Source organism: Mobula birostris, chromosome 5, assembly GCF_030028105.1.
Source record: "Mobula birostris isolate sMobBir1 chromosome 5, sMobBir1.hap1, whole genome shotgun sequence".
Classification (NCBI taxonomy): domain Eukaryota; kingdom Metazoa; phylum Chordata; class Chondrichthyes; order Myliobatiformes; family Myliobatidae; genus Mobula; species Mobula birostris.
The window spans coordinates 177,447,264-177,519,352 of record NC_092374.1 but is presented as its reverse complement, the minus strand read 5'-3'; positions in this window follow the sequence as shown (position 1 = coordinate 177,519,352).

Genomic DNA, 72,089 nt, shown 5'->3' with positions numbered 1-72,089 from the left:
AAAGACAAATGCAGTATCAAAAAAGAGAACTAATCCGCATGCTCCTGATGAAAATATGATACGATAACAGTGACACAGTAATGGTAGCCTTTAAATTTACATGTGTGAAAATTTACAGGAGTCGATCAATATTGATTACACCAGAAGTGAACGTCAAATTCATGAAAATGGAATTGGACACTGACTGGGCTGTTTCAGTCATTTCAAAAAAACATTTCAATGACATTTCAAGGATACTAAGCTGAAACCTACAGATACCCAACTGAGAATTTATACTGAAGTAAATATAGCTCCAGTGGGAATGATAATCATAACAGTGAAATACAAGCGAAGAAGTCACATTGCGCGTAAATGTGGTAAAAACGGGAGGGCCCGCACTGTAGCATCGTAATTTGCTGAGACAACTACAACTAGATGGGAGATTCCTCCACAGCTTAAATGTCTTTTTCCTTGCAAATGAATCAAGTGAAATCGAAGTAAAGAGATACGGGATAATGCCTCAGCAGTGTTAAAGGGTGGCATCCGAAATCTCAAACACACCAAGGGTAAAACATGTCAAATGACAATGCCATATTCAAGTTTTACAAAGCCCTTCCCGATCCTGATAACATCCGTGATAACTAATCCAGTTGGCTGGATCGTATGAGTGCTTAAGTCATTCTCTCCAAGTTTGAATGTAGCTCATGGGCAACGCCAGTCGTCCCACGAGCCAAGATGATTGCGCCTGTCAGGATCTGAGGTGATTTTAAGGTAACCATCAATCTAGTACTCACGGGGGATCAATGCTTTCTGCCCAGGGCGGAAGATATCTTTGCAAACCTTTCTGAAAGAAAGCACTTAATGAAAGTGCCCTTAGATGAGGCATTCCTGCAGATGGGGTTGGAAGAAGAGTTCATCGTGCTTCTCATCATAAACACCCACAGAGGGTTTAATCGTAATAGTTGGCTTATTTGTGAATTATCGGTTGCACCTGCACTCTGGCAGAGAGTTATGGAGCAGATGCTGCAAGGATGCCCACACACACATCGTTACCTCTATGGCATCATTATTACCGCTGAAGATTCAAGGATCATCTCCAAAATCCGCATAGTGTCAAAAAATGAGAAGAAATAGGCTCTGAGCACGACGCAACCAGTGTGATTTCTTTTAAACAACCATCTCTTAGTGTGGTCACATTACTGACATACAAGTTTTACGCAAGGCTGCTGAGAAAGTTTAAGTAGTGGTGGAGGCCAAAAGGCTAAGGGACATGTCACTAGTTGTCTTTAGGATTTTTCGGTTACAATAGCAGGTTACTGCCAAACATGGCTACTGAACTACACTTTCTGAAGTCAGTAATAGGGATCAGGGATAAAGGGTAATGGATAAAACACCCTGAGGTGGCTTTCGGAGTGATAGAGGAAATGGTGAAAACGGATAATGTATTCATACATTATAATCCACAGCGTCCATTGAAACTTACCTGTGGAGCCTCGACGTACGGCAAGGGTGCAGACATCTCATATGTTATGTGTCCTGGAACTGAATGCCCTATCAATTATACATATAGTTTTCTTACGACAACTGAAAGCCCTATCATCTATACATATCGTTTTCTTACGACTGCAAAAAAACAATGGACAGATTGAGAGACAGTTTACCTTCATCACTGTTCATGAATCACGAGTGTCCATTTTCAATGAACGGCAATGTCGTTCCAGTGACAGCAGCAGCACAAATACAGAGATAGTTTCTGTTTCTTGGAAGACACAATTATCAGCTCAAATTCAAAAGGACGACTAATCGTGGAAATGCTGATGGATTAATCTGCTTACTACCAGAGAAAAATGAATACCTAAAAAATTTGCCGGAGCCACACACTTCTTGATGTAATCAACCCAATTCGAATCGACAGTCTCCCCATTACGGCTGAGACGATCCAAGGGGAAACCGCCTCAGGTCCACATGGAAGCCCAAAATGCTTACAATGTGAATCATTAATTCCATTTTCCTCATTGTCCCCAGTGCCTGTATTTAACTTGCCGATATCAAGGTTTGCTCGATATGGGAATCGAGATTTGTTGCACTGACCAAGCAAAATGGAAAATGTTAGAAGAGCTATAACCATATAACCATATAAACATATAACAATTACAGCACGGAATCAGGCCATCTCGGCCCTTCTAGTCCGTGCCGAACTCGTACTCTCACCTAGTACCACCGATCTGCACTCAGCCCATAACCCTCCATTCCTTTCCTGTCCATATAGCTGTCCAATTTAACTTTAAACGACAACACCGAACCTGCCTCAACCACTTCTGCTGGAAGCTCGTTCCACACAGCTACCACTCTGAGTAAAGAAGTTCCCCCTCACGTTACCCCTAATTTTTTGCCCTTTAACACTCAACTCATGTCCTCTTGTTTGAATCTCCCCCACTCTCAATGGAAAAGGCCTAACCACATTAACTCTATCTATCCCCCTCATAATTTTAAATACCTGTATTAAGTCCCCCCTCAACCTTCTACGTTCCAAAGAATAAAGACCCAACTTGTTTGACCTTTCTCTGTAACTTAGGTGTAACTTAGTAGGTCTTTCTATTTTGTTGACATCTTTCCTATGATTCGGTGACGTAAACTGTACACAATACTCCAAATTTGGCCTCACCAGTTCCTAGTACAATTTCAACATTGCATCCCAACTCCTATACTCAATACTCTGATTTATAAAGGCCTGCATACCAAAAGCTTTCTTTACCACCCTATGCACTTCAGATTTCACCTTCATGGAACTATGCACCATTATTCCTAGATCCCACTGTTCCACTGCATTCTTCAATGTCCTACCACTTACCATGTATGTCCTATTTTGATTAGTCCTACCAAGATGTATCACCTCGCATTTATCAGCATTAAACTCCATCTGCCATCTTTCAGCCCACTCTTCTAACTGGCCTAAATCTCTCTGCAAGCTTTGAAAACCTACTTCATTATCCACAACTCCATCTATCTCAGTATCATCTGCATACGTACTCATCCAAATTACCGCCCCTTCATCCAGATCATTAATGTATATGATAAATAACAGTGGACCCAGTAGATCCCTGAGGCACACCACTAGTCACCGGCCTCCAATCTGACAAACAGTTATCCACCACCACTCTCTGGCATCTCCCATCTAGCCACTGCTGAATCCATTTTACCACTTCGATAGTAGAACCTAAAGATTCAACCTTCCTAACCAATCTTCCATGTGGGACATTGTCAAAGGCCTTACTGAAGTCCATATAGACCGCATCCACCGCTTTACCCTCAACTTTTCCAGTAACCTCTTCAAAAAATTCAATAAGGTTTGTGAAACATTACCTTCCACGCACAAGTCCATGTCGACTGTTCCTAACCAGGCCCTGTCTATCCAGATAATTAAATATACCCTATCTAAGAATACTTTCCATCAATTTACCCACCACTGACGTCAAACTCACAGGCCGATAATTGCAAGGTTTACTCTTAGAACCCTTTTTAAACAATGGAACAACATGAGCAATACGCCAATCTTCCGGCACCATCCGCGTTTCTAACGGCATTTGACATATTTCTGTCAGAGCCCCTTCTATTTTAAACACTAACTTCCCTCAAGGTCCTAGGGAAGATCCTGTCAGGGCCCGGAGCCTTATCCACTTCTATATTCTTTAATATCTCCAGTACCTCCTCTTTGTCACAGTGGGGTGCTGGGAACGGACCCAAATGCGAGACACAGACACTGAAGTACAAGGAACAGGACTTGACTAAAGTAGGGACGTGACAGGATACAGGCAAAGAGCAGGGACAAGAACGCAGACTTGGGCTAGGGAAAGCGGCACCAGGACTGGAAACCATGGACTAGGAGACAAGGGTTCGACTCCGAGCCCAAGACTGAACAAGGACGCAGAACCTGGGTCTTGTCTCGTATTCGACCCCAGAACCAGGCATGGACATGATATGGCTTCAGGGCAGGACGTGGCTGGGGTCTAGAGGCCTGAGCTTGGAGACAGGCGGGGGTCTTTGCTCTTGAGGCTTGAGGCTGGGTCTTGGGTCTTGACCTTGGCTGCAGGCTGGGGCCTTGGGTCTTGAGATTGGCTGCAGGCTGGGGTCTTGGGTCTTGAGCTTGGCTGCAGGCTGGGGCCTTGGGTCTTGAGCTTGGCTCCCGGCTAGGGCCTTGGGTCTTGAGCTTATTTGCAGGCTGGGGCGTAGGGTCTTGAGCTTGGCTGCAGGCTGGTGCCTTGAGTCTTGAGCTTGGCTTCAGGGGTCTTGATCTTGAGGCATGGAGGCTGGGGTCTTGGTCTTGAGTCATTGGATCTTCGAGGCTTGGGTTCTTGGAGTTTGGCTTCGGATCTTCGAGGCCTGCGTTCTTGAAACTTTTCCTGGGCAGGACGCGAAAGTCCTAGGCAGGACACGGAACCCCTGGGCAGGCCACGGAACACCTGGGCAGGTCGCGGAACTTCACCCCATGGAGGCAAGTACAGGGAGGGATGGACTCAACCGCAGGGTAACAGCAAACGGCCTACTTACCCGACGGAGGCAAGGGGCAGGAAGGTACAGAACCAACCGCAGGGTAAGGACAGTCGGCCTGGCTTACCCAACGGAGGCACGGACAGGAAAGGAGCTCAATCCAGTGTGGTTCTGGGTCTCGGGGCAGCCAGCAGCCTTGGCTGGCTACAGAAACGGCCGAATCCATATCACGATGACTGTTGCGACAAGTGGCAACAAGGATCCATGACGCGGTGGTCCTCCAACCAGGCCAAGAGATCACGAATGGTTTCACTTCCCTTCCATCAGCAGGTTGCTTCAAGGGGGACTGACGAGACAAGCCAGCAGCCCACACTCGACCCCAAGGCGACTTATATTCCAAGCACCAAGATGGGAATCAGATGCCTAAGATTAACTCAACCAAATGAGGGACAGCTGGAAGACCCGGATTACTGAGTCCACGGACCGGACCGTGAGCCACCATACGGACCTCACGAACCGGACTATGACGCTCTTCTTTAATCATCATAGTTTCCATAACTTCCCTCCCTGTTTCCCTTATCTTACACAATTCAATATTTTTCTCCTTAGTGAATACCGAAGAAAGAAAACTGTTCAGAATCTACCCCACCTCTTTTGACTCCATACATAGCTGTCCACTCTGATTCTCTAAGGGGCCAATTTTATTCCTCACTATCCTTCTGCTTTAATATAACTGTAGAATCCCTTGGAATTTCTTTTCACCTTACTTGCCAAAGAAATCTCATATCTTTTAGCTTTTCTAATTTCTTTCTGAAGATTCTTTTTACATTCTTTATATTCCTCGAGCACCTCATTGACCCCATGATGCCCAGATTCATTGTAGATATCTCTCTTTTTCTGAATCAAGTTTCCAATATCCCTTGAAAATCATGGCTCTGTCAAACTTTTAACCATTCCTTTCAACCCAACAGGAACATGAAGATTCCGTGCTCTCAAAATTTCACCTTTAAATGACCTCCATTTCTCAATTACATCTTCCCATAAAACATATTGTCCCAATCCGCTCCTTCTAAATCCTTTCGCATCTCCTCATATTTAGCGTTTCTCCGATGAAAAATCTCAGCCCTGGAACCAGTCCTATCCTCTGCATAATTGTATTGAAACTAATAGCATTGTGATCACTGGACCCGAAGTGCTCCCCAACATTGACCTCCGTCACCTGACCTATATCATTCCCTAACATGTTAGTCATCTAGGCGTGGTTAATATAAAAGCCTTGGCTCAATCCTTTGTCTGATAGCCTGGCATAGATCAGCAAATGGAGATGCTTGCCATGAACTGTTCGAGATACCAACAAGTCCAGAAAATGTCATGAGCAGAGTCTCTCCATCAATCAGAATGTCCTGCCTGAACTTGTAGAAGATACATATGGATTTTGGAGGATTTTGTACGATACGTTCTGAAACCATGAGAGTTTATTTTTTTTGCGCGATGTGCACTCCCGTGTGTTTGAAAATATTTGCAGTTTCCACTGCTCTTCCGCTAATGTAAAGAAGGGTGGGAGTAGTGCAGGTTCTACTGAAGATGATCCAGTGATCCAGGAACCTGACGTCCTGGTCATGCTATTCATGCTGTCGTTATTACGTGGCAAACGCAGCAAGGACTACTGCTCTGGGGGTCCTGCTTTTTAGCTTCCTACCCAACTCCATTATTTTACGGTCCATGGCATTATGGATGCTGTAGATGGCAGAGCCGAACACGAAATGACGAAGAAATAAGTCTGCTTGTAAAGTTGATCCGAGTGGAAATGAAAGTTCTGTCTGTTGGCGAATTCTGATTACAAACAGTGGTTATTATGATGGATGATCTACTGGATATGTAGGCGGATGGAATGGCCGATGGCTGGAATTCAGGTTTCCTCTGTCCTTGATATTATATTTCACTGCACGGAGTATAAGAAATGAGGTGGATGACCTTGCTGCACTTTTACAGATAGTCGGGTATGATGTTGTGGCCATCAATGAATAGTGGCTAAAGGATGGTTGTAGTTGGGAGCTGAATGTCCAAGGTTACACATTGTATCGGAGGGGTAGGAGGGGAGACAGAGGAGTTGTCGAGGTTCTGCTGGTAAAGAATGGCATCAAATCATTAGAAAGATGTGATATTAGATCGGAAGATGGTGGACACTTATTGGTTGAATTAATAAACTGCACATGGTAAAGGAACTCTGATGGTAGCAACATACAGGCTTCTGAACTGTAGATGGGACCTGGACTGCCGATTACAAAGGAAAATAGAAAATGCGTGTCAAAAGCGCAATGCTATGATCGTCATGGGAGATTTCAACAAGCAGGTAGTTTGGGAAAATCAGGTTGACAATGCATCCCAAGAGAGCGAATTTATTAAATGACTACGAGATGACTTTTTAGAGCAGCTTGTCGTGGAGCCAGTTAGGATATCAGCTATACTGGATTTGGGTGCTATGTAATGAACTGGAGGTGATTAGAGAAACCTTAGGAGAAAGTGACCACAATATGATTCAGTTCAACTTGAAGTTTGATAAGAAGAAAGTAAAGTCTGGCATAATAGTATTTCAGTGGAGTAAGGGGAATTACAGTGATATGAGAGAGGAGTTAGCTAAAGTAAATTGGGAGGAGCGTGGCAGGGTTGACATTAGAGCAGAAATGTCTTGAGTTTCTGAGAACAATGAGGAAGGTGCAGGGTAGATGTACTCTAAAAAGAAAGAAATGTTCAAATGGCAAAATTATACAACTGTGGCAGACAAGGGAATTCAAAGCTGCTGTAAAAGTTAAAAAGAGGGCATAAAACAAAGCAAAGGTTAGCGGAAATATAGTGGATTAGGAAGCTCTTAAAAACCTATAGAAACCAAATAAAATGAATAGAAGGGAAAATATGAAATTTAAATGCAAGCTAGCAAAACAATATAAATGTGAATAGAAAAGGCTTTTTTTCCAAGTATATAAAAATAAAAGAGATATGAGAGTGGATATAGAGGCTTCGGAAAATGAGGTCGGAGAAATAATGACAAGGGATATGGAGATGGCTGATGAACTAAATAAGTATTTTACATCAGTTCTCACTGTGTAAGACACCTAGCAGTGTGACAGGTGTGAGGAACGAGAAATGAGTGCAGTTACTCTTACAAGGGAGAAGTAAACAAAAAGCTGATTGACCTGAAGTTACATAAGTCACTCAGACCCTTGGGTTTGGAAAGAGGTAGAAGCAGAGATGCTGGATGCATTAGTAGCGAGCTTTCAAGAATTATTGGACTCTGGCGTTGTTCGTTTCGGATGATTGGAAAATTGCAAATGTCACTCCAAACTTTAACAAAGGAGAAACACAGCAGAAAGGAAATTATAAACCGGTTAGCCTGACCTCACGGTTTGGAAAGATGTTAGAGTCAATTATTAAGTTATGGAGTACTTAGGACAAGGAGACGATAGGACAATGTCAGCAGGGTTTCCTTTATGGAACATTTTGCCTGACCAAATTGATGGATTCTTTCAGGAGATTACAAGTGGAATATCTAAGGCGGATGTAGTGGATGTTGTACATTTGGTGTTTAGAAGGCATTTGACAAGGTGCTGTGCTTACCAAGTTAAGAGCTCATAGTTTTACAGGTAAGTTACTAGCATGGTTCTAGCATTGGCTGCTTGGTAGAGGACAGCGAGTAGGAATAAAAGGATCCTTGTCTGGTTGGCTGGCAGTGATTAGTGGTGTTCCACAGGGGTCGATATTGGGAATGCTTGTTTTTTATGCTGTATATCAATGATTTGGATGATGGAATGGATTGATTTGTTGCCAAATTTTCAGGTGTTGTAAAGATGGGTGGAGGGGCAGGTAGTATTAAGGAAACAGGTCAGCTGCAGAACGACAGACATATTAGTAGAATAGGCGAGAGAGTGGCAAATGAAATACAATGTTGGAAAATGTATGGTCATCATACACTTTGTTGAAGCATAAACCTGCAGGCCATCTTCTAAACGGAGAAAAGAATCTAAAAGAACTGAGATGCAAAGGGACCCTGGAGTCCTTGTGCGGGATATCGTAAAGGTTGAGTTGGTAGTGAGGAAGGCAAGTGCACATCAGCATTAATTTCAATAGATTTGAAATGTAAGAGCAGGGATGTCATTCTGATGCTTTATAATGCACTGGTGATTCTTGAGTATTGTGAACAGTATTGAGCTCCTGATCTAAGAAAAGGTGTGCTGGCATTGGAAAGCTTTCAAATGAGGTTCACAGGGATGGTTCCAGGAATGGAAGAAACGTTTGATGACTCTGGATCTGTGCAGATGGAATTTAGAAGGATGAGGGGGGATCACATTGAAACCTTTCCAAGGTTGAAAAGCCTAGAAAGAAGTAAATGTTGAAAGGATGTTTCCCACATGGCGGAGTCTAGCACAAGAGCGCGCAGCGTCAGGATAGAGAAGCGTCCGTTTCAAGCAGAGAGGCAGAGAAATTTCTTTAGCCAGAAGATGGTAAATTTGTGAAATTTGTGACGTTAACCAGCTGTGAAGGTTGGGTGTATAAGGTGGAGATTGAACATAGAACATAGAACATAGAATAGTACAGCACAGTAGAGGCCCTTCGGCCCACAATGTTGTGCCGACCCTCAAACCCTGCCTCCCATATTAGCCCCACCTTAAATTCGTCCATAAGGAAGGTTGTTGATTGCCCATGGCATCCAAGGTTACGGGAGATGGTCGGGAAGTAGGGCTGAAGGGGGGGGGGGAAAGGATCAGCCATGATTGAAAGGTGGAGCAGACTTGATGGGTTGAATATGTCCACGGTCTTATAATCTTTTCGAGAAAGTTGACAAGCTTCTACAGATGTATAGTGGAGAGCATCCAAACCAGTTTCATCTTTCTCTAATATGGAAAGGCCAGTGCCAAAAACGGAAACACCATCAGCAATTTGTGGCTGCAGCCAGTTCATCACAGGAAGTAGCCATCACCATCAAAGAGTGTTGCCACAGGCAAGCGGTGTCCTTCATCACGGACGCCCAGTATCCAGGCCAACCTCTATTCTCGCTATCAGCTTGGAGGTACAGGAACTGTAGATATCATGCCACCATGTTCAAGACCACTTACTATCCTTTACCCATCAGGCTCCTGAACCGGCATTGCCATTCACACTCACCACAACACTACAGTAATCATTGAATGCAACCTACGGACTCACGTTCAAGATCTCTGCAACTCATATTCTCGAGTTCATTAATTTACTATTTATTTATTAGTATTGCCTGTTTGTTTTTGTATTTGCAGAGTTTGTCAATCTCTGTGTATACCTTATCATTGATTCCATTGTATTTCTTTGTTACATTGTGACTCTCTGGAAGATAATGTATCTCAGGGCAGTATGCATAACAAATACGTACTGTCAGAATAAATTTACTTTACTTTGAAGTACGAGAAATAACGTATATGTTCTACTTTGCCTTTAACTTCAAGTTGATTGCCGTGCTCGAGACATGGGTAAAATAATAAACCGCGTTAGACTTCTAATCTCGTTCATCAGCTCCTGCCGGAATTTACTTTGGGTCAATGCGTAGATACACGTGTTGGCGCATGCGCTGACACGCATAAGCAATAACCCCACCTCATTTGCTACGGCAGAAGGACTTGTCAGATCCTTATCCTGAAAATTAATTGTGACTCTCGTACATAGGTAAGTCACCGTTGCCGTCATCCAGAGTAGTATGGAAGTGCCGCAAATGGTGAAGATTAAAACCATGGATTTACGCCGACTTTCTGTCTCGCTGTCTTTACCATTCTGCGCCTTTAGGCGACGGCGGATCCTGCTGGTTACTATGATGTTCCTGACCGTCAGCCCATTCATTAGAAGAATGACAGAGAAGCGGAGTAAGGACAGGGAGATACTGCACATCCAGGTGAATACCACCCACCAGTCGGAGGTGAAGTACACTGCTTTAGGCCGACACCCCCAATTCACGTTATTTATGGAGTAGCTAGGCTCGTACATGAAGTGAAAGGGGATGTACTTAAAGCAGCTTAGCACACACAAGAACGCAATCACAACTGTGGCCGTCTTCTCGGAGCAATATCTCTGTCTCAGTTTCGGACAGCAAATACTGACAAAACGGTCGAAAGTGAAGGACACAGTTAACCAGATGGAATAGTCCACGGTGAGTACCCGCAAGTATTCATATGAAGGGCACACTGCGCTGCGGGAAAGGAAGGAATTTCATGTATAGTAATTGTAGATTGCTTGGACCAACACGTGAATAATGAGCACGAACAAGTCTGAAATCGCCATCGCCATCATGTAACGGGTGATTCCACTGGAAAGACCGCACTTTTCCCGGTACAAGATCACAGCCGTCACCACGTTCGCTGAAAGAAGCAGAAAGAACTAAAAACAAAATGACCAAAAGACCATTAGACTAAACGACATAGGAACAGAACTAGGCCATTTAGCCCTTCGAGCCCGTCCGCCATAGAATCACGGTTGATCCTTTTATCTCCTCCTCAGTCACACTCACCGGCCTTCTCCCCGTAACCTTTGATGCCGTGTCCAATCAGGAACCTATCAACCTCAGCCTTAAATACACTCAAAAATTTGACCTCCGGAGGTTCATGTGGTATTAAATTCTACAAATTTACCACCATCTTTCTGAAGACATTTACCGCGTCTCCGTTTAAAATGCACGCCCCTTCTATCCTGCGGCTGGGCCCTCGTGTCCTACACTCCCACACCAAGAAAAACATCGTTTCGTTATCAACTCTGCGTAGGCCTTTCAGAATTCGAAGGGACTGAATGAGATACCCCTCATCCTTCTAAGTTTCAGCGAGCACAGGCCCAGAGCTGTCAACTGTTCCTCGGAATCCTTTCATTCCCGGTATTATCCTATCAGCATCCTCTGAAAACTCGCTAATGCCAGCAGATCTCTTTTGAAGTGGTCCACAAAACTGTTCGGCATTCCAGTGCCTTATAACTCACCAGTGCCTTATAAAATCTCAGCATCACAACCCTGCGCTTTTATTCTAGACCTTTTGGAATTAAGGCTAACATAGCATTTTCCATCCTCACCACCGACTCTACCTGAAAGTTAACCTATAGGTTCTTCTGCACAAGGTCTCCCAAGTCCCTTGGCATCTCTGTTTTTTTTTTAATGTTCTCCCTGTTGATAAAATATTCTGCACACGTACTACTAAATGCATTTTCAATCGTTGCATTTCATTTGCTACTCTCTTAATCATTTTCAAGTCCTTCTGCAGCCTTCACGTTTAACCAACAATAGAATGAATCTTCGTATCATTTGCAAACTTGTCACAAAGCCATCTACTCCATTATCTAAATGATTAATATACAGCATTAAAAAAACGGTCCAAACACCACTACTCAGCCAACCAGAAAAGGATTAAAACATTTCAGCCAGATGCTGAACTAATTGCTAACCGCACCTAGCTGAAGTGCACGTTGTGAAAAACTACTTCTATTCAGGCTCACTTGGATTGTTATATCTATTTACATGATCAGAAAACACTGACTTGAACCCTGTAGCTGTCTTAAAATGGATCATTAAGGGCAGTGTAATTCAGAATAGCCGGTCTATGAAAGACGATTCTTACATGGCCATATAAATAAACGACAATCGAATATCTGGGTCCGATTGTTGTTTCGAATTGCCCGACAATATTAATATTTGAATCCGAATGTTATTTGATTTGCCCTGACAATATTGGCGACGAGGATGGGCTCTCTTTAAAAGGGATATAGCGAACCCCTGACGGAGAAACTGGCCCCACTGAAGGGAAAGAGGCCCCCTTTCCCTTAAAGGCTTTATGTGAACGAATAGGAGGATTTCGCTCGTGCTGTCCCCACGTAGGGACATCGAGGATTTCGAAGACCCATTACCTACGGCTCGACTATCCAGCCCCCTGTAGTCCGTGGAATGCCCGCATGCCTCCAAGAGGTGGCTTCTACGGCGCTGATGATTAAGAAGGCAACTTCCCTTGACTACTCCTGTACGGTCTTGACACCCCGTGCGGTGCCGACTATTGAAATCGGCGGCAACCCAACATTTCACCACAGCCCGCCAGACTGGCTAGGAAGCAATTCTCCTCAGTAAACCCAATCTCGCATTTAAGCTGCCCCAGCACTTAGCCTTTCTACCCTGATGCCCTATACCAAACCAACTAAGTCTCACGTTGTTTGGAGATAGTTAAGACGGTAACCTCACCCCGACCAAGTTAGATAACCCACACCTGATCCTTTTCACAGATGGGTCCTCTTGTAAGCCTATTGCTCATTCCATTCTAGAAGGATATGCTGTAGTAACTGCATTTGAGACGGTAGAGATTGCGTCCCTTCCCCTAAGAACTTCGGCTCAAGCAGCCGAATTGCTCGCCTGAACCCGAGTCTCAATTCTGGTGCCGGTAAAACCGCTAACAACTACACTGACTCCCGCTACGCTTTCGGTGTGGTTCCTGATTTCGATACTCTGTGGAAGCATGGGGACTTGATCACGTCTTCGGGTAAACCGCCCAACACGCTCACCCAATCAACAATCTTTTCCAGGGAGTACAAATGCCACAAAGGTTAGCAATAATCAGGTGCACAATTCCTATCAATTCGACAGACCCCGTTGCCAATGGCAGTGCAGCTGCGGATGCAACCGCCGAACGCACGGCCACCGGAGAGGTTTCCCTGCAGGTGCTCCTGCATGTTGTGGCCTAACCACTCCACCCACCAAGATTTCTCTCCAGAAATTGGTCGCCGCTCAATGACAGGCCCAAGAGAGAGAGAGGCAGAGAGAGGGGTGAGCCAAAGCCCAACGTGCCCCCGATTTCCGGAACATTTGGTGCCACTTGGACGGGCGACCTGCTTGTTTCCAGAATCTTCTAGACGCCCTTGTTCGCCTGTGTCATGGGACAGGACATGCAGGAAAAGGGGGAAATTATATACCAGATATCATAACAATGGTTTGCCCCGGTAGAAACTAGCATGGCCCGTCATGTTGTACAGAGCTATGAGAAATGTCAGTGAAATAATAGACGGAAAACGTCAGCTAAATCTGAATACTTACCCCCTGCGAAGACCGCCTTTGTTAGAGTACAGATACATTTTGAGCACAAGTCCACTAGTGCCGGGTTTAAATATTTATATGTGGTAGTGGGCACTTTCTCTAAATGGACAGAAGCCTTCCCAACTAGGAAACTGGGATTGTAGCCCAGGCCCTCCTGTGACAGATTATCCTTCCTTTTGGGATCGCCTATCTGATCGGTAGTGATAGGGGAACGCACTTCACGGGGAAGTTGATTAAGGAACTGAGCCAGTCCCGAGGATTTAATTGGGAGCATCATCTCCCATACCTACGCCAATCTTCCGGGTTAGTAGAAGGAATGAATAGTGTATTAAAAGAAACCTTAATAAAAGTCCGTCAGGAAACTGGTCTAAAATGCCCTGAGGCCTTAGTGGTCGTCTCTATACATTGCGGAACTCTGTCACAGGACCACTAAATTTGAAATCATTTGAAATCCTAATGGGAGGACACATGCCTGCAGGCTCCCGCCGTCTGCGCAAAAGGCGGAGGAAATACACCCTTAATCGGAACTAAGGAGAAATTTAAGAAATGATAAAGGACCTTAGAGAGGCGGTCAGGGAAACGCAAAAGCAAATAGAAGCAGACCTACCTCAGCCGGGCGAGGGAAACAGATATGCTTTTAAGCCAGGAAACAGAACCTCTCTTTCCTAGATGGAAAAAGCCGCTCCAAGTGATTCTGCTCACCAGCACTGCACTTAAACTTGGAGGAAGACCCGATTGGTTTATGGCACCCAATGCAATTGAAACTACTCATCGATTTCAAGCCAGAAAGGAGATGTCTCTGCTGATACTGACAACATTGAAAGGTTGGTTGGGGGCGGGGGGTGGGGAGAGGGGGAGAAACAATGCACACCCACTACGTAATACTTTTATGCGTATGACGTATGAATACACACATTGGAGGAACATATCAAGTTGCCATACTTATCCACTCTGGTTCACGCTATCATGAGTACCTGTTTTAATCAAAACGGGACCAAATCCAACGAGTGAGTCGTGCACCAGGGAGACAGATCCTTCTGTATTCCTAGCCGTCACGAACTCTAAGACCCACAAACGAATCCAAAACCGGTCGACTTACATATTCCACTTAGGTTCTCATCTACTGCATCCCTCCCGCTCTCTGCTCAGATTCGACGAATTACCAGCACTCCATGGACGTTTTAAATCCGGCAGCTAACTCATCGATAGTGGGAGGATTTTGTGTCTTTACCACGGCCCTAATGTGAAGTCAACGTCTGCTGAGCAGAGCAGAAACATCAGTGGTATTTCTTTTCCCACGAATGGTGTCGACTGGTTGGTTATTGTACGCATCACACACCAAAGTTGCTGGTGAACGCAGCATCTGCAGAATTCCTGTTGTTTTGGTTATTGTACGCATTGTTTACATTGCCTGCTTCATTAGTGCATCGTTTCCTGCCAACGGAATTTACCATTGACTTTATAACTGCTGAAGGAAGGAAGGGCTGCAAACAAAGATCTGGAAAGCACATTACACCCCGGAAGCTGGTATTAAAACGGTCAATGCCGGATATACTCACCTGGCCAAGTCAGCGCGAGAATCTGCATTATAACAATTCCAGGGTCATGATAGCATGGAGGTACGATGTAAGTTAGACGGCAGTAAAACTGTTCCAGATCGCGATGTTGCGCTTTACGGGGCAGACACTAAGGGAACGTGAGCCCGAGAATTGGCAGGCATGCCAGAAGAAAGAGACGGCAGTGACTGTTTGCTAATGCAACTAATCTATGTGGCGGAGTTGAAAATGCTACATCCTCAATCACCCCTCACTATTCTGATGCCGGGTGATAAGCAGGTATTGGAATAGCCGAGGGTGATTCATAGATTAGATTCGATTAATATACCTCCGTCAGTCTCATTCGGCATCACCACCACTTGAGCCTCCCACTACCTGAGCATTCGGCGCCCTTTATGTTAGCGCTTTGTTCCTGTCCTAGAACCCTTGGTCTCTATGATTTTACATTCTCTCTGTTTCCTCCAACCATCCATACAAGCAAACGTGCTGCATTGAAATGTTGATGTTTCATACTTCTTGCAGATTCATCCTTACCCATTCGTGCCCGTTCTGTCTCCACCAATACCCCCAGCCTTACAGCCCCCAGATCTCCATTACCTAATACTGTCCTCTTCTATTGAATAGTTGCAGTGTCAAAAGCTCTGAAAATTCATGGCAACTGACTTTCCTTTCACCTCTCTTACCAGCAGTTTCAGATCAATCCCTTGGCCGCGCTTTTAAATATCTAACTTATTATCTCCAGACATTACCTTTAGAGGTATTGGTGTCTAGAAAAGGAATAGCTGGCTCTACATGTGTTTTGTGCCAGAATAGCTCCTGGAATAGTGAATAAAGAACTATACGTAACATTATGCTATGAGCCAGCTGCACTAATCGGATCAAACACCCGTCCCGGAGTCAGTCCATTCCCCAGATCTGCAGAGCTCGATGGGCCTGGAATAGCATTTAAAAGTAAATAATTTGGTTCCAGAATATAAGTAACCCGTGGGATGGGGACCAGCAAGCATTGCCCATAATAGAAACAGATTAGGAAAACATTGGAAGATGCAGGAAAACTTACCCGGGATTCCAAACGTCGCCAATATCGGGTAGCAGATCTCTTTCACGTAGAGAATTGGAGGCCGTCGCATTCTATAAAGAACTGATGAACTTGCCGCAGAGCCAAGACAGAATGGAACTGGAGTCACGGATCAGACCACTCTTAATACTCGAGCCTATCCTCCAGTGGGTTCCTCAAGTGACAGAACAAACAAATTAGTTGCAGATCCTTAACAAACAACCACCAATCGCTCGTGAAAAATCAGTGCAAAGGGAACAGGAGGTTGAGGGGTCATTACTGATGCGTCTCTCGGTTGATTCAAGGATTCAAAATATTCAAAGGATTCAATATATATTTGTCTCAAAGACTGTATAAGTTATATCACTTCGAGATTCGTCTGTTTACAGACACCCACAAAGCAAGAAATCCTAAAAAATCAATTAAAAAAAAAAGATCAATAAACAAACCGTAGGGAAAGAGAGAAAAGAACACAAGTCATGCAAACAATAAAAGGAAGCCACAGCATTCCAAACCAAAGTGAGCCAATGGACACGGAGCGTAGAGCAAGCAGAGTATGCCATTGCGTCGGTCTCAATTCATCGTACAGCGGGGCAAATCGCCGCGAAGCTCACAGGAATGAAAGGCATAGTAGTCGGAGCAGACACATAGCCGCAGTGCCGTGCAGACAGGAGTGAATATCGCGGGAAGAACGAGCGGAACCCGCCCGACCCTCGCCCCCGTTCGCAACATACTGCCTTTTCAGTTTATCTGTGTCGCGGTTAAATCGCCAAACACCGGATCGATAACTTTATTTACGGTAGAGGTAATGGGATGCATCACATTGTTCATTCACATCATAATTCTAATTCTAACGTGAATGACCAAAGTTTGAACCCAAGGGAACGAAAGTCCATGTCAGCTGACTGACTGAATAACAGTCTTGGATAACACATCGCATTCTAAAGTACAACGTAAATCTCCTCCTAATGTTAAAACATTATCATTAGATCTCTAACGTTGTTTCTAATGAACGCTCATACATTTAGTCTGAAGTGGAAAATGAAGTGGAGCTTTGCAAGGAAACTCAAGGATGCGTAGAAACACTATGCTCTATGGGAGGAGGAACCATTAATCTTTGGTGTTGATTATATTATAAGCTTGATCTTCGAAGGAGGCGGCTGAAAACAGGATGAGTGTGAACAAAAACATTTTTGAGGCTTCGAAGTCGAACTAATAAAGCAAAAGAATAAAATCACTGGAAATCCATTGTATAACGAGAAAATCTTTTGAATTAAGAAGGAAAAGAGAACTAAATTTTCAGATGAACGGTATACATTAATGAAACCACATGGAACTATGAAATCCTTGAATTGAGTACAAGATCCTGGGATCAATCATGGTGCAAGTAAGAATTCTTGACAGCTGTATGACCGAGTTCCTTCAAGCAGCCCGGGGGACAGTGACCTGAAGCCAAAGGAGGAGATATTGAAACAAAAAACAAGTAGTTATTTATATCTTCATAAGTCCAACTTTCAAAGTAAATTTATTATCGAGGTATTTATATGTCACATGTGCTATCCTCTGATTCGTTTTGTTGCAAGCATTCACAGTGGAACAAAAAAATACCATACAATCAATGATAAATTGCACACAGACTGACATGGAAGCAAAGTGCTAAAGACAAACTGAGCAAATATACACACAAAAACTTAATAATGAATCAATATGCAAATTAATATTATTAAGAACATGAGTTGCAGAGCCCTTGAAAGTGAGACCATAGTTTGTGCTCATTGATCTTTTCAGTTTTGAGCTGAATGAAGATATGTACGCTCTTTGAAGGTTAATAACTGTGCCTGAAACTGATCGTGTGGGACCTAAACCTCCTGTGCCTCCTTCTTGATAGCAGCACCGAGAAGAGTGCATGGCTTGCTTGCTAGGTTCTTGAAGCATATGCATTCACGTGGCAACACTCCTTCTAGATATCTTTCTTGCGCTGTCAACAACCCAGTTGTACGGATATTAAGCTTTAATAGGCATCCGTTAGTCTCACGAGACCATAGATTTGCACCTTGGCGCAGGCCTGGACAAGGTTGTATAGAAGACCAGCAGTTGCCCATTCTGCAAGTCTCCCTCTCCACGCCACCAAAGTTGTCCAAGGGAAGGGTATTAGAACCCATATGGCTTGGCACCGGTGTCGTCACAGAGCAATGTGTGGTTAAGTGCCTTGCTCAAGGACACACACGCTGCCTCAGCCAAGGCTCGACCAGCGACCTTCAAATCACTAGACAAACGCCTTAACCACTTGGCCACGCGCCAGCACTATTAAGCTTTACAGGGTTAGTAACCCACATCTCTTTTCTTCTCACACCAGCCTACGTGGGTAAAATGTCGTCTCTCCATTTGCTCACTTCTTCCATTCTCCATCCCTGTTATAAAGATCCTTTACCCGCCTTCATGTGGTTTAATCTGCCCATTACTCTAGTATCAATCGACCTATGCATTTTCTCTCAGGAAAGATAATGTAGCACTTTCCCCCTCCCTGGTCTCTACAATCTAGCCGTCTTTTTCACTTCCTGCTGATTGGATCTTTTCCAACCTAAAATACCAGATGAATTAATTTAGGTTGAAAATGGAGTCGGGCTTTTTTCAGACTGATTGCACAACGCGCGCATTCATTTTTCAGGCTGTTGCGGGACCCTGAGTATGGAGAGTTTAAAGAACCAACGGGACGCGATCGGAAACACACAACAGTTAATCCAGAATATCTGGTGAATTTACTTCTGTCATTTAACTCCTGCCATAAACTTTCATAAATTTCTACATCATTCGTTTATTTATAATGAACATTAATTTCTAATACTGCACAATAAATCACACTTACTGTTCAAATGAATGACTTTGACTGAGTTAGAGCTGCAGCTGTCGTTATTTGCGCAAGGCTTATGAATTATTCAGTATAACTCTGTTGCATGACATTGATCTATAACAACGCCTCTGGCAACTTCAGTTTCATAAATTAATATCTAGTAGATATTGGCTTCCTACTCCGTTTCATTGAGTTGAAATTCTGATCATTCACCTTGGAATTAGAAATATGATGTGAGCGAATAGGCGTGATGTGTCCCATTCCGCTCTACAGATATAAATGATCTTCTAACGGATTTCGATTCTCCCTGTGCTAAATTGTCCAGCATCGTCAAAGACCGTGTCATGTGAATGAAGCTAATCTCGGCTCATGAAAATCACATCACTTTGTGATCACGACACTAGGCATAGATTTTCTATCTAGATCCAAGTTTTAAATGCATGTATCAAACAGCAGGGTTCTGTGTTTGTTCGAGGTGCACCCATACCTACTCTAATAGGTGAAGATTCAAATGGCTCTGTCTCTTCCCGTCAGCAAGCAACAAGCCCATATTCTTAATTTTCGCACAATAAAGTAATGTAGCATATTTGTAAGTGAGTTCAGGGTTTATCTATCATTCCCGCCTTCCACCCACCCATCTCTTCATCGATATTGAACTCCATTTTGGCACCTTTTCTGACATTTCCTCCTTTGGGTTGCTGAAGAATGTGTGGTTTTCTGCCCAGACTTGGTCCTCAATATAATTCGTGAATCTTTCGCTCTGACGGGCACTATTCACTGCGAAAGCATTTGGGATACCGTTTCCGATTTGCTCGGGTGTTATAGATGGTTTTTCAACACCAATCACTCTTTGCTAGTTTTCCTGCAACTGTTTAAACCTGATGCATTCCTGGTTACTGGTAAACGTGCAAAACAGACCGTAACGTGATAATGGAAACAACAAGAGTAAGAAAATGCTGGAATTAGGAGGAAAAATAAAACATATTGATGGAATGAATCAGCGGGTAAAGAAGTGTATGTGGAGGCAAAGGGGTCGTGGACATTGAAATCTTAAATTATGACTGAGATCAGGTTGGAATAAAGTCAGTATGCTGAAATGATGGCTGTGGCTGATAGATGGAATGGTGTGCAGTGTGAAGGGTGGGGACTGAAGGAATATGAAACCTATTTCGATTGCTTCCAAGGTGAGGGGCAGGGAGAACTAGGGTTATATGAGGGGGGAATAACGATTTTATGTGATGGGAATAGTATGGAAATAATTAATAAAAAGTACAAAAAGCATTGTTAATTAATAGGAGTGGTAAGCAAAACAGTATAGATTACTTGAAAAAGGAAAAATCAGTACTTCTCTTCCAGCCTATAATCCACGTCATGTATATTGAATTTTCCAATTTCAAGTTACCCAGAGATCAACGTTCCTTTCCGTCTCCTAATAGTCCACCAGGATCATCCGGCCCGCTGTTTAGCTTTCCCATGTTCGATCCCGCATTACCTGGGAATACACTACACACTGTGTTTACGGATGACAATAAGATTTGGGTGCAGTGCAGCAAGGAAGGCTATCAAAGCTTCTACCGGGATCTGGAACAGCTGGAAAATAGACCGAAAATGACAGATGGAATTTAATGCAGCCAAATGTGTTGCACTTTGGGTGGCCACATCATGGTAGAACCTACACGGTGAATGGCATTGCACTGACGAGTACGGCAGAAAAATGGAGCTTGAAACTCTGATACATAATTCTTTGAAAGCGACATCATAGGTAGATAGGGTCAGAAAGGAAGTTATTTGGCACTGCAGCCTTTCTAAATCTGAGTACTGAATACAAGAGTTGACATGGTATAGGAAGTTGTATAAAACGTTGGTGAGACCTAATTTGGGTTATAGTGTGCAATTCTGGAGAGTTACCTACAGGAAAGATATCAGTAAGTTACAAAGATGATGACGTTCTTAGAGGCTCGTAGGCTATAGCTAGAAAGATAGTTAGAACCGTGGATGACGGAACAATGCGACCTATGTAGGATGATAATGTTTCAGCTGGAAGATAGTCTGCTGTCTCCGGCCTGCAGAAAAACACACAACCGCAAGTGTGCATGATTCTGTACAGCCTTATCGGCTGAGGAAGTCAGTTCGTCATAGTCAATAGCGATTAGCGGCATTCTCATCCATGTATGAAAATATGAGTACAAAACCTCAGACATTGGTGGCCTTGTTTTTCAAGGTTAGTGGAGGAGAAGTTTTAAATCTTTGCTTTTCTGGTTCGGTTCCTTTGCATCCAGATATTCAGTGCCTTCCCACTGGAATTTGTGCGTTCATTACCAATTGGACCGTACAAAATGGAGTTCCTAACGTGTATATTTTTACTTTCTTTCGTCTTTAGGAGATGGAGTACTCCAGAGTAGAGGTAACACTGTCCTTGTGAGATCAATGTTACCCGCACTAGCCTCCAGAAGCAACTGACAATTAAATTTGCCGATGACGCTACATTGATTATCTCAAACAATAACGGGGTGGCCTTCAGGGAAGAAGTTATCTCTCTGACACAGTGGTATCAAGAAAACAATATCTCCCCCAATATCGGAAAATCAAAGGAGCTGGCTGTGGATTACAGAGGGAATGGAGACGAGCTAACCTCTATTGACATGAATGGATCTGAGGTTGAAAGGGTAAACAGCTTTGCGTTTTTCGGCATCCACATCACCGAGGACCTCACGTGGCCCGTACACACCAGCTGTTTAGTGAAAAAGGCACATCCGCTCCTCTTTCACCTCATACGGTTGAGGAACTTTGGTATGGGTCCCCAAATCCTATGAACTTTCTGCAGGGGCACAATTACCAGCATCTAGACTGGCTTCATTACTGCCTGGTTGGGAGCTGTACCTCCCTTAATTGCAGGACTCTGCAGAGAGTGGTGTGGACAGCTCAGCGCATCTGTAGCTGTGAACTTCCCATGTTTCACAATATTTGCAAGGACAGGTGTGTAAAAAGAGCCCGTAGGATCATTGGGGACCGGTGTCACCCAATCCACAATCTATTCCAGAGTCTACAATCCCGGAAACGGTACCGCAGCATTAAAGCCAGGACCAACAAGCTCCGGGCCAGCTTCTTCCATCAGGCCATCAGACTGATGAGCTCACGCTGATTTGAGGGTACTGTATATTACTTTGACCGTCTATTTATTGTAAATTATTGTAAATTACTATGATTGCACATTGTACTTTTAGACAGAGCCGTAACGTAAGTAATTTTACTCCTCATGTGTGTGAAGGATGTAAGAAATAAAGTCAATTCAATTAAATCAACACACGATGCCAAAAGCACAATACTACACACCGTCCTCACCAATCTGAAGAAGAGGGAACCTTAAGTCAAATGCTGTTCTTGGACTATAGTTCAGCATTCAATATCATAATCCCCCACCACCACAAGCTCGACAAGAAGCTCACAGACCTCGGCTTGCACCCTGCCTTCTGCAGCTGGATCCTGGACTTCCTGTCCGATCGCCGGGAGATGGTAAGGATGGGTTCCTTCACCTCTGCCTCTTTGACCTTCAACACAGGAACCTCGCAGAGCTGTGTCCTCAGTCTCCTTCTCTAATCGTTATACTTCCCCGACTGTGTTGCCAGGCCGCTGTCCAATCTACTGATCAAATTTGCAGATTACACGACACTGATATACCTTATTTTCAACAAATAGAGGCAGCCTGCAAAGGAGAAATCAAACCCCTTATACAGTGGTGCCAAGAAAACAACCCCTTTCTCAATGTCGAAAAACCAAAGGAGTTGATCGTGGATTACAGGAGGAACAGAGGGAGGCTACCCGCGATTGTAGTTGAGAAATCTCACCCAGACTGCGCATACCGGCTGTGTGAAGAAAAAAGCACAACAACGTCTTTCACCTCAGACGGCTGAAGAAGTTCGGCATGTGTCCCAAAATCCTCAGGGCTTTTTACCGGGTACCATCGATAGCATATTGACCATCCGTGTTATTGCCTGGTGCGGGAACTCTACCACCCTCAATCACAGGACACTGCAGAGAGTGGTGCGGATGGCCAGGCGCATCTATGGATGCGAACTATCCTTTATTCAGGATGTTTACAGCAGCGGGTGCGTAACAAACTCCTGGGGGGTCATCAGGGACTTCAGCCAGTCCAACCACAAACTATTTCAGCTGCTACCATCTGGCACACGTTACGGCAGAATTAAGGTGCGAACCAATACGCTCCAGGGGAGCTTCTTTCACCAGGCCATCAGATGTATCAATACACATTGATCTGATTATATATCTGCTTGTACATTGTTTTGATTGTGTACAAAACAATAATAATACAAAACAATTATGTATCCAATCTTAGTATTTGGGCAATATCTTCCGACGTTTCCCCTCTTTATTGCTTGTACATTGCGTGAGGGACGCTACATAAAGATTTTACTCCTTAAATAACATAAGAAATACAAAGCGAAGGAGCTACAGTTTCCCGGTGTCCCATACTCGCTCTCTTCCACTCAGGACTTTCTCCGTCCACCAATTCGTGTATTACCCCCTTCTCATGTTCCTTTTCTCTTTTTCCTCTCTTTCTTTCTTGCTCGTGTTTTCACGCGTCCAATCCAACCCCCCTCCGCTTTATTTTTTTCTTTCCGCTCCTCAGAGGCTACGTCTACAGAGTCGATTCTATGGCAGGAGAGCGTTGACGGGAGGGGGCTTGAGAAGTAAGCACAATTTTTATCACCTATTCTAGGTCAATCATTGTTTCTAGATTTAACGTTTCAATTAATTTTTTGTCGTTGATCACAGTGCAGAACTGGTTCAAATTTACGCCTTGTATTGCGTTTGCGTTAGTCAGGGGTTGGTTAACTGACGCCTTAATTTATTTACACCTCAGTGTAATGTGAATAAACCAGCTTATGTAGTATCAACTCCCTCAGGTACTTTGAGTCAAATACCTCGGTGACTGCTGTAGCCGAAGTAATTCAGCGTATTATGCAAGCTAGTGCTACTATATTGTGTGGCCCAACGCAGAATATCAGTTCCTTTCTCACTGGCGACTTGGTTTCGGCCCAATTTGCCTACGGAAGCAACAGGTCTATAGCGGATGCCTCTTATTGGCTCTTCCTAAATCCCTGAAACATCTGGGCAGCAAAGATGTATGCATCAGGATGTTCTTCATTGATTAAAGATCAGTATTTAATATCATCATCCCCTCAAAACTAATTAGTAAACTCCAAGTCCTGCGCCTCGTTACCCCACTGTGCAAGCCGATCGTGGATTTCCCCCCTTGTATACAGCAGTTAGTTCGGATTGGGAAGAAGATCTCCTCTATAATCTCCATCAGCACAGGAACATGAGTGTTTTGCCTCCTGCTTGTTTCGCATTTCGTTGGAGCGTAGAAGAATGACGGGAGATTTGATAGAGGTTTACAAAATTATGAGGAGTATAGACAGAGTAAACGCGTGTAGGCTCTTTCTACTTCGGTTAGGAGAGAGAAGTACGAGAAGACATGGCTTTAGGCTAAAAGTGAAAGGTTTAGGGGGAACATTAGGGGGAACGGTTTCACTCAGAGGGTGGTGGGAGTGTAGAGCGCGATGCCATCTGACGTGGTAAATGCGGACTCACTCATAAGTTTTAAGAATAAATTGGATAGGTACATGTATGGGAGAGCTCTGGAAGGTTATGGACTGGGTGCAGGTCAATGGGACTAGCGGAATAAAGTTTCGGCACAGACTTGAAGGGCCGAATGGCCTGCTTTCTGTGCTGTAGTGTTCTATGGCTCTACTTATGACTGTGCGGATAAGTAGAGCTCCAACACCATACGGAAGGTTGCTGATAATGCTACTGTTGCGGGCTGTATCAAGTGTGGTGATGAATCAGAATACGGGTGGGAGTTTGAAATATTGTTGAGTGATGTAATATCAACAACCACTCATTCAAGTGCAATAATACTGATTGTAGGCTTCAGGAGAGGTCCATGAGGTAGTAATCATGGGAGGATCAGAGTTGGAGATGATCAGTAACTTTAAATCCTTTAGAATCACTATCTCGGAGGACATTTCCTGGACCCGTCATGTAAGCACAATTGCAAAGAAATCACGACGGCACATCTACTTCGTCAGGAGTCTGCGGAGATTCGGTATGTCATCAAATATCTTAGCATCTTCTATATGTGGTGGAGATGTGTGGCCGGCTGTATTATGATCTGGCATGGGGACACCAATGCCTCTGAGTGCAAAATCCTAGAAAAGGTAATCCCATCGGTCCAGTACGCACGGCGTAAACTTTCCCAACCATCCCAGTGATGAAATTCTCATATTTGTTTCAAATGGGTGTGTCTGTGGGGGCGTGTCTTATTCTGATTGTCGTAATTCGCATCAGTCGTGATTGGTTAATTTATGAACTCCACGTCTGCCTTTCCATTGGTTAGCTCCCTGGTGTGAAGTTTTAAATCCTGGGTATACAGATAGCACGTTTCGGAGGGTTTCTTTCTCTCCCTTTGTGTAAAACATGCTGAATCTTGACAATCGTTAAGTACGCTCTGCGTGCGCTTTTCACTAACTATGTTTGCCGGGTATACGCTCGGACCCCATAACCAGGCAAGGACATGACATGGCTTCAGGACAGGACATGGCTGGGGTCTAGAGGCCTGAGCTTGGAGACAGGCTGGGCTCTTTGCTCTTGAGGCTTGTGGCTGGGGTCTTGGCTCTTAAGCTTGTCTACAGTCTGGGGCCTTGGCTCTTGAGCTTGGCTGCGGGCTGGGGCCTCGGCTCTCGAGCTTGGCTGCGGGCTGGGGCCTCGGCTCTCGAGCTTGGCTGCGGGCTGGGGCCTCGGCTCTCGAGCTTGGCTGCGGGCTGGGGCCTCGGCTCTCGAGCTTGGCCGCAGGGGTCTTGGTCTTGAGGTATGGGATCTTCGAGGCTTGGGTTCTTGGAGCTTGGCTGCGGGATCTTCGAGGCTTGGGTTCTTGGAGCTTCTCCCCGGCAGGACGTGGAACTTCATCCTTCGGAGACAAGGACATGGAGGGTCGGACCCAACCGCAGGGTAACGTCAAACGCACCGCTAACCCGACGGAGGCCAGGGACAGGAAGGGACAGAACCAACCGCAGGGTAACGGCAATCGGCCTGGCTTACCCAATGGAGGCAAGGGACGGGATATTACGGAACTAACCGCAGGGTAATGGCAATCGCCTGGCTTACCCAACGGAGTCAAGGACAGGAAAGGAGCTCACTGCGGGGTGGCTCTGAGTCTCGGGGCAGCCGGCAACCTTGGCTGGCTACAGAAATGCCGAATCCATACCACGATGACTGCTCCGACGAGTGACAACAAGGCTCCATGAAAAGGAGGTCCTCCAACCAGGCCTAGAGATCATGACTGGTTTCACTAGCCTTCCAACAGCAGGTTGCTCCAAGGGGGAACTGACGATACAAACCAGCAGCCCAGACTCGTCCCCAAGGCCACTTATATTCCAAGCCCCAAGGTGGGAATCAGATACCTATGATTAACTCAACCAAACGAGGGACAGCTGGAAGACCCGGAGTCCTGAATCCATGGACAGGAGAGTGAAACAGAATGCGGATTTCATGAATTGGACCATGACAGTAACCCCCGCCCTTCTATGGGAGCCGCCGGGCGACCAAAGAGGCTCTCCAGGACTAAGGACGACTCGGGCGTGTGGTAGTGGCGGCGGGGGGGGGGGGGGGGCAGGATGTTTCGACACTAGGGAATCCTGGATGTCGAGAATTCATCTCCCGTGTCTGTGTCGCTAGGTCCATGGGTGGCTGGTTCGTTCTGTCACAATGGGGTGCTGGGAACGGACCCATTTGCGAGACACAGACACTAAAGTACAAGGAACAGATCTTGACTAGAGGAGCGACGTGACAGGATACAGGCAAGGAGCAGGGACAAGAATGCAGACTTGGGCTAGGGAAAGTGAGAATAAGACTAGAAACTATGGACTCGGAGACAAGGCTTCGACTCCGACCCCGAGATGGACAAGGACCCAGAACCTGGATCTTGCCTCGGGCTCAGACCACAGAACCAGGCAAGGACATGACATGGCTTCAGGACAGGACGTGGCTGTGTCATAAGGTGGTGGCTGGGAACAGACCCAAGTGCAAGACACAGACACTGAAGTACTAGGGACACAACTAGGATACAGCCGGAGGGCTAGGACATGGACATGAAAACCGGGAACCCGGAACAGGACTGGACAAGAGAGCTAGGAGCCCGGGCTTGGACTCCGAGCCAGAGACTGTACAGGGACCCAGAACCTAGGTCTTGCATCTAGCGCGGACCCCAGAACTAGTAAATGACGTGATTTGGCTGGCAGGCAGGACGAGGCTAGAGTCTTCAGACTTGGGGCGAGTCTTGAGACCAGAGGCTTGAGGCTTGGGACGCGGCTCAGCTAGAGACTTATGGCGAGGCTTGGCTAGAGGCTTGGGGGCTTGAAGCTCCTCCTGGGCAGGGCACAGTACTCATGGGCAGGGCGTGGATCTCCACCCAACGGAGGCAAGGGACAGGAAGGGACAGAACCCATCACAGGGTAACGGCAATCTGGCCTGACTTACCCGACGGTGGGATTGGTATGGACCACCAAATCCTAAGTGTATGTGAAGGATATTAGAAATAAAGTCAATTCAATTCAATTCAATGCAATGCAATTCCCTGATCAGGGGATTGACGTGGGTGCTTCTGCTGCTGAGCAGCTGATCTGGCGTTACAAGTGCATCTGGAGACGAGCTAGGGCTTCCCTGCTGCGCAGACAGAGGCAACATGCCCACGTAGCTGATCGGCTTCCCTGACAGGTGAGGCCTTTCAATCCAGGAAAGCATGTCTGGCTGCCATCATGGGATCTTCCCTTGAAGGTTGAGAGCCACAAATTAGCCCACAATACATGGAGGCATTTTTAGTGGAAAAGTTTATTAACAAGATTTCATATAGAATGTTGCAACCGACGTCAAGAAGATCTATCCTGCTTTCCATGTTTCCCTGCTGACTCCGGGTGGGAATTCGTTATCTTACTGTAACAGTGGTCTAGTGTGTTGGAACCTTCTGAGCTGAACGTTATATGCTGATAGTGATTGCACAGTTATTTTTTCAAACAAACCTTTTTGAAATCCGGACTATGATTTGAAATGTGTCGTGGTTGACTGTTGCTTGTTCGGTGATAGCATCATGCAGAATCTCAAGCGCTTGATTATAGCCGGCAGCGAATGTTATATAAATGGCCTTTATTAGATCTTGCTCCTTCTTACACAAGTTCTCTTTATCTTTAGATGTATAATGTCGGGTGAACACAATTTCGACAAAAGCACCACTATGGAGCACAATCGAGTGCTCATCATGAAGCACACAGCTTTTGTGTGTGTTTCTTTTTCCCCCAAATCAGCAGTTCAGTCCATCCTGTAAATGGAGAAGCGTTGGATTCTGATCGTGTATGTGGCGTGTTGCTAGTATGCCATGTTTCGGTTAAACATTGAATACAATAGTCCATTATTTCCCTTCGATGCATTCATCTTGTTCTTAGGTCCTCATGAACAAACACTTCCCGACATTGTATTGTCCATGAGACCGTGCTCATAAGGGTGGAGAGTGTCAGTAACTTTACATCCCTGGACGTTATCAACTCAGGATCTGTCCTGGTGACAGCACGTGGAAGCTATTCCAAAGAATGCATGGTAGGGCCTCTACTCTCTTGTCATTTACACATATTCGGTATGTCAGCGGCGATTACAGTATTTAAAAAGAGAGATTCACGGGCGTTTGTCCATTGTACTGGGCCTATCAGCGTCGTCAGCAGAGCTCTACGAACTAAATAAAAGTACAGAAGGTATAAGCGGAACAGCCATTGGCGGGCTTAGGGCAACGGGGAGAGTAGAAGCGACAGGCTTCGGCTCAAAAGAGGCTTCAGCTGGGAAGAGGCGTCCGCACTGTGTAAAGCGTCTGTTAAGGTTTCCTTTTCATCTTTTTTCTTCTCTTACTGTGCCATTTACCTAGCTGTGGTGTGTTCTTCGTGCCGGATGTTGGAGAACTGGAAGACCCAGAGTCTACCAGGGATCTACATCTGCATGAATTGCATCGGGCTGCAGCTCCTTGAAGACAGTGTTAGGGATCTGGAGCAGCAAACTGATGACCTTCGGCGGGAGAAAGAGGAGATAACTGATCAACGTTGCAGGGAAGTAGCCACCTCAAATTTGTAGGAGGCAAGTAGTTGTGTGACTGACAGGAGAAATAGAAATGGTCAGCTAGAGCAGAGCACCCATGTGACCATTCCACTCAGAAACAAGTGTAATGCTTTGGATACTATTGTGGGCATGACCTCAAGGGAGAATGCCACGGCGACAGGGTTACAAGCACTGAGCATGGGTCTGTGGTGCAGAAAGGACAGAGAGAGAAGAAGGGAGCATAGTGATAGGGGACTCAGTAGTGAGGGGAACAGAGAGGAGAGTCTGTGGACATGAAAGGGACACCCGGATGGTATGTTGCTTTCCAGGTGAGAGGGTCAGGGTTGTCTCATTTAGCAGCCACAATATTTTGGAGAGGGAGGGGGAGCAACCAGATACCTTGGTACATATTTGGTACCAATGACGTAGGAAGGAAAAGCAATGAGGTCCTGAAAAGAGAATTTAGAGAGATAGGTAGAAAGCTGAGAAGCAGGATCTCTGGGATAGTAACTTCTGGATTGCTGCCTGTGCAACGCGTCAATGCGGGTAGGAGCAGGATGACCTGGCAGATAAATGCGTGGCTCAGAAGCTGGCGCAGAGGTCAAAGCTTCAGGTTCTTGGATCATTGGGGTCTCTTCTCAGGGAGGCATGACCTTTTCAAAAGTGACGGGTTTCGTCTGAACCAGAAGGGGACGAATATTCTCACGGACAGGTTAGTTAGAGCTGTTGTGGCGGGTTTAAACTAATTTGACGGGGGGGTGGCGGATGGGGGGACGGAGTAAAGGGACTCAGGATAGGACAGACGGTAAAAAAGTAAAGATAGCGTGCAGTCAGACTGTTAGAAAGAGCAGACAGGTGATGGGACTTAATTGCTGCCAACAGGCTGAGTATCAAAAAAACCGAGATACACGATCAGAAAGGATAGCAAAGATGGTACTCAAGGTGTTGTATCTAAATGTGCATAGTATAAGAAATACGTGGATGATCTTGTTGCACTATTACAGATTGCCAGATATGATGTTGTGGCCATCACTGAATCGTGGTGAAAAATGGTTGCAGTTGGGAACTGACTCTCCAAGGTTACACGTTATCTCGGAGGGATAGAAAGGTGTTGCTTTACTGGTAAAGAATGCCATTAAATCACAGAAAGATGTGACATAGGATTGGAAGATGTTCAATCCGCGTGGGTTGAGTTAAGAAACTGCAGGGTAAAAGGTCGTTGATGGCAGTTATATACCGGTCTCCCAACAGTGGCTGGGAGGAGCATCAAAGATCACAACAGAAAATAGAAAAGGTGATTCAAAAGGGTAACGTTATGGTAGTCATGGGCAATTTTAACATGCAGGTCGATTGGGAAAATCAGGTTGATAATAGATCTCAAGAGCGTGAATTTCTTGAATGTCTAAGATATGGCTCTTTAGAACAGTTTGTCGTTGAGACTACAAGGGGGTCTGCAAACTGCATTGGGTGTTATGTAATGAACGGTAGGCGATTAGGGAGCATGTGGCTAAAGAACAATTAGGAACAAGTGATCACAATATGATTGAGTTCACCTTGACATTTGATAAGGAGAAAGTAATGTCTAATGTAGAAGAATTTCTGTGGTTAAGGGAAATTACATTGGTATGAGAAAGGAGTTGCCCAAAGTAAATTGGAAAGAGCTGCTGCTATGGTTGTCAGTAGACCACGATTGTAGTGTGATTCTGGAAAAATGAGGAAAATGCAGGACATATGCATTCCAAAAATGAGGAAATACATAAATGGTGAAATAGTACAACCATGGCTGACAGGGTAAGTCAAAACAATTGTAAAAACAAAAAAAAGGGCATAGAAGAAAGAAAAAATAGTGAGAAGGTAGAGGATTGGGAAGTTTTTACAAACTTACAGAGAGCAACTATAAAAAATAGAAGGGAAAAGAAGAAATATGAAAGCAGGCTAGCAAACAATATAAAAGTGGACAGCAAAAAATTTTTTCAAGTATGTTAAAAATAAAAGAAAAATGAGAGTGGATATAGGACGGCTAGAAAGTGAGGGGGGAGAAATAATAACGGGGCCAAGGAAATGGCTGATGAAGTAAATGACTATTTTGCATCAGTCTTCATTGTGGAAGACAATAGCAGTACGCCTGATGCTATGGTGTGTTAAGGAAGCGAAGTGGGTCCAGTTACTATTACAAGAGAGAAGGTGCTCAAAAAGCTAAATACATAGAATACATAGAACAGTGTAGCAGAGTACAGGCCCTTCGGCCCACATTGTTGTTCCGACACTCGAACCCTGCCTCCCATATAACCCCCGACCTTAAATTCCTCCATATACCTGTCTAGCAGTCTCTTAAATGTCACCAGTGTATCTGCCTCCACCACTGACTCAGGCAATGCATAACACGCAGCAACCAGTCTCTGAGTAAAAAACCTTCCTCTCATATCACCCTTGAAATTCCCACCCCTTACTTTAAAGCCATGTCCCCATGTATTGAGCAGTGGTGCCCTGGGGAAGAGGCGATAGTGATCTATTCCTCTAAATATCTGGTATACCTCTATCATGTCTCCTCTCATCCTCCTTCTCTCCGAAGTGTAAAGCCCTAGCTCCCTTCATCTCTGTTCATAATCCATACTCTCTAAACCAGGCAGCTTCCAGGTAAATCTCATCTTTCTCTTTTCCAATTCTTCCACATCCTTCGTATAGTGAGGTGACCAGAACTGGACACAGTACTCCAAGTGTGGCCTAACCAGAGTTTTATAGAGCTGCATCATTATCTCGCGATTCTTAAAATCTATCCCTGGACTGATGAAAGCTAGCACCCCATAAGCTTTTTAACTACTCTATCTACCTGTGAGGCAACTTTCAGGGATCTGTGGACATGTACCCCCATATACCTCTGCTCCTCCACACTACCACGTATCCTCCCATTTACTTTGTAATCTGCCTTGGAGTTTGTCCTTCCAAAGTGTACCACCTCACACTTCTCCGGGCTGAACTCCATCTACCACTTCTCAGCCCACTTCTGCAACCTATGAATATCCCTCTGCAATCATCGACAAGCCTCTATACTATCTAAAACACCACCAACCTTTGTGTCATCTGCAAACTTGCCAATGCACCCTCCTACCCCAACATCCAGGTCATTAATAAAAATCATGAAAACTAGAGGTCTCAGAATGGATCCTTGGGGGACACCACTAGTCACAATCCTCCTATCCGAATGTACTCCCTCCACCACAATCCTCTGCCTTCAGCAGGCAAGCCAATTCTGAATCCACCTGGACAAACTTCCATGGATCCCATGCCTTCTGACTTTCTGAATAAGCCTACCGTGTGGAACCTTGTCAAATGCTTCACTAAAGTCCATATAGATCATATCCACTGCACTACCCTTACCTATATGTCTGGTCACCTCCTCAAATAACTCTATCAGGCTTGTTAAACATGATCTGCTCTTCAGAAAGCCATGCTGACTGTCCCTGATCAGACCATGATTCTCTAAATGCCCATAGATCCTATCTCTGAGAACCTTTTCCAACAGCTTTCCCACCACCGATTTAAGGCTCACTGGTCTTTAATGACCCGGATTATCCCTAATATCTTTTTTGTACAAGGGGACAACACCGCGTCCTTTCAATCCTCCAGTACCATTCCCGTAGACAACGAGGACATAAACCATATAACCATATAACAATTACTGCATGGAAACAGGCCATCTTGGCCCTTCTACTCCGTGCCGAACTCTTAGTCTCACTTAGTCCCTTCGACCTGCACTCAGCCCATAACCCTCCATTCCTTTCCTGTCCATATATCTATACAATTTAACTTTAAACGACAACATCGAACCTGCCTCAACCACTTTTGCTGGAAGCTCGTTCCACACAGTTACCACTCTCTGAGTAAAGAACTTCTCCCTCATGTTACCACTAAACTTTTGACCTTTAACTCTCAATTGATGACCTCTTGTTTGAATATCCTCCACTCTCAAGGTAAAAAGCCTATCCACATCAACTCTATCTATCCCCCTCATAATTTTAAATACCTCTATCAAGTTCCCCCTCAACCTTCTACGCTCCAAAGGATAAAGACCCAACTTGTTCAACCTTTCTCTGTAACTTAGGAGATGAAACCCAGGCAACATTTTAGTAAATCTCCTCCGTACTTTCTCAATTTTATTGACATCTTTCCTATAATTCGGTGACCAGAACTGTACACAATACTCCGAATTTGGCCTCACCAATGCCTTATATAATTTTAACATTACATTCCAACTCCCATATTCAATACTGTGATTAATAAAGGCCAGCATACCAAAAGCTTTCTTCACCACCCTATCCACATGAGATTCCACCTTCAGGGAACTATTCACCATTATTCCTACATCCCTATGTTCTCCAGCATTCTTCAATGCTCTACCATTTACCATTGCAGAGACTTGGCTGGCACCAGGGCAGGAATGGATTCTCAATATTCCTGGATTTCAGTGCTTTAAAAGGGATAGAGAGGGCAGAAAAAGGGGAGGAGGGGTGGCATTACTGGTCAGGGATACTATTACAGCTACAGAAAGGGTGGGTAATGTAGCAGGATCCTCTTTTGAGTTAATATGGGTGGAAGTCGGGAACAGGAAGGGAGTAGTTCCTCTACTGGGTGTATTCTATAAGCCCCCTGGTAGCAGCAGAGATGCAGAGGAGCAGATTGGGAGGCAGATTTTGGAAAGATGCAAAAATAACAGGGTTGTTATCATGGGTGACTTTAACTTCCCTAATATTGATTGGCACCTGATTAGTTCCAAGGGTTTAGATGGGACAGAATTTGTTAAGTGTGTCCAGGATGGATTCCTGTCACAGTATGTGGACAGGCCGACCAGGGGGAATGCCATACTAGATCTAGTACTAGGTAATGAATCGGGTCAGCTCACAGATCTCTCAGTGAGTGAGTATCTGGGGGCAGTGACCACCGCTCCCTGGCCTTTCTAATTATCATGGACAAGGATAGAATCAAAGAGGACAGGAAAATTTTGAATTGGGGAAAGGCAAATTATGAGGCTATAAGGCTAGAACTTGCGGGTGTGAATTGGGATGATGTTTTTGTAGGGAAATGTACTATGTACATGTGGTCGATGTTTAGAGATCTCTTGCGGGATGTAAGGGATAAATTTGTCCCGGTGAGGAAGATAAAGAATGGTAGGGTGAAGGAACCATGGGTGACAAGTGAGGTGGAAAATCTAGTCAGGAGGAAGGCGGCAGCATGCATGAGGTTTAGGAAGCAAGGATCAGCTGGGTCTATTGAGGAATATAGGGAAGCAAGAAAGGAGCTCAAGAAGGGGCTGAGAAGAGCAAGAAGGTGGCATGAGAAGGCCTTGGCGAGTAGGGTAAAGGAAAATCCCAAGACATTCTTCAATTATGTGAAGAAAAAAAAGATGACAGGAGTGAAAGTAGGACCGATTAGAGATAAAGGTGGGAAGATGTGCCTGGAGGCTGTGGAAATGAGCGAGGTCCTCAATGAATACTTCTCCAGTATTCACCAAGGAGAGGGAACTTGATGATGGTGAGGACAATATGAGTGAGCTTGATGTTCTGGAGCATGCTGATATTAAGGGAGAGGAGGTGTTGGAGTTGTTAAAATACATTAGGACAGATAAGTCCCCGGGGCCTGACGGAATATTCCCCAGGCTGCTCCATGAGGCGAGAGAAGAGATTGCTGTGCCTCTGGCTAGGATCTTTATGTCCTCTTTGTCCACGGGAATGGTACCGGAGGATGGGAGGGAGGTGAATGTTGTTCCCTTGTTCAAAAAAGGTAGTAGGGATAGTCCGGGTAATTATAGACCAGTGAGCCTTACGTCTGTGGTGGGAAAGCTGTTGGAAAAGATTCTTAGAGATAGGATCTATAGGCATTTAGAGAATCATGGTCTGATCAGGGACAGTCAGCATGGCTTTGTGAAGGGCAGATCGTGTCTAACAAGCCTGACAGATTTCTTTGAGGAGGTGACCAGGCATATAGATGAGGGTATTGCAGTGGATATTATCTATATGGATTTTAGTAAGGCATTTGACAAGGTTCCACATGGTAGGCTTATTCAGAAAGTTAGAAGGCATGGGATCCAGGGAAGTTTGGCCAGGTGGATTCAGAATTGGCTTGCCTGCAGAAGGCAGAGGGTAGTGGTGGAGGGAGTACATTCAGATTGGAGGATTGTGACTGGTGGTGTCCCACAAGGATCTGTTCTGGGACCTCTAATTTCCATGATTTTTATTAACGATCTGGATGTGGGGGTAGAAGGGTGGGTTGGAAAGTTTGCAGATGACACAAAGGTTGGTGGTGTTGTAGATAGTGTAGAGGATTGTCAAAGATTGCAGAGAGACATTGATAGGATGCAGAAGTGGGCTGAGAAGTGGCAGATGGAGTTCAACCTGGAGAAGTGTGAGGTGGTACACTTTGGAAGGACAAACTCCAAGGCAGAGTACAAAGTAAATGGCAGGATACTTGGTAGTGTGGAGGAGCAGAGGGATCTCGGGGAACATGTCCACAGATCCCTGAAAGTTGCCTCACAGGTGAATAGGGTAGTTAAGAAAGCTTATGGGGTGTTAGCTTTCATAAGTCGAGGGATAGAGTTTAAGAGTCGCGATGTAATGACGCAGCTCTATAAAACTCTGGTTAGGCCACACTTGGAGTATTGTGTCCAGTTCTGGTCACCTCACTATAGGAAGGATGTGGAAGCATTGGAAAGGGTACAGAGGAGATTTACCAGGATGCTGCCTGGTTTAGAGAGTATGCATTATGATCAGAGATTAAGCGAGCTAGGACTTTACTCTTTGGAGAGAAGGAGGATGAGTGGAGATATGATGGAGGTGTACAAGATAATAAGAGGAATAGATAGTGGATAGCCAGCGCCTCTTTCCCAGGGCACCACTGCTCAATACAAGAGGTCATGGCTTTAAGGTAAGGGATGGGAAGTTCAAGGGGGATATTAGAGGAAGGTTTTTTTACTCAGAGTGTGGTTGGTGAGTGGAATGCACTGTCTGAGTCAGTGGTGGAGGCAGACACACTAGTGAAGTTTAAGAGAGTACTAGACAGGTATATGGAGGAATCTAAGGTGGGGGCTTATATGGGAGGCAGGGTTTGAGGGTCGGCACAACATTGTGGGCTGAAGGGCCTGTACTGTGCTGTACTATTCTATGTTCTATGTTCTATGTTCTACCATGTATGCCCTATTTTGATTAGTCCTATCAAAATATAGCACCTCACATTTTTCAGCATTAAATTCCATCTACCGTCTTTCAGCCCACTCTCCTAACTGGCATAAATCTCTCTGCAAGTTTTGAAAACCTACTTCATTATCCACAATGCCACCTATCTTAGTATCATCTGCATACATACTCATCCAATTTAGCACCCCATCATCGAGATCATTAATGTATATGACAAACAACATTGGACCCAGTACAGATCTCTGAGGCACACCGCTAGACACCGTCCTCCAATCTGACACACAGTTATCCACCACACACTCTGGCGTCTCCCATCCAGCCACTGCTGTATCTATTTTACTACTTCGATATTAATGCCTACCGATTGAACCTTCCTAACTAACCTTCCGTGTTGAACCTTGTCAAAGGCGTTACTGACGTCCATATAGACAACATCCACCGCTTTACCCTGTCAACTTTCTTAGTTACCTCATCAAAAAAATTCAATAAGATTTGTCAAACATGACCTTCCACGCACATATCCATGTTGGCTGTTCCTAATCAGACCCTGTCTATCCAGATAATTATATATACCATCTCTAAGAATACTTACCATCAATTTACCCACCACTGACGTCAAATTCACAGGCCGATAATTGCTAGGTTTACTGTTAGAACCCTTTTTAAACAATGGAACCACATGAACAACACGCCAATCCTCTGGCACCATCCCCGTTACTAATAAAATTTGAAATATTTCTGTCATAGCCCCTGTTATTTCCGCACTAACTTCCCTCAAGGTCCTAGAATATCTTGTCCGGACCTGGAGACTTATCCACTTTTATATTCCTTAAAAGCACCAGTACTTGCTCTTCTTTAATCGTCATACTTTCCATAACTACCCTTCTTGTTTACTTTACCTTACACAATTCAATATCCTTCTCCTCAGTGAATACCAAAGAAATGAAATTGTTCAAAATCTCCATAATCTCTGTTGGCTCCGCACATAGCCGTCCACTCTGATTCTCTAAGGGCCCAAATTTATCCCTCACTATCCTTTTGTTATTACTATAACTGTAGAAACCCTTTGGATTTACTTTCACCTTACTTGCCAAAGCAGCCTCGCATCTTCTTTTAGCTTTTCTAATTTCTTTGTTAAGATTCTTTTTACATTCTTTATATTCCTCGAACACCTCATTAACTCCAAGCTGCCTATATTTATTGCAGATCCCTCTCTTTTTCCCAACCACGTTTCCAATATCCCTTGAAAACCATGGCTCTCTCAAACTTTCAACCTTTCCTTTCAACCTGACAGGAACATGAAGATCCTGTACCCTCAAATTTTCACCTTTAAATGGCCTCCATTTCTCTATTACATCCTTCCCATAAAACAAATTGTCCCAATTCACTCCTTCTAAATCCTTTCGCATCTCCTCAAAGTTTGCCTTTCTCCAATCAAAAATCTCAACCCTGGGTCCAGTCCTATCGTTCTGCATAATTATATTGAAACTAATGGTATTGTTATCATTGGACCCGAAGTGCTCCCCAACACATAACTTCGTCACATGCCCTATCTCATTCTCTAACAGGAGATCCAACACTGCCCCTTCTCTAGTTGGTACCTCTATGTGTTGCTGCAAAAAACTATCTAGCACACATTTGACAAACTCTAAACCACCTCGCCCTTTTACAGAATGAGCTTCCCAGTCAATGCGTGGAAAATTAAAATCTCCCACAAACACAACCTTGTGCTCATAACAAATATCTGCTATCTCTTTAGAAATTTGCTCCTCTAGTTCTCAGTCCCCATTAGTTGGTCTATTATACACCCCTATAAGCATCACTTCACCTTTCCCATTCCTCAATTCCACCCAAATCGCCTCCTTAGACAAGTCCAGTCACCTATCCTGCCAGGGCACCACTGTTATATTTTCTTTGACAAGCAATGTAACACATCCCCCTCTTGCCCATCCTATTCTATGACAAGATCCTAGCCAGAGGCTCAGCAATCTCTTCCGTCACCTCGTGGAACAGTCTAGGGAATATTCCATCAGGCTCCGGGGACTAATCCGTCCTTATATCGTTAATAACTCCAACACACCCTCTCCCTTAATATCAACATGCTCTAGAACGTCAACCTCATTCATATTGTCCTCACCGTCATCAAGTTCCCTCTCATTGGTGAATACCGAAGAGAAGTATTCATTGAGGAACTCACTCACTTCCACAGCCTCCAGGAACATCTTCCCACCTTTCTCTCTAATCGGTCCTACCTTCACACCTGTCATCCTTTTCTTATTCATATAATTGAAGAATGCCTTGGGGGTTTTCTTTACCCTACTCAACAAGGCCTTCTCATACCCCCTTGCTCTTATCAGCCCCTTCTTAAGCTCCTTTCTTGCTACCCTATATTCCTCAATTGACCCATCTGATCCTTGCTTCCTAAACCTCATGTATGCTGCCTTCTTCCATCTGACTAGATTTTCCACCTCAATTGTCACCCATGGTCCCATCACCCTATCATTCTTTATCTTACTCACCGGGACACATTTATCCCTAACATCCTGCAAGAGATCTCTAAATATCGACCACATGTCCATCGTATATTTCCTTGCAAATTCATCATCACAATTCATACCTGCAAGATCTGGACATATAGCCCCATAATTTGCCCTTCCCCAATTCAAAATTTTCCTGTCCTCTCTGATTCTATCCTTTTCCATGATAATGCTAAAGGCCAGGGAGCAGTGGTCACTGTCCCCCAGATGCTCACCCACTGAGAGATCCTGACTTCCACCCATACTGACTCAAATGAGGATCCTGCTACATTACCCACCCTTTCTGTAGATGTAATAGTATCCCTGACCAGCAATGCCACTCCTCCTCCCCTCCTCCCCCCAATCCCTTCTAAAGCACTGAAAAGAAGGAATATTGAGAATCCATTCCTGCCCTGGTGCCAGCCAAGTCTCTGTAATGGCCACTACATCAGAATTCCATGTACATATCCAAGCTCTCAGTTCATCACCTTAGTTTCTGATTTTTCTTGCATTGAAATACACGCACTTTAGCCCTTCTACCTTCCTACCTTTACACCCTTTATTCTGCTTCTTTTTCCTCAAGGCTTCTCTCTATGTTAGATCTGGCTTCCATCCATGCACTTCTTTCACTGCTCTATAGCTCCAGGCCCCTTCCCCCTTGCAAATTACTTTAAACCCTCCCGAACCATGCTAGCAAACCTACCTGCCGGGATATTGCTCCCCCTCGATTTCAGATGCAACCCATCCATTCTGTACAGGTCCCACCTTCCCTAGAAGAGATCCCAATGATCCAAAAGTGTAAAATCTTGCTCCCTGCACCAACTCCTCAGACACGCATTCAACCGCCATCTCCTCCAATTCTTACCATCACCATAATGTAACACTGGCAGTAATCCTGAGAATGCCACCCTTGAGGTCTTGTTCTTCTGCCTTCTGCCTATTTCCTGAAACTCACATTACAGGACCTCATCCCTAATCCTGCCTATGTCATTGGTGACAACATGTATCACGACTTCGGGTTGCTTTTCCTCTGGTACCAGGGGATGTCGTGCACCAGGTCAGAGACATCCCGGACACTGGCACCCGGGAGGAAACAAACCATGTGGGTGTCCTTCTCACGTCCACAAAACCTCCTGTCTGCTCCCCTGACTAGAGTCTCCAACATCGACAGCTCTCCTCTTCTCCATCCCACCCTTCTGCACCACAGGGTCAGAATCAGTGCCAGAGGCCCAGCCACCATGATCACACCTGGTCGGTCATCGCCGCCAACAGTATCCAGGATGGTAAACTTATTATTCAGGGGAATGGCAACAGGGGTGCACTGTACTACCTTTTTACTCGCCTTCACTTCCCCACATCCCCCCCCTCCGACTTTCCCCAAACGACCTGCTTCTGGCAGCCTAGGTGTGACTACCTCCTTGTAGCTCTCGTCTGTGACTGCCTCATTCTCCCTTATGAATCGAAGGTCATCCAGCTGCTGCTCCAAATTCCTTACATGATTTTCCAGATCGCCCAACCGCATACAGTTCTGGCAGATGTGACTCTGCGGGAGAGGGGTGTTTCCCCAAGACTGCCACATCTCAAATGAGAGGGACATCACGGTCTCAGGAGGCATGTAAAGACTAATTGGGAACAAGCGCATCCTCCGCCTCTTCTCATGGAAGCCTCTAGAGTCAAAGCCTCAAAACTCCACTCCTTCACTGGCCACTTTCAACAGGCCTCTCCACTTGAGCTATTTATTTGTTTGGGTTGTTCAAACTGCTTGGTCACCTGACCTCGATTGCCCAATCAGCTGCTTTCAGCTCAGTCTGAGCTATTCACATCTTGATTGACTTGATTGCACAGTCCAACTGACAAAACTGTCAGAATCTCTCGAGTCAAAGCCTCAAAACTTCACTCCTTCACTGGCCCATTCACTCATTGGCTGCTTTTCATAGTTTCTTACCTAAAGGTACAGAAGTTATCTGTACCATGTGAACTGGGTTGAGGAGGAAAAAAAAAGGATCAGCTATTCAATTTTTACTGATAACTCAGACCCTCCACACCTGACAATATCATTGAATTTTTTCTTCGTACCATTCCAGCGTGATTTACATATCTCTGCAAGTGGGAGTCCAAAATTGCAAATAATGCATCAAATTAGGCCTTACGAATGCATTATGCTACTTCAACAGTCATCCACTCTCCTTTTTTTATCGGATTCCTTCCTCTCCATCCTTACCTTTTCGTTTTCTACCAACGTGGATTCTCCCATCACCTTCGACATATCACCCTTCCCCTCGCCCGCCTTTTGATTCTACCGTCTCGGATATTCTTTTTCAGTCTTAGAGAAACATCTCGGCTCGAAACATTGAGTGGTTCTTAATTTGCAAATATACTCGTTGACCTGCTGAAGTCTGCATACTATCCTCGGTTCTTCGCTTTCCTCGCGTCCAGCAAGATTCGGAAGATCGCCCGTCTCTAGACCACAGATGTCGCTGACCCCACCCCGGCTCCGACGCAGTGAGAATCAATGGGTTGATAAAAATTATCAATAAATAAACCGTCTCAGATGGTGGAGACAGAGAAATCGAGAAAGGGGTGAGAGTTGTATCAAATAGAGCAGGGGTCCCCAACCTTTTTTGCGCTGAGGACCGGTTTAATATTGACAATATTCTTGCGGACCGGCCCATCGGGGGTAGGGGGGGGTGGGGGGGGCGCGGTAGGGTTGCCAACGGACAAGAGTAGTGTTTGCCCCAAATAAGACTACAATGACCATGAAGCCTTGCGCGGGCACCAGTGCGCAAGCGTGACCTGCGCATGCGTGTACCTGCCGATATTATTCTCTGCAAACCGTTTTTGGCGATTCTCTTCGGGGGTGGGGGTGGGAGGGGCTGTTAATCACGACCGGAATATTGGTGATAAGTGGCTAATACACTCAATTTCGTTTCTAAAAGGGATTATCTAACGAATTTAATATTAAACACACAGCGCTTATTTTCCTCGCATGAATATAGTGGTAAGTCAATCATCAGGGGAGGACGGGGGGCTTGAAGTAAGTATTGAAAGAACTTCCAGTAGAAGTGGTAGAGGCAGGTTCGATATTATCATTTAAAGAAACATTTGATGGGAATATGGCCGGGAAAGGAATGGAGCGTTATGGGCTGAGTGCAGGTCGGTGGGACTAGGTGGGACTAGGTGAGAGTAACTTTCGGAAAGGACTAGAAGGGCCGAGATCGCCTATTTCCGTGCTGCAATTGTTATATGGTTATATAAGTCACTTACCAGTCAATAGCATCATAACATTTTAAGTAACGTTTGGATATTAAACATACAGCGCATATTTCCCCGTATGAACATATAAAATCATTGCAACGCAACAATATCGCTGAATCAGTGGGAGCCCTGGGCTGAATACTTGTTTCCCTGCAACAACACGGTCCTATCGAGGCGTGATGGGAGACAGCGATACTCCAACGGGGTTCTTTATGTCCAGTCTATTCCACAATTTAGCTTTTGTTACATTCATCGCAGAGATATGTTGGAAATGGAAGCAATGTTTTCAGTGCTTCCGTAGCTATCTCAGGACACTCAGCCTTGACTTTGATCCGGAATGCCGGCAGAGATGTTATGTCAAATATACTTTTCAGCCCGCCGTCATTTGCAAGCTCGAGGAGTTGATCTCCTTCCCGCGCTGACATGGATGACACGCGGGTAATGACCTCGCGCGTGGTCAAGCTCAACAGTGCGCGTGACAGGGAATGAGGAAATGTGTAGCTGACTCATATCGCCAAATCATATCGTTTCGCCGCGGCCCGGTAGCGCATGCTGTGCGGCCCGGTACCGGTCTGCGGCTCGGTGGTTGGGGACCGCTGCACTACATAATGTACTGGTTGGGCACAGGAGTACATTCAGCCAGAGACTCATTCCACCGAGATGCAACACAGAGCGTCATAGGAAGTCATTCCTGCCTGTGGCCATCAAGCTTGGGGGGGGTCAGACACCCTCAGCCAATAGGCTGGTCCTGGACTTATTTCCTGGCATAATTATATATTACTATTTAACTATTTGTGGTTTTATTACTATTTAATTATTTATGGTGCAACTGTAACGAAAACCAATTTCCCCGGGATCAATAAAGTATGACTATGACTATGACTATGACTACTATGACATATAGCTTTAGTATCAAATTCAACAGCTTCAGGCATCTTTGTTCTGTTTATATCGAGACCAGATAGAAAAGCTTGCCCAAGGCTTCTATCTGGATTAATAATTCAGTTCGTCTCTGTCCATTGACGTGGCCTGACTTGATTATTGCTTCCTATAATTTTGCATTTAAGGCTTAGCATTCCTTGTTATTTTATTATTTTCCCTCATCTCATAGATTTTGAATGCCTTTGTTAATGTTGTATCTTTGTAATGCCCACAGTCTGGTTTCCTCATCAATGTCTGATCCCCACAAAAAAGTTGGTCTCACCCTATCAGGGATATTCCAGTTTTCCTATCCACCCTTCCCCACCATTTCTTCACTTGACCTAAACAGAATCATAGGGATGTACATCACAGAAACAGACCTTGCAGCTCACTATTACCATGCTGTCATTGAACACCCATATATAGTATCCCACCATTCTTCCCGCACTCCGATCAACTTCCCTCCAGATTCTACCATATAGCTACACACCAGAGGCAAGTTGCAATGACCAATCAACCTATCAGACTGTGTACCATTGATTTTGTGGGGGGAGACTGGAACACTAAGTGAAATCCCACTTGACACAGGAAGAATATGCAAATGGAGGTCAGAATTGAACATGGGTCTCTGGAGAGTTGAGGCACCGATGCTGTTTGCCGTGTTACAGCACCATCCACTTGTCTCCAATTTTGTAGTTCTTTCACAATGCCTCCAGCTTGTTCTTCTCTCTGCAGATACTGCCTGAGTTCATCCACCATTTTCCATTTTTATCTCAGAATTCCATGGCCAAATTTTTGTTTTTTTGATTTTCATAACGTCCCCACTTACAATTAATGCACTAGTATATCTGTGGGTGCAGGAAGAAACCTTTGCACCCAACAGAAACCCATATGATGAAAAGGAGAATATGCAAACACATGCCGCATTGTCCTTGAGTTACTTGAGCTGTAAGGATGTAGCACTATGCTGCCTTGCCCTTTTGTTAATGCATCAACTTCTCCTTGATTTTGGGAAAACATACTAGAACAAAAGAACTCACTGTCAATTTAAATTCCTTGGTACTTCCAGCTGCTTTGCCAAATAATATTAACCTGCACATGCAACCAAAAACATTTAAGCATTTTCAAAGCCTGTATTAAATTTACACAAGCACCGTCTACTGTAAAGGGAACTGTTTGATGTTCTAAACATCATGGGAATAAGGGGGAGAAACAGAGCACCCAGGGGAACCCAGTTCAAAGGGAGAACATGCAGTATCTCCACAAAGACAGTTCCGGAGGTCAGGATTTTACTATCATCACTACTATTAATCTGGTATGTGGTGCTTGCTGGTCATGTTGTATCTACACGACTATTTTGCTTTAATCAAATTAGAAACACCAATGTTTATTCCAACCACACAACTTGGGAATCATAGGGCAGTGGTCTCCATCCACCGGGCCGCAGAACGTTACCAGGCCGCAAAGCATGTGCTACCGGGCCGCGAGGAAACGATATGAGTCAGCTGCACCTTTCCTCATTCCCTGTCACGCACTGTTAAACTTGAACATAGGGTTATTTAGATAGATAGATATACTTTATTGATCCCGAGAGAAATTGGGTTTTGTTACAGTCGCACCAACCGAGAATAGAGCATAAATATGGCAATACAAAAACCACAAACAATCAAACAACAAAATGCAAACTATGCCAGATGGAAAATAAGTCCAGGACCAGTCTATTCGCTCAGTGTGGCTGACCCTCCAAGGGAGGAGCTGCAAGTTCGATGGCCACAGACGGGAACCACCTCCCAGTGTTGTATCTCGGTGGAATATGGCCGAAGTCCAATAGTAAAAAGTTCAATATCTGGTCTACAAACACGTTCCTCGATCGTAATATGACCCGGATTGCACCATCTGTTGTTAACCAGAACAGTTGCCAATTGTCCCGTATTTGCCAGGACATCCCGTATATTGGACTAAATTGGTTTCTCCCATACGGGACTGCCCTTGTCCTGTATTTCCCCCGCTAAGGTAGAGCGTTCCTATGAAACCTTTCGTGCCGAAATGGCATAAGGTGAAGAAGCAATTACCATTAATTTATATGGGAAAAATGTTTGAACGTTCCCAGACCCAAAAAATAACCTACCAAATCATACCAAATAACACATAAAACCTAAAATAACATTAACATATAGTAAAAGCAGGAATGTTATGATAAATACACAGACTATATAAATTAGAAATAATGTACGCACAGTGTAGTCGGGAAGATTAAGCCAAAACCGATTTGTGGGAAAAAATAGGCATGTACGCGCATGTGCATGTCACATACGCACATGTCATGCATGTGCACACAGGTGCCTGTGCAAGGCTTCGTGGTCATGGAAGTCTTTCTCGGGGAAAACACAAGTTTCCCGTATTTGACTGCTACTTTTGTCCCTTATTTGGGAGTGAGAAAGTTGGCAACCCTAACTGTAAAAGACATGTTGATGTGAGTTTAACCCTACTTGAACACACCCCCTACCCCCAGTCAGCCGGTCCGCAGGAATATTGTCAATATTAAACCGGTCCGCACTGCAAAAAAGGTTGGGGACCCCTGTCATAGGGCATTTATAGAAATGGGCCATGTGGTCCATTGACAGTGCCTCACTCTTCTAAAAGAATGCAGCCAGTGTAACATTTTGTTCAGCTCCAATTGCTGTACGCTGTTCATAAATTTTTGACTGCCAGTAATACATGATTCCATCTATCTCAGTCTTGAATGTATTTAACGGTACAGGATCCCGTTGGAACCTGGTGTACTAATGTCACATTTACCACAATACAAAACATTTTTTTCATGCCATCCATCCTGATCATTTCGAAATATTAGTGCATCAAGGTGGTACAAAGAATGCAGAAATTGCAGTGCAGGTAGGCTGTCAGATGTCAAGGTCACAAACAGATGGATTGTGAGATACAGAGTTCATAGAAAAAAAATCAACAGCTCTCTAGACTACAGAATTCAAAAAAATCACAGCCCTTCAAAGGGAATAAAATTCTTCGTTATCTTCTTCACTTGGTGACCCCTTGGATTGAAAGTCTGTCCCCTGTTCTCGATTGTCACCATGAGAGAAAACACCCTGTTGGCATCTCCCCATAAAATCATGCGTTAACCTCCTACCATGCTTCAAAATTCTAAGGCCCAATGTGCTTAATCTTCCCAAATAATGTAACACTTTAAAATGAATCTAGGTCACATTTTCTGCATTGCCTTTATGTCCACCATATCACTCCTTAAACAAAGATGCTGTAACTGTGTTAGAGACACCAGTTGTGAAATCATCAGTGCCTTGTGAAGTTCTAGCATTGGTATTCCAGCTACTGTACAGTGTCTGTATTCCGAGTACACCAACATCTCTTTTTGTGGACAGAATCTGAGGTTTACCTTCTGAACAAACTTCTCTTTAATACTGGCTGACCTTAATAAATTCTTCCCAATCTAATTATTCTTATGCTGTTTTCTTATCTACTTTATCCGTCTGTCCTGCATGCACTGTGCATACATAGAGTGAAGTAAGATTTTTGTAACATTATAGTTTTGAAAAGACATCAAATTGTTGCTTCATTCAGTTTGAGAGACAATGATGCGATTTGGAATATGCTGAATTGCTTTTCCATTCATTTCAGCAAAAGTTTTTGAATTCTATTGACAGGAATGGAACTCTGTACATAATGCTGTAAATAACAAGTTGCTAGACATGTTGCATTACAGCTCCGATGAATTTCTGCGTACGTAAGTCCAAACCCATAAGATCATAACACCATAAGATATAGGAGCAGAATTAGGCCATTTGGGCTATATAGTCTGCTCCACCATTTCACCAGGGCTGATCCATTTTTCCTCTCAGCCTCAATCTCCTGCCTTCCCCTGTATCCCATCATGTCCTGACCAATCAAGAAGCTATCAATGTCTGCCTTAAATATACATAAAGACTTGACCTCCGCAGCTGCCTGTGACAAAGAATTCCACAGATTCACCACTCTATGGCTAAAGGAATTCTTCTCATCTCCATTCTTAAAGGATGGCTCTCTATTCTGAGGCTGTGTCCTCTGGACTAAGACACTTCCACCATAAGAAATATCTTCTCCACATCTACTCTATCAAGGCCTTCACCAGTCAATAGATTTCAATCAGGTCACCTCTCATTTTTCTGAATTCCAGTGAATACATGCCCAGAGCTTTCAGATGCTCCTCATATGATAAGGTGTTTAATCCTGGTTCATTTTTGGGAGCCTCCTTTGAACCCTCTCCAGTTTCAGCACATACTTTCTAAGATAAAGTTCCCAAAACTGCTAACAATATGCAGTAAGGCCTCAGCAGTGTTTTATAAAGTCTCAGCATTATATCCTTGTTTTTATATTCTAGTCCTCTGGAAATGAATGCTAACATCACATTTGCCTTCCTCACCACAGACTCAACATGCAAATTAACCTTTAGGGAATCCTGCACAAGAACACCCAAATCCCTTTGCACCTCAGGTTTTTGTATTTTCTCTCCGTTTAGAAAATAGTCAACCCTTTCATTTCCTCTACCAAAGTGCATGACCATACAATTTCCCAACACTGTATTCCATCTGCCACTTCTTTGCCCATTCTCCTAATCTGTCTGTCCTTTTGTAGCCTCTCTACTTTCTCAGAATTACCTGCCCCTCCAGTTATATTCAAATCATCTGCAAATTTTGCAACAAAGCAGTCAATTCCATCATCCAAATCCTTGACATACAACGTGAAAAGAATTGATCCCAAGACAGACTCATATGGATCACCACTAGTCACAGACAGCCAACCAGCAAGGTCTCCCTTTATTCCCACCCTTTTTCTCCTGCCAATTAGCCAATGATTTATCCATGCTGAAATATTTCCTGTAATAGCACAGGCTTATAGATTATTAAGCAACCTCATGTGTGGAACCTTGTCAAAGGCCTTCTGAAAATCATGGACTCAACATTTACTGATTTTCCTTTGTCTATCCTTCTTGTTATTTCTTCAAAGAACATAAGAACATAAGAAATAGGAGCAGGAGTAAGCCAACTGGCCCATCGAGCCTGCCCCGCCGTTCAATAAGATCATAGCTGATCTGTCCGTAAACTCAGCTCCATCTACTTGTCTTTTCCCCATAACCCTTAATTCCCCTACTATGTAAAAATCTATCCAACTGTATCTTAAGTATGTTTAGTGAAGACGCCTCAACTACTTCCCTGGGCAGAGAATTCTACAGATTCACCACTCTCTGGGAAAAGCAATTGCTCCTCATCTCCATCCTAAATCTTCTCCCCTGAATCTTGAGGCAATGTTCCCTAGTTCTAGTCTCACCTACCAATGGAAACAACTTTCCTATTTTATCTTATCTGTCCCTTTCAAAATTTTATATGTTTCTATAAGATCCCCTCTCATGCTTCTGAATTCCAGAGAGTATAGTCCCAGGCGACTCAATCTCTCCTCATAGGTTAACCCCTTCATCTCTGGAATCAACCTGGTGAACATTCTGTGCACTGCCTCCAAAGCCAATATACCCTTCCTCAAGTATGAAGACCAGAACTGCACACAGTACTCCAGGTGAGGCATCACTAGTACCCTGTATAGTTGCAGTATGACCTCCCTGCTCTTGAATTCAAACCCTCTAGCAATGAAGGCCAACATTCCGTTTGCCTTCTTAATAACCTGTTGTACCTGCAAGGCAACTTTTTGCGATTCATGAACAAGCAATCCCAAGCCCCTCAGCACAGCAGCATGCTACAATTTTTCAGCATTTAAATAATAATCTGCTCTTCTATTATTCCTTCCAAAGTGGATGATCTCGCATATATCAATGTTGTATGCCATCTGCCAGATCTTTGTCCACTCACTTAATCTATCTATATCGCCTCGGCAGACTCTCCACATCCTCTGTACAATTTGCTTTTCCATTCAATTTAGTGTCATCAGAAAATTTTACTGTCCTACACTCAGTCCACTCTTCCAAATCATCAATGTAAATGGTAAACAGCTGTGGGCCCAGCACCGACCCCTGTGGCACCCCACTAACTACTGACTGCCAACCAGAAAAACATCCATTTATACCAACTCTCTGCCTTCTATTGGTTAACCAATCCACTATCCATGCCAATACACTTCCTCCAGCTCCATTCATCCGTATGTCTCTTGTGCAGCATCTTATTGAACACCTTCTGGAAATCCAAGTATATGACATCCACCTGTTACCCTCTATCCACTACACTCATTATATTCTCAAAGAACTCCAGTAAGTTTGTCAAACAGGACCTGCCCTTTCTGAATCCATGCTGCATCTGTCTAATGGAACCACTTCTTTCTAAATGTTTCGCTATTTCTTCCTTAATGACAGCTTCAAGCATTTCTCCAACTACAGATGTTAAGCTAACTGGCCTATCATTGCCCGTCTTTTGCCTACCTCTTTTTTTAAAAACTGGCATGACACTTGCTGTCTTCCAATCCACCGGGACTTGCCCAGAGTCTAGAGAGTTTTGGTAAGTGAATACCAACGCATCTACTATAACCTACGCCAATTCCATCAGCACCTTGAGATGCATCCCATCAGGACCAGGGGACTAATCTATCTTCAGGCCCTCTAGCTTGCTCATCACTATCTCTTTAGTGACACTGATTTTATCAAGTCTTCATCTCACATTTCTTCCATAACATCATTCTTTGGCATATTAGACGTGTCCTCCACCGTAAAGACCGACACAAAATAGTCACTCAATTCCTCAGCCATTTCCTTATCACCCAATATTAGTTTCCCCTTCTCGTCTTCCAAGGGACCTACGTTGACTTTAACCACCCTCTTCTGCTTTATATATTTATAAAAACTTTTGCTATCTGTTTTAATATTTTGCGCTAATTTACTTTCATACTCTATATTCCCTTTCCTTATTTCTTATTTAGTTGTTCTCTGTTGCTTTTTAAAGTATTCCCAATCCTCCAGTCTCCCACTACTCTTTGCGACTTTGTACACATGAGCTTTTAATTTGATACTATGTTATTTCCTTAGTTATCTAAGGCTGGCTCTCTCCACACTTACTGTCCTTACTTTTGACTGGAATATACTTTTGTTGAGCACTGTGAAAAATCTCTTTGGAAGTATTCCATTGTTCCTCAACTGTCCTACCAAATAGCCTGTGCTCCCGATCTACATTAGCCAACTCCTCCCTCATCCTGTTGTAGTCTTCCTTGTTCAAGTATAATGCACTAGTTTTAGATCTAACTATTTGATCCTCCATCTGTATGTGAAATTCAATCATTCCATGGTTACTCTTTCCAAGAGGATCCCTGACTATAAAATCGTTAATCTTACCTGTCTCATTGCACAGGACTAGTTCTAAGATAGCATTTTCACTAACACGCTGCTCAAAAAAGCCATCACGGATTCAAATCTATGAAGTCCTCCTCAAGATTTCCTTGACCAACCTGATTCACCCAATCTATGTAGAAGTTAGAATCTCCCATGACAACTGCTGTTCTGTTCTTACAAACCTCAGTTATTTCTTGGTTAATCACCTCTGCCACTGCAATATTTTTATTAGATGGCCTATACACAACTCACACCAGTGATTTTTTTTCCCTTTAGTATTCTTAATCTCTACCCAGATGGACTCAACATTCTGCTCTGTAGGTCTTCTATCATCTCTCACAATCACCCTGATCTCATCCTTAATTAAGAGTGCCACCCCACCTCCTTTGCCTTCCTGCCTATCTTTCTACATTACCTGATACCCTTGGATATTTAATTCCCAGTCATCTCCACCTTTCAACCAGGTTTCTGTAATGGCCAGTAAATCATATGCCTTGTTACTGATCTGTGCCACAAGTTTGCTAACCTTGTTTCTAAAAGTACGGGCATTTAGATAAAGTGCCCTTAGACGCATTGTCCTTTTAGAGTCTAGTGACCTATACGATTTTTGCTTTTTACTTTCATGCACTCTACTCTTATTTTCTTCTTCAGTAACTCTAGCTTTGGTGACTGCATCACTTCCCTCTTCTTTTCTGTGTGGGTTCCCATCCCCCTCCCATATTAGTTTAAAACCTCCCCAACAGCACCAGCAAACAATCTCCCTAGGACATTGATCCTGGCCCTGCCCAGACGTTGACCATCCGGATGGTACTGGTCCCACCTCCCCCAGAAACAGTTCCAATGGCCCAAGAATCTGAAACCCTCCCTCCTGCACCACCGCTCAAGCCACATATTCTTTCTAGCTATCCTGCTATTCCAACAATGGTGAGCATGCGGCACCCGTAATAATCCTGAGATTATTACCTTTGAGGTCCTACTCTTTAATTTATCTCCTAACTTCCTAAACTCAGCTTACAGGACCTCATCCCACTATCTTCCTATATCGTTAGTACCTACATGCACCACGACAGCTGGCTGCTCACCCTCCCCTTTCAGAATGCCCTGCAGCCCCTTCAAGTCATCTCTGACCCATGCACCCAGGAGGCAACACACCACACGGAAGTCCTGCTGTTTGCAGCCACAGAAGCTGCTCTCTATTCCCCTTACCTTGGAGTCCCCTACTACAGAGCTCCGCCACTCTTTTTCTTGCCCTCATGCGCAGCAGAGACTCCAACGGATTTGTCAAGTAAGAGTTTCCCTTGAAGAATCCATGCTGACTAGGGCTTATTTTATCTGAAGAAACTTTGAGTATCGTCTAAAATATTATTGGCTAGCTTACTTTTGTCTTCAATCTTTACCTTTTTATTAACTTCTTTAGTTGCCTTCATTTGTTTTTTTAAGCTTCCCAATCCTCTAACTTCTCACTAATTTTTGCTCTATTATATGCCTTCTCTTTGGGTTATATTTTGGCTTGACTTCCCTTATTAGCCAAGATTGTGTAATCTTGCTTTTAGAATACCTCTTCCTCTTTAGAATGTATATATCCTGTGCCTTCTGAATTGCTTCCAAAAATTCCAACCATTGCAGTGCTGCCATCAACCCTGCCTGTGTTCTTTTCGAAACTGCCCTCTCATGCCTCTGTAATTTCCCTTACTCCACTGTAATACAGATGCATCTAACTTTAGCTTCTTCTTCTCCAACTTTAGAGTGAACTCAATTATATTATGATCACCTGCCCCTAAGGGTACTTTTACCTTAAACTCCCTAATTATTTCCAGTTCATTGCACAACATCCAATCCAGAATAGCTAATAATCTAGCGGGCTCAACCACAAACTGCTCTTAACAAACTATCTTGTAGGCATTCTAGAACTTCCCCTTCTTGAAATTCTGTACCATCCATTGTGCCTACATATTGAAATTCCCCATGACTATTGTAACAATGTCCTTTCAGCATGCTTTTTCTGGCTCCCATTGTAACTTGTAGACCACATCCTTACTACTGTTTGGGGGTCTATTTATAACTCCTATCAGAGGGTTTTTACCCTTGCAGTGTCTTAGCTCTAGCCATAATAATTCAACAACTTGCAACCATATATCACCTCTTTCTGATGATTTAATTCATTTTTTTTTACCAGCAGAACCACGCCACCCCATCTGCCTTCCTGCCTGTCCTTTCAATATAATGTGTATCCTTGGACAGCAAGCTCCCAGCTATGATCTTCTTTCGGCCATGATTCGGTGATGTCTACAACATCAAGATTTCCAATCTGTAACTGAGCTACAAGTCCATCAACCTTATTCTGTATACTGCACATTCAGATATAACACCTTTGCTCCTGTATTCACCCTTTTTGATTTTGTCCACCTTTTACATTGCAATTCAGCCTGTTGACTGTATTTTTGCCCTATGATCAGCCTGTCCTTGCTGGGACTCCAACTACATATCGCCTCTGAGAAAAACCAACTACCTCATCTTCAGCACGATCACCCCTGTTCCCATCTCCCTGTAAATCTCCTTTGTGTTCAAATGTTACCGAACTTTAGAAATCCCTTCCAGTTTCATATACTTCTGTGTACTCTTCCAGTTCTGATGTGCTGTGCATTTCAAATTTCCTGCACTCCACCATGCACATTTATTGCATCAGACGCTCTTGGCATTCAACCAGTGAGCAGTTTGTCTTTCAATGGATAAATGAGTGTTGTTTATTCCATCAGAAACAATCTGTGAAACTGCAGCAGAACATTACGTCTAAGTTCGAGCAACTGCACGAGTTTCTGCATCAGGAGGAAAAGAGCTTAAAGACAAAATTGGAGCAAAAGGCGAACACCATATTGGAACAAAAGAAGGAAAACTTGAAGACAATCTCTGAACAGCACAGTTCCTTTAAACAAGCAGTTTCAGACATGCAAGGAAAACTGAGTCAGGAAGATGCAGAATTTTTGCAGGTATATCCTACTGTTAGTTAGTAAATTAACTGCTATTTCTGAAGTCCTTTAAACAGTAAAACTATATTAGTCGACAATGTTCAGAGCTTTTGCAGAGCCAGACTGGTAGATTTTCCAGACCGTTGGCTATTACTCCAACACATTTTAAAAGCCAAAGAACTATAGACCATAGGTCATAGGAGCATCGCGTCTGCTCTGCCATTACATCATAGCTGATCCGTTTCCCTCTCAGATCCATTATCCTGCCACCTTCTTAAACCTTTCACACCCCGACTAACCAAGAACTCATCAACATCTGCCCTAAATGCATCCAGTGACCAGCCCTCCACAACCACCTGTAGGAATAAATTCCACAGATTCACCACCATATGGCTAAAGAAATTCCTCCTCATCTCTGATCTAAATTGAAATCCCTCTATTTTGGTGCTATATCCTCTAATCTTAGACACCACCACCAAGGAAACATCTTCTTCACATTCACTCTATTTAGGGCTTACAGTATTCGATGGGTTTCAATGTGATTTACCTTCATTCTTCAAAATTCCAGTGAGTACAGGCCACAAACCATCAATTGCTGCTCGTATGATAAACCTTTCATATCTGGGATTATTCTTATGAACCTCCTCTGAACCCTCTCCAATGTCAGTACATACTTTCTTAGATAAGGAGCTAAAACTGCTCACAATACACCAAGTGAGGCCTCACAAATGCCTTATATAGCCTCAGAATTACATCCTTGCTTTTATATTCCAGTCCTCTTGAAATGAACATCAACATTACATTCACCTTCCTCACTAGTCATTCAAGCTGTGAATTGAGAAATAAGTGTGCTTGGCTATGCCTGTACTTCAGGTTTTACCCGCTGGAGCTGAGATAAAATAAAATTATATTAATAATAACTTATTTACAGAGAACTTTTCATATGGGCTATGTAGTTCAAACTGCTTTACATGAAAATAAGATAAAAATAAGTAAATGAAAATAAAAGACAAAAAAGGTGTTCATTAAAAGCTAGGCTAAATAAATAGATTTTGAGGTGGTGTTTGAAATTACGAACTAAGTTTATATCCCGAATAGTTTTAGGGATTGAATTCCACATTTTGGAAGTGCAGTTCCAAAAAAAGTGACCTGCCAATCACTTTTTTCTACTTTGCTTGTCAGTTCAGCTGGTAACCAAGCTGAAGTTATCCACTTCCCATCATGCAGGCTGGTTAATTAAGTTCAAAATCTAACAGCTTAGCTGGAAGTCTTTTCTTCCAGATTTGTTCCCTTGCAACACCCAAAATGCTGAAGGAACTCTGCAGGCCAGACAGCATATATGGAAAAAAAGTACCGTCAGCATTTTGGACCAGGACCCTTCACAGGACTGGAGAAAAAAGGCTGAGGAGTAGATTTTAAAGCTGGTGGGGGTGGAGAGGAGAGAGAAGCACAAGCTGATAGGTGAAATCTGAACACTCCCTCTTCTCCAGCCCTGTACCTCTTTCAACAATCAACTTTCCAACTCTTTACTTCATCTCTCACCCTTCAGGTTTCACCTATCACCTAGTGTTTCTCTCTCCCTTCCCCAACCTTTTAAACCAACTCCTCAGGTTCTTTCCCTCCAGTCCTGCTGAAGGGTCTCAGCCCAAAACATCGAGTATGCTTTTGTTCCATATATGCTGCCGGGCTTGCTGAGTTCCTCGAGCACTTGTGTGTTGCTTGGATTTCCAGCACCTGCAGATTTTCTCTTGTTTGTTCTTGTGCAGCTGCCTGCAGTTTAATTGAGCATCATTTTCAGCAATTTGGCATCCTGTTCAGCACAGACACTGTGGGCTGAAGAGCCTGTTTATTGTTCTATTCTATATTCTGTACCTGACTGTACATTTCTTTCAGACATGTATCCAATTCTGCTTTGAAAGTTTGCATTGAAATGCATCCTACCACTCTTTTCAGACAGTACCTTAGACAAATAGCAACATTAAATATCCATTTCTTCCCCATGAAACTTTTGGTAAATCCCTTCTGTTCCCCACTTACCACTTCCTGTCATACTACACTTCCACTCCCCCAGCCCACATTCCCGCAACTCTATGAGGTGCAGATCCTGCTTTTCCCCCGTCTTTCCTTACCAACATTTAGAAACCCAGTCTTTTCCAGGTGAAGCAGTGATTCAGTTGCACTTCTAACAATTCAATGTTCACAATAGGGTCTCCTCTACACTGGAGTAATCAAATGCAGACTAAGTGATCACTTTACAAAGTCTCCTGAGTATGATCTGCAGAAATGACACTGAGCTTTTTGTTCCCTGTCACTTGAATCCTCAGTCTTCATGCCAAGTTTGACCCTTCTGTCTATGAATATCTGCAATATTAGATCAGGGTTTAATGCTAGTTGAGGAAATCCACCTATCTTCCATCTGGGAATAATGCAGCCTTTCAGATTTAATATTGAATTCTCAATTTTTAGGTAAGTTGTTCGCTGTTTTTGTTTCTCTTTCCATCATAACTGGTCATTTTTTATATCACTTTAGCCCAGTTTTTCTTGTTATATTTGTATAATGTGGCCAGTTGTATATGTCTCACAGCCTTACCATTAGTAGCTCTCTACAAAAAGCATAATCCAATCCAAATGGCTACTTGATTGCACATGTTGCCTTGTTTCACCCTGTCAGAGAGATGGATTTCCATTTTTTCTACTCATCCCTCCTCTACTTCCTCTGCAAAGTAGAACCAGCTTGTTTTCTATCCTTCCCAATTCTGATGAAATATTAACAGTTTTTCTCCCCACAGATACTGCCTGATCTACTCAGCACTTAAATTATATTCCAGTTTTTGGTATTAGATTTACAGCATCTGTAGATTTTCTTTTTCATTTCAAACTTCTTTCACTTAGCTTTAATCTAATCCCACCCAGCTCCTAATCAATCTCCCAATGAAATTTGAGTCCTTGCGTTGACTTCATCAAACGTCACCATGAGGAAGCCTGAAATATATTCCCCAAAAAATTGTAAATCCAGTTGGATAAAATCTGTTGGGTAGTATAATAAAATTTCTGTAACAAAACAGTATTTACTGAATATTCAAGAAAATAGTAGGTCCAGACCGTTCAATATAATTATGGCCTACCTATGCTAATATTACATCTTCTTCTGTGCTACTTTTCCAGAGGTTACTCAATTCATCAAACATTTAACCTCCTCCACTTTAGATGCTTATAATAATCCAGCTCGAACACTCACCAAGGTAGAGTATTCCAGAGATTCAGAATCAGCATCAGGTTTATTATCACCGGCATGTGATGTGACATTTGTGTACTCAGCTGCATCATTGCAATGCAATACATAATATAGAAGAGAAAAAAAAAACTTAAATAAGTAAATCAATTACGATATATGTATATTTAATAGATTAAAAATCATGCAAAAAACAGAAATAATACATATATATTAAATAAGTGAGGTAGTGTCCAAGGGTTCAATGTCCATTTAGGAACTGGGTGGCAGAGGGGAAGATGCTGTTCCTGAATCTCTGAGTGTGCATTCAGGCTTCTGTATCCTACCTGATGGTAACTGTGACTAAAGGGCATGCATTGGGTGCTGGAGGTCCTTAATAATGGACGCTGCCTTCTGAGCCACTGCTCCTTGAAGATGCCCTGGGTATTTTGTAGCTAGTACCCAAGATGGAGCTGACTAGGTTTACAACACTCTGCAGATTCTTTTGGTCCTGTGCAGTAGCTCCTCCATAACAGATAGCGATACTGCCTTTCAGAATGCTCTCCATGGTACATCTATAGAAGTTTTTGAGTGTATTTGTTGACATGCCAAATCTTTTTAAACTCCTCATGAAGTATAGGCACTGTCTTGCCCTCTTTATAACTATATCGATATGTTGGGATCAGGTTAGATCTTCAGAGATCTTGACACCCAGAAACTTGAAACTGCTCACTCTCTCCACTTCTGATCCCTCGATGAGAATTGGTATGTGTTCCTTCGTCTAACCCTTCCTGAACTCCACAATCAGCTCTTTCATCTTACTGACTTTCAGAGCCTGGTTGTTGCTGCGGCACCACTCCACGAGTTGACATATCTCACACCCACTCGACGCCACCTGAGATTCTACCAACAATGGTTCTATGAAATTTATCAATCGTATTTGAGTTATGCCTAGCCACACTGTCATGTGTATAGAGAAAGTAGAGCAGTGGGCTAAGCACACATCCCTGTTGTCCACCAGTATTGATTGTCAGTGAGCAGGAGATGTTATCACCAATCCACGCAGACTATGGTCTTCTGGTTAGGAAGCTGAGGATCCAATTGCAGAGGGTGGTATAGAGGCCCAGGTCTGGTAACTTCTCAAAGAGGATTGTGGGAATGATGGTATTAAATGCTAAGCTATAGTAAATGAACAACATCCTGACAGAGGTGTTTGTGTTGTCCAGGTGATCTGAAGCTGTGTGAAGAGCCATTGAGATTGCATCTGCCGTTGACCTTTTGTGGCGATAGGCAAATTGCAATGAGTCCAGGTCCTTGCTGAGCATTTAAACATATATTTTGTCCCAACTAAAAGTTAAATCTCAGTTTTAGAGTGACTAAATTGGTGAATCATCCTCATCACTGTTTCAATATTTGACATATCTTTGTAACAGCTTTTATTTTCTCTTTTAGGATCTTAAATCCACTCTTGGCAGGTAAGTGCTTTGTTTGACCATATTTGGGTAAAAATTGGTTGTCCTTTACATTATTGTATGTGGCAGGACATACCAAGTGAATGAGTACCCCAAGTCAAACCAGAAATTGTTTGAAGAATTCAGCAGACCAAGCAGAAGGAAATAGGTTCAACAATTCAGGTCAATGGCCCTTCATAAAAACTGGAACAGATTAGGAAAATTCCTCTTTGTCTCTCCATGGATGTTGCCTGTCTTTCTGACGGGTTTCAGTATGTCTTGTGTTTTTTTGTAACAGCACAGCACAGAAGGAGGTTCATCATCTGCATCGTCTCTGTACCAGAGCAACTAGTTCCACCTGCTGGCTGTTTATCCATACCTTTACAAAGTTTCTTCCAGCATATGTCTATCCAAGTGCCCCTCGAACGCCACAGTAAAAGATACCTGTATCACATCTGTTCCATGTTCCAGCAACATGCCATCTATAACAGAAGTTCAATAACTTTTCCTTCTGCGATCCTTAGTTTTTTTTCCACTTTATTTTATATCCGTCACTTTCCATCTTCAACCCCATCACCAACGTATCTCCCACTTGCCATTAACTCTGTCCAGATAGCTCATAATTTCACATACTTCCATTGAATCTCCCCTCAGAATTCTCTTCAGAAAAAATATGTTTGGTTGTCATGTTACAGGACTTCTCCATTTCTGAAACACAAGAGACTGCAGAAGCTGGAACCTGGAGCAACAGATAAACAGCAGGTGGAACACATTGTGTCAAGCAGCATCTTTGGGAGAAAAGGACATTGATGTTTTGGATCAAAACCCTGCATCAGGTTATTGATCCTGATCCTTGTTCCTGATGCAGGGTTTCAGCCAAAGCACTGACATTTGCTTTCCTCCCACAAATTAAGCTCAGCCACCTGAGTTCCTCCAGCTGATTGTTCCATCCTGAGAATTATCCATAAGCCAATTTCTCTGTAAGGCAGAAATATTTGTTTTCTATATCTTCCCATATGTATCTCTATGTAAACATTCTGAAATCTGTATATTAACAGGAAATAGTAAAACTGCTCAGCCAGTAAAAGTTGATATCTAATAACAGTTCCTTGCAGTAAAGCATTATGTGCACATGACATCTGTTACGTATTTACAACATTTTCTCCTTTTAATGTTATCATTTCCAAATCCACATTTTCAGCTCTGTGCAAAGTTACTTTGTTGGACAGTGATGAGAGGCATTATTTTATATCCATTTTTCCCAGTGTGAATATTTCCTACTTAAATTGTGGTGCTTAAATGTTGGAGAATTCTGTGTAGAGTCTGTGAGCATCCCAACAATGTTCTGAGGTGAAGAAACTAGCGATTTAGTGCTGATTTACTGATGCCCTGAGTAATCTTTATAAGGCTTAACCATTTTTAGCATCACAGTGATATTCTTTATTTCAAATGCAGGTGTTCTGATCTGCAGTTCAACAAGCCCCAGAGGGTTTCTGTTGACCTCAGCCAAGGTGATATCAGTGGCCCTATTCAATACAGCATGAGGAAGCGGATGCTAAAGGTGATTAATCCAGGTAAAAATATCTTCTAGTATTGATAAGGGATTATGGCATTGAGATAATGAATGGGATTTTGGTGGAAGAATTAAATAATAGGCAAAGCTGTGACTGACTATGCCAAAGTACCAACACAGGCCCTTTGACTGACATCTGTGCCAAGCATGATGCCAGTCCAAATTAATCCCATATGCCTGCACATGGTCAGTCTTCCCCCACACCCTGCCTGCTCATACATCTGTCTCAATGCTTCTTAAATGTTGCTACTATTACTGATTCCACCAGTTGCCCTGGCACCACATTCCAGACACTAGATACAGTCTGTGTGAAAAACACTTGCTATGTAAATCTCCTTTAAATTTTGCCCCTTACCTTAAAGCTATGCCCACTAATATTTGTCATTTCTCTCCTGGGAAATAGGCTCTGACTGTCTACCCTATCTATGCCTCTAACAACTTTGATCAGGTCGCCTCTCAGTTTCCAGCTCTCCAGAGAAAACAAACCTAGTTTGTCTGTCTTCTCTTTATAGCAAATGTTCTCTAATGCAGGTGACTTCCTCATGGCACCGAGAGTAATCCAGAGATTACTACCCTTGTGGTCCTGCTTTTTAACCTCTTACTTAACTTTCTTCGAATATTCCACAACCCCTTTGATTTATCTTTGATTCTGGCATGAGAAAGGCAACACACAACCCAGGGACCCCTGTGGCAACCACAGAACCTTCTATCTGCCACCCTGTCCAACAAGTCTCCTTTCAATTACCTCCAGTCTGCCTTTTCCTTTTCCTACTGAACCTCAGAGCTAGTCTTGGTGTCACAGATCTGGCTCTGATGTTGCTTTCTCTTGAACAGTTATTCCTCATCCCCACTGCCCAACAGTATCCAAAATAGTATACTTGTGTTTGAGGGGAATGGCCACCGGGGAGTCTTGCACTACCTGCCTACCCTTTCTATCTTTCCTGATTGGTCAGGGAGTTGTGGGTGAAGAACGGTCTGCCAGTGGAAGCACTGGGTGTGGGTTCAATTGCAATATTTATGATAAGTCCAGATAAATGCAGGGATGGGGGGAGGGAATAGAGGGCTATGATTCAGATACATAGATGGGACTAAGCAGAATAACAGCTCAGCATGAACTACGTGGCCTGAAAGGTGTGTTTCTGTGCTGTAGTGTTCTCTGACCCAATTACCTGAAGCCAATACCTTAAACATAAAACATAGAATAGTACAGCATGGTGTGGCCCTTCAGCCAATGATGTTGTGTCAGCTATTTAAACATGCTCCTTCTGAGTTAGGTGGGAGGGAGGGGAACCACTTGAATCCTTCCCTCCTACATAGCCCATAACCCTCCATATGCCTATCTCTTAAATATCCCTAATGTACCAACCTCAACCATCATCCCACACAGAGCATTCCATGCACTTCTCCGTATTAAAAAAAAACTATTTCTGACATCTTCTCTCAACTTTCTTCCACTCGCCTTGAAAGAATGTCATCAGGTATTAGCCATTGCCTCTCTGGGAGAAAGCTGCTGGCTGTCCACTCTATCTATACCTCTTATAACCTTATGCACTACACCTCTATCAAGTCACCTCGTATCCTCCACTTTAAATTAAAAAAAGCCATAGCTCACTTAAACTTTCCACATAAGACCTCTTCTCGAATGTAGGCAGCATGTAAGTAAATCTTCTCTAAAGCTTGCACACCTTCCTACAATGTGGTGACCAGAAATGAACACAATATTCAAACTGTGGTCTAACCACAGTTTCATTCAGCTGCAACATTACCTTGTGGCTCTTGAAACCAATCTCTCATTTAATTAATGGTAGTACACAAAACACCTTCTGCACTTGTGTGGCAGCATTGAGGGGTCCATGGAGTTGAACCCCAAAATCCTTCTGTACTTCCGCACTGTTAGGAATTCTTCCATTAACAATGACTAGATTTGTAACCACATCAATGAAACTCCTTTTTGATGCTGTCAGCATTCCAGATGTTGTTAAGTGTGTCCAGCTTCAGTTTTTTGGCACAGTTGGTGAAGAGCTAGAGCTGTATGCATTTCCCACACGTTTAGTCCTCAGGGTCATTGGACTTTTTCCTGATCTCCCACATCCTGCAGGAGAAGCATGCCAGTGCTATCCTGGTAAGAACTGGGGAGTGGTTTTGACACGTGGCATGGAAAGCTGAACAGACAGAGAACATGTGTTTATGGCGGTTTGAATACTATTAAATTACACAAGGGAACCACTGCTAATATATTAAAAAAAAATACCCACTGTGTACTGGGAGGCATGATTTAGAAACAGAAAATGCTGAAAACACTCAGCATGTCAGGCAGCATCCTTAGAGAGAAAAGAAAACAATCAACATTCCAGGTTATAACTGAAAAGAGAGAAACTGATTCACTGAGCATTTTCTGTTTCTATTTCAGATTTCTAGCTTCAGCAGTTTTTTTTAAATTTCATTAGCTGTGCTGGTATTGACTAAGCAGCCACTGAATGTTGTCAAAATGTTTGATGTCAACTTGTATCAGCTGTCTTCATGAGAATGCTAACGTTTGTCTTGTTTAGTTCCATTTGCTCTGAAGCTGAATCCCAATACTGCGCATCCAAAACTTGTCCTTTCCAGCGACCAGACAGCCATGAGACTTGGTGATAAGCAGAAGGTCCCTGACAAAGCAGAGCAATTCACAAATTGGCATATTGTTTTGGCTCAGCAGAGCTTCAGAACAGGGAGGCACTACTGGGAACTGGAGGTAGGAAAGAACAGCATGTGAGCGTGGGCGTGGTGAAGGAGTCTGTGCCAAGGAAAAAGGAATTCTCACCTGAGCCTAAAGCTGGAGTCTGGGCCTTGTGGCGCCTGGGAGAGGAATACACCACTATGATTTCACCTCGTACTGCACTCCCTGTGAAAGTAAAGCCCAGCAGGCTGGGAGTTTACCTGGACTATGAAGCAGGCCAACTATCACTGTACAATGGTGATGACATGTCACATCTGTACACTTTCAAGGACAAGTTCACTGAGAAACTCTACTCTTTCTCCTTAACAGGTTGTAATATTGATCCATTGCAAATATTCAACTTAAACATTTAGGTTTATTTAGCTTTTACAGGGAGTCACTTGAAACTGATCCACCTCCGAGGACAAGCAATGTTTCAGTGTTGAACAGATTCCCACATTGTGAGCTAGTGTAAGCAATATTAATTTCATTATTAGATGCCAAGATCCTTATCTGTTGAAATCTATGTCTCATATCTCTCTATTGTGTTTTCCTAACTTGTATCGGATCAATTAACATTATTTGATCCAACTTCATTTACTTCTATTTCTCCAACTTAAATGTGTATTAAATGCTAAAAGTTCGCACACCAGTCAGACAGACTAATTTTCAATGCTCTGTTCCTAAACACTCCGCAATTGGCAATGGAGTGTGCAACCATCCTTTAGCATAATGTGTTATGTGGTATTTGTAGCTATTCTGTAACCTATGACTTCCTGGTTATAAACCAGGACTGTAGCATCCTTTCAAACAGTGATTTCATGGAGGTACAGTCGACGTTTCAGGCCGAGACCCTTCGTCAGGATGAAGGGTCTCGGCCTGAAACGTTGACTGTACCTCTTCCTAGAGATGCTGCCTGGCCTGCTGCGTGCACCAGCAAATTTGATGTGTGTTGCTTGAATTTCCAGCATCTGCAGAATTCCTGTTGTTAGTGATTTCATGGATGTTTTGGAATGCTAAACCAGTGAGGGGATAGGAAGGGGCCTCAGTGTCTCAGTATTTTTTGCTTTTTTCAGATTTCCAGCATTTGAAGAGTTTTTTTTCTGTAATTTTAGTTTACCCATGATTTTGTCTTTTTAATTACATACCCAACCTGCTCTTGATGAATTTTGTACACATATCCTTATACCTTCCTGTTTTGCTGCTCCAGTTAGAATTATTCTTTATTTGATATTGCCTCATTCTATTCACCCTGCAGTAATATTGCACATTACATTCTGTATGCCATGTTCCATATATATTGAATAATCCTGATGAAGGGTCTATGCTCAAAACGTCCTCTGTACTCCTTTCCATAGATGCTGCCTGGCGTACTGCGTTCCTCTAACATTTTGTGTGTGTTGCGTGCATTTCCAGCATCTGCAAATTTTCTCTTGTTTGTAATCCTTCTCTTCCTGTCTATTGGTGTTCTTGATGGGTTACTATCCTCCTCAGATTTCACCACACTGCCACTTTTGTATCATCTTCAAATATAGAAATTGTATCAGACACACCAAAATCCAAGTCATTAAATAAAATAAGAAAGCACTGATCCTAGTGTAGATTCTCTAGGTAACTTCATTCTAAAAAGTCTTGAATACTTGGTATTGTGTTACCAAGCCAATTTTCTATCCATATTGCAACTGCTTCCTTAATTTCAGAGCTTTGAATATTGATGGCAGACTTGTGTGCCTTATTTATTCGCGTTCAGAAGCCCAAAAGTTCCAAATCCAAAGCATTTCTTCATTGACTCTCTCTGTCACGTCACTTGTCATTCCAAAGGTTTAGAAGGAAGGTGAGCAGTTCTTCTGCAAAATTGACTGACTTGACTCAGCATGCCATCCAGACCTGGTTGCCTTGCAGCCTCAAGCACTGTTGGATGTACTTCGTTAGAGAAGTAGGTCTTTTCGAGAATGCTAACCCTATGCACCAGCATCTAATACTCTTCTTTGGAAACTAGGTTTGTTGATGATTTGAGTATGTAAACAGTCATTTGATTATGTTTCACTTTAATTTTGTACACTAAAGATGCCTTGAGTGTACCTTAAGAAATGTTGGGATACACGATGAATTTCAGCAAATGTTTCAAGAGTTTGGGACATCTAGTTGAAGATTGCAGTCTAACAGTGAAAGATCATCTCAGTCAATTTTCTTGTCATTGCAAGACCCTTTTGTATATTGGTGTTGTGGAACGCTGTAAGTCCAATTCATTGGTTTCTTGGCGAGTGGCGGGGGAGCTATGTGGCCTCAATCATAGCAAGGTCTAAGCCACAAGCCACACTGCAGCCTGTTTGCAGCTACCCAGGGAAAGGCAAAGGAGTTGAGTGCTGCACTAGAGTGCTGGAGGCAGTGTGGCGTGGTATCCATCCTGCAGTTCATGATATCCTGCAACCCACAGTATTCACTCAGCAGAAGGCTGCAGACAGCTGCATCATTCATGGACTCTGGGACTTGGACTATATTTCTTTGTGTGACTGTATTTTACTACTATCTTATATGTGCCTTCTGCTGTGTATGACTGTTACTACTGTGTTTTACACCTTGGCCCCAGAAGTAACCTTGTTTGGCTGTATTCATGTGTGGTTGAATGACAATAAACTTGAACTTGAACTGGATGTAGCAGCCAATGTATAATATCACTGATGTAATAGTAAATGAATATAGTCATGTAACCCAGGGAATGAGGATAAAGTACAGTCAGCTGGATGGGATAGGGACTGGGCATGATAAAATATTTAAAATGTTCGAGTGTACTCAGTGTGACCTCTGCATGTAGGTGTTAATCAAATAAATTTATGCTGTATCTGTATTATTGGCTCCAATGGTGTTTGATCTATAAACAATTTGTGTAGTTGATATGCTCAAATCAAAACACACTGACGTAGTGATGTGCTTTACTTACCAGCAGTGGTAAGGTGGTAACTTCTAGTCCCAGTGGACACCACAGGTTCACAATGCCTACATTCATGAGGTTGTGTGTGTGTGTACATATATATATATATATATATATGTATATAGAGCGAGAGAGAGAGAGAGAGAGAGAGAGAGAGAGAAAGAGAGAGAGAGACACACACACACACACCTGTATTAAATGCTGAAATCCAGAGAAACTCTCGAAATGCTGGGGGAGCTCCGCATGTCAGGCCGCATCTATGGAGAGGAATAAACAGTCAACATTTTCAGCTGAGATCTTTCATGATGCATTTCAGCCCAAAACATTGATTGTTTCTTCCTCTCCATCATTTGGTGTGTGTAGCCCAGGCCCTGTCAATTGTTAGCAATGTATCTTATTGCATGTCTATTTTATGCACTTTTTTGAAACACATGTATAACTTTTTTTCATTTTCTCTGATTTAAATTATGTGAATGTATATTTTTCTTCAGCAGTTGCATGATAGGCATCTAGTCAGTGGGAGTGTTTGTCCTTTATTGTTTATCATATATTTTAACGGTTCAGTATGCTGCAGATGACAGCAAATGGTAGGGTAGTCGACAGCGCAGAACTGTGTCTGAGAGTACGATGGGATATGGATAAATTCGGTAAGTGGGCCAGGGAAGGCTGTTAGAATTTAACACAGAAGAGTGTGAAGTGGTGCATTTTGCTTAACCAGATGAGATTGTACGCAGTGAATGAAAGGGATCTGGGCTGTGTTATTGAACAGGACCATAAGACATGGAAGTAGAATTAGGCCATCTGGCCCATCAAGGTTGCTCCACCATTTAATCATGGGGGATCCTTTTTTCCCCTCCTCAGCCACACTTCCTGGTCTTTTCTCCGAAACCTTTGATGCCGTGTCCAGTCAAGAACCTCTGAAGATCTGCCTTAAATGCACCCAACGACCTAACCTTCACAGCTAGCTGTGGTAATAAATTATGCAGTCGCCACCTTCTGGCTAAAGACATTTTTCCACATCTCTGTTTTAAATGGACACCCCTCTTTCTGAGGCTGTACCCTCTTGTCCTAGACTCCCCACCATGAGAAACATCCTCTGCACGTCTACTTTGTCTAGGCCTTTCAACATTCGAAAGGTTTCAATGAGATCCCCACTCATCCTTCTACGTTTCAGCGAGTACAGACCCAGAGCTATCACATGTCTCTTGTATGATAAAATTCACAAAATTATGCTTGTGGACCTCCTCTGAACCATCTCCAATGCCAGCATACCCTTTCTTAGATGATGTGCCCAAAGATGTTTACAGTCCTCAAGGTGAGGCCTCACCAGTGCTTTATAAAGCCTCAGCATGGCATACTTCCTCTTGTATACTAGACCTCTTGAAATGAATGCTAATATTACATTTGCCTTCCTCACCACCAGCTCTACCTGCAAGTTAACATTTAGGGTGTTCTGCACAAGGACTCCCAGGTCCCTATGCATCTCAGATTTTTGGATTTTTCTCCCTGTTTAGAAAATAATCTGCACATTTATTTCAACTGCCAAAATGTGTAACATGCATTTTCCAACATTGATATACAACATATAAAAAAGCTGTCCCAACATCAACCCCTGCAGAACACCACTAGGCAGTCAACCAGAAAAAGATTCTTTTACTCCCAGTCACTGCCTCCTGCCAATCAACCAATGTTCTAACCATGCCAGTAACTTCCCTGTAATTCTATGGGCTCTTAACTTGGTAAGCCATTTCATGTGTGCCACTTTGTCAAATGCCTTCTGAAAGTCCAAATATGCAATATCCACTGCTTTCACTTTATCTGTCCTATGTGTAACCTCAAATCCTTTTCACCAGGCAAGATGTTCTCTGAAGGAAAGCATGCTGGTTTTGTCCTAACTTGTCCTTTGTTACCAAGTATTCCATAACCTCATCCTTAACAATTGACTCCAACATCTTCCCAACCACTGACGTCAGGCTAACTAGCCTATAATTTCCTCTCTGCTGACTTCCTCTATTCTTAAAGAGTGGAGTGACATTTTCCATTTTCCAGTTGCCTGGCACTATGCCAGAATCCAATGATTTTTGAAGGATCATTACTAATGCCCTCACAATCTCTACCGTTACCTCAGAGTGCCACTCATCTGGTCCAGTTGACTTATGTACTCTTAGGTCTTTCAGCTTTTTGAGCACCTTGCTGCTTATAATAGTAACTGCACTCACTTCCCGCCCCTCACAACCTTGAACATCTGGCACACTGCTCGTGTCTTTGACAATGAGTATGAAGTTGTGGAGGGATCTGTTTATAGTACTGTCGTCTGTAACTGTAAAACAGCAATTTATATGTCACAAAGCAAAGAAGCTTGTTTAGTAGTTCTACTCAATATGAATTTTTATATAATGAGCAATATTCCTTTCTTTGACACAATCATGTTGTAGACACAATAGGCTAGATGTCCTATTACTGTTGGAATGTTGATTCGGGTATTGTTATCGATTACCATGAAATCTAAGGTGATTGGTTCCCTTGATTGAAGAATCTACTATTTTCATATACATCCAGAGTGAAAGTGCATTTATTCTGAATTGTTTCTTGGCTGAACCTTCATCAGGAATTTGCTCGCAATAACGTGACTGTAATTTCAGCGGATGGATTGGAACGGTATGTGAAGCCGGCTCAACGTTACATTTCCAAGATTATTAGGAATAGGCATGAAATATGTCCTGAGAAATAAATGAACAAAAGATAAATCTACTAAATAGCGATACAAGAACAAGCCTGCAAGTGTAACAGGTGTTGCATTGAAAGCTTTTGAAAGGAGACACAGACTAACGCTTTCATCAAAAACACTCTTGATATTCTATCTGAAAATCAGAATCGACAAATTGGTTTTATCTTTCACTGTTGCTGAAATAAATGCAGACAATCTGCCGAAGAAATGATGAAATTTAGAAGTAAATTAAGAGGATGAAAAAAACAACTAAATTTAGTTCAGTTCTAAAATAATGATACCAGGGCCATTCAAGCACCAGAATTTGATGATTTTCATTCATTGGACATTAACATCTTGTGTGTGTGTGTGTGTACTGGAGGTGGGGGCGGTGTTGGTTCTGAAAGGTTTTTGATATCCTCGAACTGGACGCTTTTCACTATTATTCTGCATGTTAAAATAGGGAGGAGAAATAAACATAAATGATGACATTATTGTCAATTTAAGACAGTTCTCACAATCTCTTATTCCATTGACGGAACAGCTAGATAGGTATAAGCTGATCAAAGGAGTCACCCTAGGTTGGCAAAAAATTAAGGGGCGACTCATGAACCTTATTTTTTCAACTTTCGAGGTAGGGTCCCCCATGGTGTATAAATAACGTTGGTTTAGTGTGGGAGGATATGAATAAGGACTAGTCAAGAGACTGTTAGCAAAATGGGGGTTGGTGCCACTGACGTTGTTCTTTTTGACGAGGTGGTCAGGGATCAGGGATTGTTATGTGTGTGGCGGGGGGGAGGGGTTGGTGATTAATATTGTGGCTGCTTTTTCTGCGGCTGAGTAGGAAATTTGGGGTATGCGAGTTTTATTTTCTTTTCCAAGCAGGGAAAGGAGTTGATGAATTTTCTTTCATCAACGCCCGTGGTCTTTCTGTATTTAATAGCTATCTGGAGCAGACAAATATCAGTGTTGTATCGGACATGCAGATATTGCTTTTAGTTTAATCCCACCCTGTGAGCAGTGCCGCAATTCAAAAAATCTATTAAGGCAAACATAGTGAGTAAGAAAAATGCAAGGAATAGCAAATTACAGCATTAGGAAGCAACGGGAGTTGGTGTAAATGTCCAGGGATCCCTGAAATCAGCAAAAAACGTAAATGAAGTGGCAGCACATTTAGATAAATTAGAAAACGACAAGACAGAGTAGTTGGCGTCCTGACGAAGGCTCTCGGCCCGAAATGTCGACTGTACCTCTTCCTGTAGATGCTGCTTCTGGCCTGCTGCGTTCACCAGCGTTTTTTGTTTATGTGTGTTGCTTGGCTTTATTAAACGGGCCACAGAATATGAGTGTATGGAGGTCATGGTACAGAAATACAGAGCGTGAGGCCGGCCAACCTTCTGAGTCAAGTTCTAGTTCCCGCAATTTTATGGAAAATGGCATTTCACCTGAAGCATCAGAGTTTCGCCATGATGTAACACCAGCTGGATTGGATCATCACTGAGGACAGTAGGACAGGCTGGGGTTCTTTTCAATTTAGCTGACAGAATGACAGGACCTGGTTAAGGTATACAAATGAGTAAGTGCTGTGATAAGAGCTGGCAGTTGTCAGAGTCTTCATGAGCAGAAGACAGGCCTGAAGCGGGAGTTAGATTTTAAGTAGATTGGAGAATATTTATTTCACCCATTGATAAGTTGATATCGATAAATCGTAGTGCCCCGGTACCGCGACACCATTGCAGCTCGGGCGTCGGAGTGCAGTATAACTATCCTGAATAAGCAAGTTTCTACGCTCCTTCCCGTATGCGTGTCTGTTTCCTCTGGGTGCTTCAGTTTTCTGCTGCAGTCCAAAGACTTGGTGGTTACTAGATTACTTGGTCATTGTAAGTTGTGTAGGGTTAAATTAGTGGCCTGATGGGCTGTAAGGCTCCAAATGCTGGAAGAACATATTTGGTTTTGTACCCCTGAATAAATTAAATAAGTAAATATCTGGACAGCCTTGCCTCAGAGCCTGGTGGAAGCAGATATACTGACGTCACTTCGTAGTAATAGGCAGCCGTCGATCGAAGGGGATCATGGGTTTGCGCCTGTGGTGGACTGTGTCCTCTTCAGGGTGCAAGCCTGGGTTGATGGGATCCTGAATTACCCCAATGAACTGTGCTTGTTTACACCTATTAACTGTGCTTTTGAAGAGAGAGAGAGAGAGAGATAGAGAGTTATTTAACACTAACAGTTTGTTTTTAAAAGAGAGAGAGAGATGAAGACTGCTCACAGGTTATTGATACTTCTAAAGGACATTTGCCTGTGTAGTCCCCCTGGCCAACCTCAGGGTCGCTCAGCTCGCCGTCGTCTAGGGAAACAGCCCTCAGCCCCGCCAAACTGGGTAATCAGTTTGTGTGGATGGTGTGTGATGTACTCCACCCCGCCGAAATAACAGACAATACACCAGATACAGTTAAATGATATACAGTTTATAGATATTACTGGAACTATATAATTAATAGAGAATAAAATATAAAAGGAAAATATAAGGCGCCACATTTATCAAAGTTCAATCTCTTCGTGCACAAACAGTTGGAGCTCAGGACCCCTCTTCTTCACCTGCGACCTCTTGGACCACCACGACTGGCCGCCTAGGACCAACAATGCTGGTCGACCAGACACTCCACATGAGTCCATCTCCGTCTCCTCGCCAAACGCCTTCCTTGGGTTCCGACCCTATTAGCGGACATCACAGCACCTGGTCCATCCTCTGTTTCTCCCTCCCGCCTTCTGCCTCCAAAACTTCACGCATACAAATCTTCCAGATACCCCAAAATCATAACAACTATCCCAATTGGTTCGTAAATCTTCTTATCACTGCCTAACCCAAAACAAGCCTTTAGTGCAAAAACTTTCTCAGCGTTTAACATAACAAAGAAGCATTCCCAAGTAAAACATACCAAAGAAGCCATTTTAATTAGCCTACGCAGTAACATAAGAGACAAAACCCCCTTACACCTGCTTGCATTTCTTACACAGAGAGAGGAAGGAGGAGTTATTTGAATGACAGCTGGTATCCAATATGGTGAGATAAATAGGAGGTCAGATGATATAGACCTCAGACACATATTTGGACACTGAATGAGCTTTGTTGTGCCCGCAGAAAAAGTGGGTTTTTGGAGGATCGATCAGGTGGATCGATCAGTCGCTCTTGCAGTGAAAAGGAAAGGGGTTGACTGGTGGGGAGTTGTCCATGTGTCCACCCTCGCCTGGGTGATAGCTTCACCACAGAAAACTGGTCCCCTTTGTTAAAGTCACAGTCACTGACTTTTAAAGGATTTCGGAGGACACCGAGAAGATTGACGGCGTTAGCTCACCTTAAGTCTCAAATCTCTCCCTCTCTCTCCCTCTATCACTACTCAACTAAATACCACGAACTGATCTGAGCTAAGCTGAACTTTACTCGTCATCGTAAGACTGTATCTTTTTAACCCGAGACTTACTGATATTTCCACACTTACTGATATACTTACTTATATATATAATCGTTGCTAACCTGTTTCATTTATCTACATTTATATTACTGTATTGTGTAGTTACTAATAATTATTATTAGTTTATAGCAATACTGGACTCCAAAGTATTTTCTATTTCTGCTGATCCTTTATTCCCGTCACGGGGTACGTGACACTAGATTACTTGGTCATTGCAAATTGTGTAGGGTTAAATTAGTGGCCTGATGGGCTGTAAGGCTCCAAATGCCGGAAGAACATATTTGGTTTTGTACCCCTAAATAAATTAAATAAGTAAATATCCGGACAGCCTTGCCTCAGAGGCCGGTGGAAGCAGAAATACTGACGTCACTTCGTATTAATAGGCAGCCGTCGATCCTAGGGGATTGTGGGTTTGCGCCTGTGGTGGACTGTGTCCTCTCCAGGGTGCAAGCCTGCGCGGGAAGATTTGAAGAACCGTCTGTTGCTCAGGTAACACACATCAAAGTTGCTGGTGAACGCAGCAGGCCAGGCAGCATCTCTAGGAAGAGGTACAGTTGACGTTTCGGGCCGAGACCCTTCGTCAGCACTAACTGAAGGAAGAGCTAGTAAGAGATTTGAAAGTGGGAGGGGGAGGGGGAGATCCAAAATGATAGGATAACACTGGAGGGGCAGGGATGGAACCAAGAGCTGGACAGGTGATTGGCAAAAGG